Consider the following 72,089-nt stretch of genomic DNA (forward strand, 5'->3'; position numbering starts at 1 on the left):
AGAAAGGTCAAGGTATTTTAAATTAATTTTTCTACAATTTGTGTCTGACAGAAACTGATGCTGTCTAGGTAAGTACTGCTATCTTGGGATGAGCTCAGGGCCAGTAAAACAAGGTGATAAGGAAGGGACAGCATCTCAAAACCAATAAATCTCCTTCCCAGATGGCATTTTTATCTGAGAGTGCCAAAAGAAGCTAGACAGGAAATTTGTGGGCCTATATCATGGTAAACTCATTAAGAGTAAGTGAGTTTCCRAAAGACTAAAAGCGAGTTAATCTGGTGCCTCTGATTAAAAAAGGACCTCAGCACTTCAACTCCATCGACCTAATGTTTACAATRTATAAAATAATTTAATCCACGGGAGTATCAGTTGTGTGAATATCTCTGAAGGAGATAATRCAGCTTGCTTGCATTTTAAAGAGGTTCCCAAATGTTGCTCTGAACCCGAAGAGGACGACAGCCTCATTGGCACTTAGTTCACCGAGATGGTTCCTCCCTCTCCAATTCTCATCATAAGAGAATTTCATATTTTTAATCTCATAATTTAATAATATTTTAAAATATACTAGGCATTACTATAGGACGGATTCACACATCCGTGGTATCCAGCTATCAAACTTGCAGTTTGGATTTCCTTAGAAAAAGAGAGTAAGCAAGTATTTGTTTTTTCTTTCTTTCTCCCTCTTCCTTTTTTCAAAAGCTGTTAAAAACGTTTTCCATGTACTTCTGCAATTGTAGCCATAAAGTATTTGTATAAGGAGCATATCGTTGGCAGGAGAAACATTTTGCTCTTAAAACTGGTATTTAACTAATGCTCAGAAAGGCATTTATGTAATCTGTGCTCTGTTACAGTGATGTATTAATAATGAAATTGTAGCTCTCCAGGAAAGTAATGAACATTAAAAATGGAAGCGGAATCAGAAAACTGTAATGCAAGAGATACTGCTTGGTCAGCTGGACACAGGAGGTGCATCAGTGATCTGAGGAAAAGCATGAAAGGCCCCTAATGATAATGGCTCGCGTGGCATTTGCATAGTTAGTGCCCTTCATCCAGAAGGTGGATTTGGAGTCACGAAGACCAAGGCCAAGTGGGGAAGGTGCTGYGCACTCGCAGAGGGATGCTGGGCACCTTCAGCCTGCTCGGGACCTCTCTAAATACCAACTTAATTGGGTGGGGGTGCTTCTGGTCAATGATTTTCAGGAGTAAAACCCCCTCTGGAGAAGGCTTATGCTTGGGACCTCCGCAAGTGTGACACAGCAGCAAGCCTTGCTCTGATAAGGCCTTTTGGCTCCCATGAAGCACCCTGAGAGCAGACAAGCTCATTYCTACTCCACCTCCGAGCCTCTCCTCTGTCCACATGGGCTCATCAGTGCCTCTTCAACACTCTCCCATTCAAAAAGAGTGTATATATTTATTCATACTAAAGCTTTTCTTGTATTTCTTTCCCACCAGCACGTTTGTGGCCAGGACCACAGAGACTTCTCCATCATCCTACCCCTGGGCAACCACAGGCTTTTGGACAGCTCTGCCACTGGGGTAGACTGTGGTGCCCTTCAGGGTCCCAGTTCCCTCATCACCCCAGCGGAGCCCTTCTCAGGCCAGGGCAGCCCKGGCTCCTGGCACATACCCGGCTTTCTCCACTGGGAAAGTCAGCACCCAGAGAACAGGGGATCCCAGCTCTGATGGACTCTGGCTGCAGTCGCTACGTGCCACCAGCACAGGAACATGGAAACATGTTTAAAAGCAGTGATGATCAATGAGTCTTCCCATACCACAGATGGCATCATCAAAACATTTTTCTGTTAGTCTGGAGTTTAGTGAAGCCTCCCCCGCCCTTTTTSTTGTTTTAAACAGATTCTAATCTTCAATTTTCCATGCATCAGTGGCCAGGCTGAATGAGCAGATCTGTTATCAGCAGCAAGGAGCCTGGGCTGTTGACTGATAACTCTCTGCAAACCCCCCATCCAGCGCACCATGTCTTGCTCCCCTTGGCTTATCCTTCTCCAAGAYGCCTGACGGAAGTTTTCTGTGGAGYGGCATCTATCTCAGTGCTTGTTCCTCGTTGGCCTCCTCTTGTCTAGCGAGCCCAGAGTTTGGTGGTAYGGAGCACTGCGCTACATCCACTGCATTCAGCTGGACAAAGGGGCACAGCAGTTTCATAAAAACATAGTAAGTTGTTTCCAAAATTCCAATTCTTGTGCTTTCCCCACCACCAAAAGCAGCMGTGGACTTACACAGCTAATAAAGCAAACAAGAATGCACCATATCTTGCTAGAATCTCCAAAAGAAAAACATGCTTCGTCTCAAATATCCAGCTCACGACTTCTTTGCGACAAGACGGAGTTTTCATGTTTTGATCTCCCGGATTCAAGAAAAAAGCTTCAGTATTCCCAAAACCCAAAGCAACAGGGTGAGACTCTTGGAGAAAGTGCCGTGGCATGAAGCATCCTGTACRTGCCCCCTCGCCATTTGTTCTGCATCCGTTGTCAGTCACGACCCTAGAGATAATAAATTGAATCGTCTGCTCTGCATATGTTAACGAGAGCTCAGCATTAAGCTAAATAATGTGCCACGACTGTGTAACACTGAAAATCAAGTTGTTAACAAGGAGAGGGGCCGGGGGTGCTTTTCCATTTTGAACGCGCTTTTGCGTTCTCCTTCCAGACTCAGAGGATTAGGGTGATAAAGGGATAGGATTTGCAAGAAGTATTTTAGCTGACTAATGCATGGAAACAACGCAGATCGCTTGCATCCTGTTTGCAGATTAATCACTATGGCTCCTTTTTTTGTTTGCCTACGGGTGGGAACTGTGCTATTTAAGAAAGCTATATCAAACGTTTTCCCAGAACTGAAGCTTATATATAAACTTTGTACCAGATTTATACGTAAGAGAAAGAAAAGTCCTCATTAGCTTTTATCATACTTGCAGATGTGATATTTCAATGCAAGCATTCTAGCTACTTACATATTAGTAATCAAAATGACAATGAGTTGCAAAACTTCTCTACCAATATATTTGTTGATAGAGAAGTAGCAAGTCTTACARAAAACATGCATACATTTCAAAAATATTTGTTGGAAACAAGAAGAGAAAGTAGCAAGCCTAGGAAAGAGTGGCATTTTAAATTAAACATTACAGATCAAAAGAGTTAACAATGGTGCCTTTTTGGAAACCGAAAGCCCCCAAAACGAAGCCCCTGGTCTCACTGGCGCTATTGAGACTTGCACAATGCTCAGCAGGAACAGGAGAACTTGCCCTTTCCCTCCACACACATTGGACTGGCTTTGACCAGTCAAAGCCACCTGATGTTTTTTACTTTGCTTCTTATTCATTTCAGACACTGGCTCTGAAGCACAAGGACTCTACTCACCCACCGCAGACTGTAGTTATATTCTTCATATACACAAACATATTGGTTGTCCAAAATGAAAGTTTAGACATTGTATAAAAACCTATTTGTCTGTAACCAGTATAGGTAACGAGCACTACTAGATATTAAGTGGGGTTTTTTAAGCTGTAAAGTGAAAACCAGAACACACCAGACACTAGTTTTTGTTGTTAAAAGGGCACATGAAGCYGAGCTGGGCTCAAGGCATTGCTGTCACTACCAATCCTCTCTTCTTTAGTGTCCAAGATGAATCCAAGTGTCCAAGATGGATCCAAGTCGCAAGGGAGCAGCTCAGGTGGACATCTGCCCAGAAACAAGAAAAGAAGCAGCAGCGCCCGTGGCATGGTAGGCACAGCCTACAGCAATGCACATACCCACTTCCCAAGGTGCAGTCAGGGGCCCTCTCCACTAAGCATCCATTTTGTTGCTCAAAAGATTATGCCCTGAGGAAATTTTCCCCAAAATCTAAGAGAGTTTCTTCAGGCAAATCTCAACACCCAACTCAATTGTCAAGTGGAAGGCAGAAATTCACGTCAGAAAAAACAATGAGAGACTTAGACCACCTATCCCAGTTGTACTCATACAATCCATGGAGATAACACTTATGAGGCCCAACACAGGCACCAACATGAGAAATGGAGTTTTATGATTTATAACTTTAATTTCCGTGTTGGAACTTGGCCAATGGCCATCTTGTCTGAGGCCTTTTCTTCTGGCCAGGTGTTTGTTTCATAGTTTTTTCTTCTCCTTTTTTTCTTTTTTTTTTTTTTCTTTCTTACAGATAAGGCTTTTCACTCCAACAAATTTACAGCATGATCTTCTTGCTTCTTTATTTACAACCCTGCGCATAATTCTTTCACAGCATCTGCAAAGCATTGATATTCGCAGCCTTACATAGGAGAGGACTCATAATCCACTTGCCTCTTGAGTGCTATTTGGTCCAGTTGAACTCAATGGACCCTTTGCTGGTAACATCAGCTGAAAACTATGAGCAGAACCTTAGACACCAAGTGTTCAACACATGGTGGCCCAGAAGGCAGCTTTCCTTCATTTATCCTTAAGCCAGCAACCACCTTTTATGAACAGAGTAGGTCCTTTTGCAAAGCACAGGATGTTCCAGTTTCCTCAATTGCTTTCAAATTTATGAAAACTGCCCAGTTGTCCACATAAATTAGTTATATCCCCCCTTTTCTTTTTGTAGGGGATGGGAGGAAGGTTGATGAGAGCGGTTCCTGGGTGCCAGGTAACACAAAGAACAGAAATGCTTGTTGTTTTAGCTATTCCTAAACGCGAAAGGAGCAGAAAATGGCAAATGCACATATAGGACTACACCCATGCTGGAAGTAGTGCCATAGCTATTGGTTAAGCAACGTTAGCAAAAAACTTCAAACTGGTATGGTTAGATTTCATAAATGATTAYCAGCTGGACCTAAAAGTCCTTTTCTTAAACTTGCTCTAGTTCATACTCAAAGTCTACTTGCCTCTTTTCTTAGCTATTGCTTAACCATATCTAGTTCTTGCAAAGTAAAGTATTCTACACACACATATTGGAAATATAAAATAAATGAAAACATGTGGGACAAGGGGATGCTAAGCCAAAGTTCTGAATTTTGTCCRCTGTTCGGATATATGTTACTCCTCTTTCGAATTTTCCAAATCCATCTCTCTTCTCTCCCAACCTTGTATCTGGCAGGTGCTACAGTACAACAGCTGGACAATCCAGGAAGGAGTGAACATAGGCATTTTCACAGCTACGGTCAGTGCTCCTTCCAAGCTCTTCCAGAGGGAGTTACTGATGAAGTTGCAAATTAYTTTAAAGACGATTAAGAAATGCAATTGTCCTCTTTGTATGTTCCCTCAATATGAAACCCCTTCAGTAAGAATCCAAGCAAGTGGAGGTCTCTGGTCTTCGAGAAAGCTTTGGAATCTCCAGCTTAGAAAAAGACGACAGTGATGCTCCTTCTAAAGGGACATGTGGCTTTGTAGCTGGCTGACATCCATTTTAGGGTCTCTGCGGTATCACTGCCCCAAGAACAGAAGCCAGGGATCATGGAACATTTCTGTTCCCTAAGGATACTGCAAAGCATTTTCTTCCTCTAGTAGGAAAACCTAACTGCTTTGACATTGTACATCAAAGGAAAACATTATTTCTCCTCTGTGGAATATTTGTCTRTTTCTTCAACATAGAGATTCCTGATGTGGGAGCTCCACAGACTCCCCAGCAACTCCATATGAAATCCCTCCAAGGCAGGGACAGTTCATAGCATGTCCTATTCCAAAGCAGACAATTTGCAAGCTCTGCAAGAAGCACCCTTCAAAGCAGAGGGTCTATAGCAGTCTTGATATAGGAAAGACCCCASTGCTGGCGAACCAGAGGACAGAGGTTGACTTTTTTGAGTTCCACAGAAGTCGTGAGCGCARAACGCACAGAGGCATTGCTGTACTGCTGATCCCTGTCATAGAAGAAGGTAAAGTCTATAGCATGTTATTTCTGATTTCTTTTTTTCTTTTGTGTACCAAATTTTGACCTTCGTAATCACTGAGTAAGGACATGGTGGGAAAGGACCATTTAGTCCAACTCAGTAAGGGTCTGAAGTTATCAGCCATGCTATTTAGATTCTCAAGTAATTCGAATTTCAGATGTTTCGTGACTTATTTGAAAGYCATTTTGATTTCACTTTAGACATCAGCAACAGGACAGAGAGCATCAAGCACCAGCATCCTGTTAGAGGCAGAGACCATGTGTCCCCTTTCCTAAACACAATATTAAACCTTCCCCCTGGAGCTCTGTGTTTAAGTTAAGTAGAATAAACATAGTAAGATCTTTTAGCTGACTAACTGGAAAATATTTTTCACAGAAATATGCTACAGTGAGTACTTTGAGGGGACCAGAGCTGCAGGAGTCTTTCCAGAGCAAACTGAATTTATTTCAGCTTTTGTTTGACAGAGATGGGCAATTTAAGGAAATCCCATTCAAGAAACAGTACATTACAAAAGTAGCTCAATCCTCAAGTTGTGTCATTACTCGCAACTGTGTTATCTTCATATCTTCATCAGTTGCTTTCTCTCTGTTTTCTCTCCTCACAGAAGACCAGTTTGGTCTGGGGACTAGGTCACAGGAGTACATGTCAGCATACTTGGTTCAACCTTTGTCCWACCTCATGATCTGCTCTGTGCTAGTGTTTTTCTCCTACTAACTCAACAGTCCCAATTCTTGGGCTTGGGAAGGTGGATATTATGTGTACTGACCTCTCACTGTCTGCAGAGCTGAGAGGCACTTTGCTGGAGGATGCACGTTGTTTCCAGGGCCCACAGGAGCCAAGAACTCGCAGAAAAGCAATTTCACCTCAAACGCCAAGGTCCAAACGCTCCTTACCTAACGAGAAGGGAATACATGGCTTCAGGCAAATACATGGCTTCAGGCAAGCAGGAGGGACACATTTGCTTTCCTTGGACATGAGGCCGTGTCCCACATCTCCCAGGGTAGGCAGGCTCCACAGCAGCAAGGAGGGAGTCTCTTTGACATGTTGACTACATTGCCCTCACTCCTGCTCCACATCAAGCAAACACTTTGTATATATTAAAGASCTTTGCACACTTTGCCCATTTGGGTATTTTGACACATTCCTTGTTATGCAGACTCTCATAAACCTCATAAATGTCTGACATTCGACCATGGATCCCTCTGAAATCAATGTCTTCTTGCACTTGCCATGCATGGTCACAACACCATTGCAACAACTTTCAGAAAAGCAAATTCTGATTTCAAAGGTACAGAGTATACATAAACAGAGCACACCAGGCCTAGCAACTGTACCAATCCTCGTTACAACTTCAGAATGAAGGAGGTTGCTTCAGAAACCACTATATTCTTGMCAAAAGAACTTCAGAGAAATGTTGCCTCAGTAGCAACAAGCATAAAGTCAAATGAAAATCATTTAGGATATCCAGAGACGAGACCAGCTCTCCACTTAGAGCACAGCACCAAAAAAGAAAAGAAACTTCAAAGAAGGAAGGAAAACACAGCCCAGAAGTAAATATGTTCTGTGAAAATTATCATAAAATGCAAGTTACATCTTGCAAAGCACTAATCAGAAGAGGCTTAAACCTTCAGACGCCAGCTTATCCTCTCTTACACTACTGCTCTTCTCAACTCAGGATATGTGAGGATACTTATGGAATGCAACCCAGATGTATGTGCCATCTCTAAATTTAAACCTTTTTGAAACAYGAAGCCAGCGAGATGAGGAGATTTTTTTTTCCATCCAGATACAAGTCTTTTAATTACGAAGCAGATAGGCTTATCTGGCTGAGATGGGAAAAGAGAACAATATTTCATGCTAATAAACTCTGGAATAGAAGATTCAACAGGTGATTGTACTTGCTGATAATTTTTTTTAATGTTTGTTTAATGTTAAGTTTGATCAYATTCCCCCCACCCTCTTCCTACCAGAGAAATCTTGCTGTGAAGTTAATTTCAGTAAGGTAGGGCAGCTCCTGCTGGAAACCGGCTTGTGCGGTCACTGGCGGAACCACAATTCACATCAGCTGTTGGAGCAGGCACGTTGTCAGAGGACTAAAGAGAAGCGGGTTAACCTGAAAGGCATGTTCCAACTTGTTGCCTGTGTCCGATTTGTCTCTGGGCTCGTGGAGGTGAACAAGCCAAGAAAGCAAGCCAGAGAAAATAATTATGATTACTTCTTGGCAAACACTTTCTCGTGTATATCATTAGGTATATTTTTGTATTTTAAATGCCTGCAGAGAGCTTTAAAGGATTTGCTGGTGCTTAGATATGTGGAAGGAAACCAGATGCTTTGGCTTGGCACTGGCTTCATGTTTTTCCCAGAYTGCCCACTTCTAGTGAAGATCATGACCTAGAGGATGCTGGCGAGAGCACCAGGACAAATGCAGAAGTGAACTCCGCTCTGAAATAGAGAAGCCCCCCAGCACTGGGCAATGCTCTCTATTGGTTAAAGTTGCACTGTATTTCACCTCAGTGCTGCTTATAAAACCTTCCTCTCCTGGGATCAAAGACGGAATGAACACTTCTGAATGGATTTGCTTTAATCTTTCCAAGACCTCTCTCCAGCGGATCCTTCTGTGGAGAGGAGCATGGGAGCTACCTCCCCTCCAAGCTCAGGCAGCACCTTCTCTCCAGGCAGAGAAGGGGAGGCAGATGCACTGTGGGCAAGGCCATCTGGCTTTGGATTGGGAATGCAGAACCTCTTTTTTTTTTTTTTTTTTTTATTACTCTTTGGTGATACTCAAGCTTAGTGAGGTAACACTCACCCTTGTCCCTTGCTTTTCCTTCTCAGCTTCCATCTGGTCCCTCTAACCCAGCCAATAAGCTCTTGAGCACTCTATATATAGCTTTTGCTAGAGGCCCTAGATTAAAAAAGAATAATAATAATAATAATAATAATAATAATAATAATGCAAAAAAAAAAAGGTTTGTTTTACATCCCCTTTCCTTCATTGCTACCTTCTTGGAAAGTTCTTATTCTGCTAGATTGATATTCCGCATCAATGTAGACTTAACTACTCAGAATATAAAATCCTAACTGTGGTATTTACTGCATTACTTTTTTGGAAAGGATAAAAGCATACTAAGTTTTATATAAGCCCTGAACTGGTATTTCTAAAGCCATTCAGCTCTGCAGTTTTGCTCTAGATGACCCGCTTCTCAGAACAGTCCTGCAAAACATATTAGGTGTTGCAGCAAATGCTAATAGCCAGAAAAGTAATACATAAGCTACTTTATGTGAATGAGACTAAATTTAAAAACAAAATTAAAATAGTGCCTTAAGGATAATTCAACAAGCTACTCATCTAACTGTGACTGAATGTATTTGCTATAATAGCGAAATATTTCCTCCATTAATTTCCTTCCTTAAACTCAACAAATGCCAGGAAAATAGCAAAAGCATAAATTCTGTACTAGACGCCATATATCAGTGGTATTGAGAAATCACTTTCTTGTGGTGAAACTAAAAACCAGCAACTGGAGGTACAAAGATTTCTTTTTCATTGCCACAGTTTTCAGAGCAGTTGAAGAGAAAGAGTCTCCAAAAGAGGCCTTCTTTTAGACTCTGATGAACATCACAGGCAGTAAATCTTTTTTAATCATTAATAATTTAATTTCTGGCTTGAATCTTTTATTCTGTTCATAGAATCAGTTCCCTGGAACAGGCTAAAAGTCAGAAAAATCATCCACAAAAAAGTTTTCACCCCATCTCTAAACTAAATTTGATGCTTCTGGACTAAACTTGATGCAATCATTTGTCTTGCTTTTGAAAATCATCCTTCTAGATATTGTAAGAGACCATGTAAGTTAGTCATAAAAATGAACAATTTCAGGGTCATACTATCTTAAAGATCCTGAAGAAGTTGTACACCCCAGAATTCACCCTGTTATTATTTATTAGAAGAAGCAATAAGGCTGGATCCTGCCTTCAGGATCTCATCTACAACACTTGTCTAAAAGGGAATTTGTCATTATTTCTTCTTGCCTTGACTCTCCTTGGTAGAGACCAACATAAGTAGGAAAAACCTACCGACTTCTGACATAGTAACTAATCTGTTCTGTCTGTGAAAGAACATTGAAAAGATTTCTTTTTAAAGCAAAAGATTTCTTTATAAAGCAAAAGATAACACTACAAAAAAAGACAACACTATAAAAGATAACTAAAAAGATAACACTAACCTTTAAGAATTTCACTTAACCAGTCAGGTGAACTACAAGACATTCCTTCAGAGAGACAGTTGCTTCATGATAGCCCTATATTTTCTGGTCAGTGGCTACATTACAGAAAACCATTTGAATTATTTAAGTTGATATTTAAATGTAAGTGCCAGGGATCTCCCCTATGATAGGGTGTGTTCTCTCCACTAACAGCTTTTTGACAGACATCACAGTGCCCTGTTTTAAAGCATGATATTAAATTSGGGTGTCAAATAGATTTAAGACACCTATCTAAAATTGAACCTGAAACCTCCTGCCAGGCAGTTTGCATGCCACGTACATTCAGCGTCCGTTCAAAAGTGCCTGCATATCAACATGTTAAATTCTTGTCCTCGCAGATTTTGGATACTGACACTTCGCTGAATTACTTCAGAGACACTAATGAGGTTAAATGTATGTCTTCAAGGCACTCAAATTCTCCACTCAAAGTTCAAAATAGTCAATGTTATCTACACACGGAAGTGAAATACAATATTCTATGCAAGACTGCATCATAATATTTAAACACCCTTTAAGTGAGAAAAGTCTGAGATATTTCTAAACCTATGAGGCGAGAACCTTGGATAACTTGCTAAGTTTTTAATTAAAAACACCAATGGTGAGCTCTGTGCGGGGTTCAGACTGTATGACTGCTCTCAGTTTTCTACACTTCGCCATGTGGCTCTTACCCCATAATACAGTTATTTAAAGATTTCATCCAATAAGTTGCTGAGCTTCTTTCTTATTTCCTCTGCTGTCATAGTACAGTAAAATCAGTACAATTTTAGAGTATTCAGCAGTTTGAGTGTGATCCCATTGACCCTTAAGCTTTTCCTTGCAAAGGTCAATTAACACAAAAGATCTTCATAAGAGAACAACTGACTAGGAAGATGCTGGAGTCATTCCCTAAAGCAGATCCCCAGAACTTCCCATCATGCTTGTCTGAAGTCAGTGAAAGTACCTAYAGAAATACAGCCAGCAGCACTATTGATCTAATCCTGCCACCTCCCTCAATAGCTTTAATTTACCRAGAGGGAGAGCCTGTTGACTGCCGAAAGTTGGCAGTCCTGCCAGCAAAATAATTGGCACGTTTTCAGGAAAACAGCAGCCGTCTCCCTTGTCACAGGAGCAGAGAGACAGCGTGAGCACCTGTGACCACTACGTGGGTGTAGGCGCTGGTAGCTGCCTTCTCCAGCACATACACACAAGTGCCTCTCACGCCGCTTTGCTATTGCGACGAGGAGCCGGCAACATCCAGCTCACTCTGCTCGCTCCATCGATCCGCTCAAGGCAGAACGCGCTGCGAGGACGGTCAGAACTGCAGACCACAAGCATTTTTAAGGGAAGCACGGCTCTAAAGAGGTCAGAAAGTAAYTGGGCAGTAATACGATTGTGTGAGATTATATTAAAGTCCGCAGTTATTCCGTTTATTACATTTTGCTGTAAGCCACTGAACTGACAATCTATCTCGGTTCCAGTTTATTTGGTTAAGTTTAGAAATAGCACTGAAATGTTCATTTTCTGTGTATGTTGGGTTTCTCTTACCCAGGGCAGAGTTCAAGATACTCTAAGGTAGATTTCCAAGTTATTGAGCCTGCAAGGAGCAGCAGGTACCTCAATGCCCTTTCAATCCAAAGGCAGAGCTACTCAAGCGGTGGATGCTGGCTTAGAAGCAGGTGCTTCCTTCCTAACCCTAAAAGGGCTTTCACTCTTCCACAGGAGCAATGTCCTCCCCAGAAGGCAGTTATGGCAAATCACTGCAAGCCCCAAGCCTGAAAAGGAAGAAAAAAACACCTCTGTATGTTCCGAATCTCAAGAAAAGGCAGCTAAGAAGCCCCAGTATGTATTTCTGATACTTCAAGTCTAGAAGAACAGTGGCCTGTTTCACTATCAGTTGTTACTGCATAATTTCCRGAGAATACCGGAGAAATAAAATTCCTAATCATATATTTCAGTTAATGTTGGCCTTCCTTGATGCTTGGTCATCCCAACTGTTTGTTTTATTTTTGGGAGCTACTGCAAAATGAAAATTTCGGCTCTATTTCATTAATCTCTATAGAAAGCTTAACTTCAGATTAACCTCAAGTTCCACCTTCACTGACATGTCCACTAAATATTCATTTACGGTTGCACATCAAGCCAACACCATCATCTAGATTCATATATACAGAAGGAACAGTCAGATAAAGTAGGTTGGTTCAGCTGAATTTGCCTTTGAGCACTGCATTCATTCAGGATTGTTTGAGGCTAGTTTACTTATAATTCATATGAATTTTATCTGGCTACTTGAGCTTCAGAGCAAAAGAGCAGTCAGGTCTAACTGACTGTCCAATAAATTAAATACATGCACTAAAGCATTTCTCCTTGTGACTGTAACTTCATTTCAGCAGGGCTCTGCCCACATTATGAAGAGAGGCTGTCAGCTGGTCCCTCTCTGGAAGGACTCACRTTACAGGTATCTGCCTAGAGAACAGCACCCAGGAGCCACAAGCCCCAGCCATCCCCCTATCTGAGTTTGGGAGCCCAGCTCCAGCTCTCATTCACCCAAATGCATCCCGTCCTGCTATCCAGAAGGTGCTGCCAGAGTTCAGGCCTGGGTTTGGCCATTGCTGCTCCGCTCAGCAGTGCCACACTCTCCTCCTCAGGCTGGGCACAGCAAGTAGGCAGCACAGAACAAGTGGCAATTTCCAAATATCTTAGYGACTAATTTCACCTGAGCAGCAAGACACTGACTGTTCTGCAAATATCTACTGCCTAGCACATCAGGTGATATCTACATTTACCAAGATCCTCAAGGCTTCTCTTTGGAGGATGCAGCAAGCACTCCTGCACACATGCAGTGGCTGCCTACACTGTTGAACTACTCCTACATGAAAACATTAAATGCTAAGGCAAATTCCTGACATAATTTTATGCTGATAAAGGCCTTGTGAGATCCACTGGAACTAGGTTTATTAAGGTGATGCAGTGCTTTTGAATGCAGCCCTTTCTCTCCAGCCTTGCAAAGGAGCAGTAGCCCCCTCTGTTTCCAGTCATTTTCAGTACAGCTGTACCCATCATCTAGTCACCTTAGAAAAACCTGTCTGAAAGGGTCAGCTCTCTGAAGCTCCAAACAAGYCATTCCACTAATCAGCAGACTTCCTAGAAGCTCTGGTGAGAGCAAGTCCACAGAGGCCAGTGGAGGTGTCCACAGTCAATCAGCTGGGTGTTGGCCTCCATGGGGCACACACACAAAGGGATGCTCAGCTGTTAATGTCACTGAAAATCAGGCCACGGGCACTGGACTCTTGCACTGCCTGCCTTGGGCATGACAGGGATTTTCTTAAGCCAGGTGATGTCACTGCAATAAAAGAAAGCCTTGAGCAAGATCGACTTGGATTAAACAGTTGAAGGGTTTCTCCCTCTCAACTCCACAAATTTTATTCCTAACCCAACACATAAAGAATCCAGATACCAGGTACACAGCCAGGTGTTAAATACAATCAAATTGGTCAACAGGCAGTTAGTATTAGCTAACAACTTGGGCTCTCTCTTCCCTCTGCAGAGCAACTCAACATCTCCATAGGGCTTTAGAAGAGAAAGAGGTGAAACAGAATACATATCACCCAGCAGAAAACCACGCACTCCCTCCAAAGGGGAAATAAAGCCTAACATGATTGCAGAATCCACCTTCACCCGTGCAACACTTTACACAGACACTTTCATGCACTGCCTCCAAGAAGCGGAATAGCACTACTTGTATCTGTTAACTGCTACACAGTCCTCCTGTTACTATTGACTTTTTACCTTCATGTCCTATATATCATCATATCAAAYACCAGGACTTTGATGCAGAGCTGTGGTTCAATATTCAAGTTCGCAAGAACTGTGACCACATCGTTTTTATAAGGCAATGCAAGATAAACTTTTAAGGGTATTCTCTTAAGTTTGAGAGTGCTTATGCTGTCCATCAGTGGAGAAAGTGGTCCAAGAAGGTCTTAGCAAGTGGAAAGTTGCTAATGGAAGTTACTTGCCAAAGTTAGCCCCAGAAGCTCCCCTCTCTATCCTAGGAAAGAAGGGATAATCCTAATGCAGTCTGAAAAATTCTAARGCTAAACTCACTGTATGGGCCTGGTCATCCAACGCAACTCAGTGCTGCAGTAATTTCCATAGAGTGAATTGAACAATTCAATAATAACTGGAAAGATACTGCAGAAGTGTCAGGAAGGTGTTATGTGTCACGGTGAAAGCATTTTGTCACTTCTTTTATTGTGACTTCTTTTATTCACCCACACACGAGCAAGAATCTTGTTCATTGGAAGATACAATTCCACCCCTAAGGCTGCTCTGCATGAAAGGGCATTAACTTGCACAAACTATTGCTTTCTAGCTGGCATAGCTGCAGTATTGTTTAGAAAAATAAAGAGCTAAAGAACAGGCTCAGCAGATTCACAAGCATGCAGCAGCGTCCACACAAAAAAATGTAAACCAAACATCTCTGTAATGGCCTCTGTCATCACTTGAGAGGGAGATGTGAAAGCCTCACTCACAATATTTGCCACAACAACTACATAGCAGTCACCTCGTGCTCTCAAGCAGTGGTGATTTACAAGCCCAGGGTGACGGTCTTCTTACCGCACACAGAGAGCGGCTCCGTGTTTAGACTTGGGCCAGGCGGTGATCCAGGCCCTCGAGAGGGCTCTCGGTTCCCTGCACCACGGGAGGTCAAGAAAGCAGCAAACTGAGGCTGCTTGTTGCGAGATACCACCGAACTGCATTGGGGAAAATAAGGAAAAAAACAAGAGGATGTTCGGTGTTGTCAAACCAGCATTTTAAATAGGCTGCTCTCTTGAACTTGGAGGTCAACCTGAAACAAAAAAGTACGTGCTGAGCAATAGTATAAATAGCCTCAGGCTCCATAGAACAACTTGCCAACTGCAGCCATCCAAATTCAAGTTCGGGGAATAAGAGCAAGGCTAGAGTTGCGTAGGATGAGCCCTGCTTCATTTGTCCTGCAGCTCTGAGGGAGCAAGGGACAAATGCATGCAAGTCTTTTGAACACTACTGCTGCTATTGTTTTGTCAAAGCTTAAGCAGAGAAGTGCACTATTAACAAAGTTTTACATGTGTGTTTAATAAAAGTGAGTACTGTGTACATATATACTGAAAAAAGGAAAAGGAGGGGGAGGAATTTATATATCTTAACTCTAAAAAGGACTATTGCTAAGGTACGATCTTTGCACTCAGAGATCAGTCCTTGATCCTCCTTTCCCCTAGCAGAGAAGTCAGCCAACTGTTTAGTGTGAAAACAAATTCTCCCAATGTGGCCACAAGCTGAGCTAACACAAGAAACATTTCCTCTTGCCCAACTTCTGCAGATGATGGGACTTAGTCCCAGGGCATTGTATTTGGTTTCGGTCTAGAGCTGCACTTCAGCCCAAGGCTGGGAATCCCACCCTTGCTCTGGTATGAAGGAAACGGCGTTGAAAGGAAAGCATTTGGCTCCAAGAGGGAGGATTATTTTTGAGGACTAAACATTTAGAAGTGTAGGGTATAAACCGTGTAAAGGAATTTAGCAAACCGTATGTGCTAAACTAGGGGAATAACATACAACACTTCTCAGTATAGCAAAATTGCTTCTGTTAACAWCTGAAAGAAGAGAAGCAATTGGTGGCTTTTCAAGAGGAGGCCCATTTTTTAATAGAGCAATTTGGACCTGATGAAGTATGTACATACCCAGACAAAAGTAAAWGCATTCTCAGATTCATTTGAGAAGTCTGCTACAGAACATCTATGAAGAATGGTACAGGCACATACACACACACTCACTGAATTTACAAAATAGCCACCAGATTCCAGTTCAGACCTGGAGAGGYCTTCAACATACTTCACTGTACTGCAGCTATAACACAAAAAGCACRCAAATGACTTAAAACTAAAACTTTGAGACTAGTAAGTATTCTTGAATATCCCATTAGGCACCTAATTGTGTTAAGGCTATACTGCAGTCACTACCATAATTGCAGTTCAGTGCAGATAATACAAAATTCAGCTGAGTAACAGGATTTGAGCATTTAGTCTTTCCTGAGCGCTGACCTGAGCTCTACTAGCACCCAAATAGGCAGTTTTCAGCCAGGTGAACTACAGTGCATTGTAAACGTGGCAGCAGCTACAGCTTAGGAAGAAAAAGAACAGTCCTTCATTTTCCACAGGACTTTGAGGGCCAGATTGGGATCCAAATGAGAAAAGAGGTGGCTCCAAGAAGGGAGATAAAATTAATTTTAAGGCCTAACCATTTAGCAGTTAGAAGTATACACTGTACAGCAATCTAGCTGATTACATGGGTTAAATACTAAAATAACATCCAATATTAAGATGTAGCATACAACACAGGTACATAGCTGTATACTGAATTTTAAAAATACCTATATGGAACATAGCTTACTGAAATAAGCAAACAAGCAGACAAAAAGCAGGAGGAAGTAATGGGACTGTGCTCCCATTAAATTATTTTTCTGCTCACTTTCCTTCAAAAGGGGAAGACTTCTGCTCCCAGTATCCCAGCTTATGGTAGGAGAACTAAGCCAAGTCATGTTGCACCCGTGAAACCCTGGTACCTAGAGCAGAGGCTCACGCGCCTCCAGCCTTGTTAGTGCTGGGCTTCTGAGGCAAAAGCCTTCATTACTCATTCTGCCAGCACTGGGAAAGAGCCTACGGATCCCAAAAGTTTATTATTGCCGTTCCCTAGTACACAGTGTTTCGCTGATGTGCTCAAACAACCTTCATTTCAGGAAAACGCAGGCATATGCTTATCGTGGCCAGGGTGAGCCGCTAACAGCCGCTCTCGGGGAAGGCCCAAGGCTGCCCTGTGAGGGGCCATGCGGAGAGGGAAACCACAGGCCCAGCACAACACGACCCCTGGAAAGGGGGCAGCCAAGACCCAGCTCAGCAAAGGCCCTTCTCATCAGCCAGCTCTGCTGAACCGAGTGGAATTACCTCTGGCACAGCTTTACCAACCGTTCCTTTCCCCATCGGCCCCATTCTGAGCTTAGAAGGCCAAAGTGTTTTCTTGCTGCCAGGGTTGGATGGGATTTAGTCAATTAGRTGCTTTTAGAAGGCAGTACCTCCAGATTTAGAAATGCTGGCTTGTTTTGTTTTCTTCGAGTTATGCAACCCCCTGCTCAGTCTCAAAGGTGCTTCATTGCATATTTTTTCTATTCCCTTTCTTTTCAGGAAAGTTTTCAGTTCCCTCTCTCCCATCAGCCTCCCCTAAATCCATTCTGTTTTCTATTTAGCCCCTCAAAGCTTTTAGTCCTAAATGATTTGCTGAAGGACATACTAGTCCATCCAAATCAAGGAAACAGCAGCCATCAAAAGATTGCCCCAAATGCCCTTTACCTGTCCTTATACATCCCATGGGGCTGCTCTGAGGTCTGAGCCTATGCCAATTTATTCCTAGTGTAGAAGGCTTCAGCACCCTTGAAACTCATATTCACCAACAAGGGCCTCAAGAACATGTTGCTTCCCAGCCTCTGATCATTTAGAGTCATGATAATAACTCAAAACAAACAGGTCTAAAATTTACCTGTCTTACATTCTCCACCCCCTGACAGACCTGGTACTGTGCAGTTCTCTGCCATCAGCCTCATAGCCCCCTCTCTGCCTCTGAGCCCACCCATAGGCTCCTGCTAGGCCTGTGCTGACTCACATCATCTGCAGCTTGGAATCAGCTCCTGCCCAGCTGATGTTTTTTCAAGCTACAGAGCTAAGTAGAAGCCATTAGTACTTCTSAATAATATATTTCTTTTTATGAAGGAGAACATACAATGGTATCTTTCTTAAGGCTCTTCCCTGGTTTGCAAGCAAATGTGCTGTACTGCAGAGTTTTTGGACTGAAACCCTTAAAGAAATAAAAACCAGCACTAATTAATTGCCTAGRACCGCACAATCCTCTCCCTTACTGGCAGGCTAAAGGATAGAGGGGAATGGCCCTAAAGTCTTTCTTTCCAAATGGATGATCAACGTGTTAAACAAACACTTAACAGTGAGCACATRTTGAAATCCATCCTAAAAGAGAAAAACAATTAAGCTTACTCTAACGCTGATGTTAATTAACAGGATCGAAGTGTGAGTTTCTATGAAGTAGGCTAATGTGCTGAGCCCATAAACACAGGCCTTTGCATGCTGGTGGCAGAACCTGCATCTGTGTTTGCAAAGCAGCATGTACTTATATTGCCATGGGCAATGCATTACATAGCTGCTAACCCACTGCTATAATAAACTGAACAGGGATTTTGAAATTCACTGGGGTAAGAACAGGGTTAGAGCAAAAGGAAATCCTCAAAGTGTTGCTTAGCACAAGGGTCTGGAAGACTGAAATGTAATCACGGACCATTAGAAAAAACATCAGTACTCTTCAGCCACTAAAAAAAAAAAAAAGTGTAATTACATTCCTAAGGAGAGTAAATAAAGTCTGTGAGAACTAGTGTTAAGAAAAGTCATCTTTGTGAGTTTGGTCAGGTCCGACCAACCTACACACACAGGCTTAAGCTTTATATTACCCATAGCAGACAATGAATGAGAAAAGAAGTATTCTATGCCAAGTCTCACTATATTAAAAAGTTACATTTCACCTATATTGTTATAATTATAGTAGCTACCCAAGGTCATTCATGGGGAGAGGAAAAAAAAAAAAACAAAAGCTAGCTTAGTCAAACTCATTCAAACTGATTTACTTAGTTGCAAAAAATAATAGGGAATCTCTCAAAAGGAAAGATAAAGTACCAAACTGACTTGAATTTATTTGACTTAAATTTTCTCCTCATATGGGAAAATAATTGAGWATTTACATATTGTAAAGTCAAGTGTCTAGCCACCAAAGTAATGTCATCAAAAAGTCATCAGAAGAAAAGGTTGTATTATATGAGTAGATTTTTTTTTTACCTTCTGTGGTTCCTTCTTCTTGAAGCCTAAATAAACATTAAGACTGTGGCCACATTCCAACTATTAGAAGTTTGGGAAGGTTGTGAGCCTGACTGTTTAAAGTACAAAAATTTTCCTCCTGGTGAGCCGCATAAGCAGGGCCTCTGGGAATCAAGGGGGAGACTCCATAGCCTAAAACAATCACCTATTCAGGCTGCTTAAGATGAGACATTGTGGGAAGACATTTCCAGTCCTCCCCAGCTGCAGCTAGGGAAAAATGAGTAGCTTAGTATGCCATCAGAAGTAGAGAGATGTCTATCAATTACTCTTCTGTGCTATAAACCATAAAAAAGCAGGATGATATCATGCAGAGGAACACTACCTAAAGTCCTAGAACTGAGAAACCTCATGCTCTCCACAGAAAAATAACTACCTGCCCATATACTAGTTCTACCTTTATATGCTTTAGGAAACTCCTTTTACTCAACAAAGCCTCAGACTGCAAGCTGCTGAGCCATCTTTTAACTTTCTCGTGTTATACAGGCAACTACAAGCACTCATSACTTTCACAAGATCAACCTGTGATGCCTCTGACCCTCTTAGGAAGCCCTTGCCCATGCAGCACCCTGGCCCAGCATCTTCCAGCCACAGGAAAGAGGCAACATGACCGGGCTGCAACTAAACCAAGACACCTGAAAAATCACCTGGAAGGTGCCACAGTAAGTTACTAGCAGCTGCTGCTACTTTTTCTTCCGATTCAGGGTTGATCCAGSTGATATCCATAATGCCTGGAGGAACCTTGCTGTGGCCCACAACTGTTTCTGGTGAGGAGCTTGGCAACCTGCAAGTCTTGYAGATATTCATGTAAAGCAACTCTTGGCAACTGCAGGACAAATAGCAATCCTCTTACTGAAACTTCTTACTTAGAAAATCTCAATAGGATTTTTGCCTCCCAATGTCAGCTAGATARAAATATTGGGAAACAAATCCTGCCACCATCAAAGCAGGAGAGTGTTTGTTTCTCAGTTTCAGGCCTGGCCTGAACCTGGAGCCAGGCCAGTGTTTTGAGATGTGCTCTTTCGTTTCTGAGAGACGTTGCCCAATGTAATTTCTCAAAGCCTCGTGTCTAGGTCATACGAGCTTCATTCCTCATGTTCTTCTAGGTGGCCGATCTATTGTTTCTGACTATCCCCAAAAAACTATCATAAATAATTTACAAAATCCCCAGCCAATGGAAACAGCAATGGTACCACCACGGCCATGTGAACATCTCAAGTTAGAGCCAGGTTACTTCACACGTGATGTGAAATGAAAAATAAAGACATGGACATTCCACTCATTCCAAGTGTTCTCCCAATGGCACTTTTAAACAAACCTAAACCATTCGAGGGACAGAACAGAACTGGAGTCTGTCTGCTTCGATTTAAATCTGTCCCTGAACGATGTCCATGAGCTAACAGGGAGAACTACAAAGAATGGAACAAATAAACACTAGAAAAAGAAAAAGAAAACCAGACTTTTTAAACACTCAAATGCCTGGCTAGTTCCCAGGCTAGTATCCATTTATTAAAGGGAAAACAAAAGGCTTCTCAGCAGCATACAAGTGTTAGCAGCTCAGAGGCTGTGTAGCCTATCTGCAAATCGGGTATAGATTTACCAAGGGACCAGAGAAAGGCAATTGCCACCTTATTCCCACCAGCGGTGCTTGACGGGGTCTCTCAGCTCATATGTCACTGTCATGGGCATCAGCTCTTCCCCTCGACCTAAGGTGTGAGGTGTCCTCTCCAGAGCAACTAGTAATTTGTTCAGATCATTTGTTCAAATCTGGTTTTGATAATCGGACTTGGTTCTGGATGTACCTCAGCTAAAGATTTTGAGTTTTATAGGAAAGATCTGGGGTGACCTATTTCTGCCTGCGCTTAAGCTACTGTAGGATGAGGAGAAAGTTCCCCAAAGCCTTTATTTCCCTACACAAGACAACTGAGCTTGGACACCCACCACACAACCACTGCTCACAGAACTTGGTGTTAATGAACAGTGCTGAAGTGCAGCAAGGCACAAGCTACTGACAGCAGGTCAGCTAAATGGCATCTAAATAGTTCCACAAAAAGCCATCGTGGTTCCAATTTGGCCCAGATTTCACATTTATGTTGGTCAAATTTATGCTCACATTTAATGCAGGAATTTGAGAGCCTGACTGTAATTTGTGTTTGTACCTCTAATAGCTATCCAGAAAATATTAGACAAAGCCAATAAAAYGAAAAGCTTTCCTCTGTCTTTCTCCTGAAACTCTTCTTTAGCTTAACCCAATTTTCCAAGTCACTTAGAGGCCTTTAAATAAAATGAAATCCTAATGATGTCGCTGCCATGAATAATTAATTGTACTGGTACAATCTCTGAAACAAAATCCATTCTCATTAGATTAGAGGTTTTCTGAAGACACACGAGTTCATTATGGCATTTTTACATCCTTCTTGTCTCTTACGTTTCTTTGTCTTTCCTTATCTATGTCTTTTCTTATCTGTGTCCCAGACCAAGGATTCCATCACTCATGGAGCCTCCAAAACATGTGCCAGTGCCCAGAGTAGAGATCTTCAGAGCAACAGTCACAAGCACAACATAGCAGATCAGTGACTTCAAGCAGTCTAGTTGGGTAGGCAAGTGCTGCTCTGAGAGGTTAAGAAACCTCTTTAAAAGGTTCTTTTACCTCCTGCTAACAAAAACTAACTAGCACATGTCAGAAAGTAGATTTGAAGTTTTGTGTCAAGTCTGTTAAAACAATTTTCAGTGTTGTAAGTTATGGAAGGTTAGAGCATACTGCCATATTATTAACTAGGCTGTATGGTTTTTTGCCTAGCTTTGTACTCATTAATGAGTACAAGTGAGTTAGAGGSTCAAATCCACAGCACGTAGTCATCAATTTGTCTAATACCATTTGATAGACCGAACTTCCAAGATACTCAGAGCTGTGTTTATTCAGAAAGCAAAAAAAACTATTTCAGAGCATAACAGCAGTCATTCACAGTATCCTTAGCAATAGTCTTTGTCACAGAAATATAATTTCTTTCCAAACATGACCCAGTTTAATTCCCTGACATCTAATAATTTTTTTTTTTTTTGAGTCTTGCCATTCCAGAGCAATCCAGTAGATTTTCTTCTTTTGGCAGTTACAATGATGTAAGCAATAAGAACTCCCTGAAGTCTCCAAAGCAACTATTAGCTTTTTGGAGGATACATAACAATGAAATCCAGGTCACCAAGTGCCTTCAGGAATCTAATATAATTTCTCACAAAGAATCAAAAATTACTTTCGGTGCTGAAGCCAAATTCCAAGCCTGATAATTACACTTCACCTCCYTACACATTCCCCATAATTTCTGTGGGATATGATATTCCTGCATCTCTTTGTAAGATTTCTCATAAGCCGTAAATCAGGCAATAGAAGCTGGTGCTGGTGCAGAGAACTGAAAGGAACTTCTACAGTCGTCATTCCCCTCACTCTTCTTGGGATGATACCACTTCCATGATTAGGAATTATCTTCTGGTTCAAAGTGAAGTYTTCTCTTTCTTCTTCTTTATGCCAGATTTGTCCTTTATACTAAAGAGTTCTCTATTCCTGCCAGAGATTATCCGGTTAACAGGACCACAAGCAACAATCACGTAACTTCTCAACTTTAATTTTGTTAGATAATTTAGGCTTCTGAAGTCTCCCAGGGTTAGTTCTCCTTTCTCCTGATCATCCCAGTGACTCCCTTTCTCCCATTACCATTTTGGAATTGGTAATAATTGGAATTGGTTACCTGTGGTGAAAAAGGGTGACTCAGACTGCAAATGTATTGCACAGTAACAACTTGAACACTGGTATTATTTATTATTTTCCTTCTCGCAATACTTCATCTAACATATTTTAAGACATTAGGATCAGATGCTTTTTTTCATGGTTACTTCACACCTTCCACTCCTTGTGAACTTCTGATCTTCAAAAATTCATAGCATGCTCTTTCTAACTGTTAAACTTTTGTTTTAGAATATAATTCTTGATATTAGCTACTAAATGTCTTTGTATTCCTGCATTTCATCCCATTTTCATTAGTCTCGTCCACCCAAAGTATGCTCTCACCCTGTTCTTCATGCTGCTGATGCCTCATAACTTTGCAAGAGAAGCAAATGTCACTAGCACTCCAGAGCCTGGCCACAGACATGATCTGGCTTGGACAACTGTAACCGCAATACAGAGCTTAGCACTGGAAGGGCCAACGAGGAGATGTTATCCCATTAGCTTCTGACTGCCTGTCTTAATCCATCCCTAAAATTGCTGCAAGTTTTTGTGCAAGATCATGAATTGAACTATTCAGTATGATTTCTTCCTCAAGGCTATGTTTCAAAACATGTCTCCAGTTCTGTAATCCTCCTTTCAACACAACTTCCTGTTATCTCTCCTTTAGCTAGCTCTKGCATTAATCCCTATCTTAACCATTTTAACTAACAAAATCTCACAGAGCACCATCAAATCTGCTCCGTCAGACATGACATTTCATGTTCTGGTTGTGTTTGCAGCACTTTACTATAAAATTTTTCTCTCCATGCGAACTTGGGCAAGGTTCTGCACTTTGATGCCAAGAATACCAAGAGCCCTCTCCAACCAAGTCCTTGGGTAAGCCTTATTCTACTCAGTAGATCTCATGATCTCTGAAAGTTTGTTTTCTTGAAATAAAGCATCTTAGACATGGTAAGTTTTCTTTACCTTGCCTTTTGATTTAAAGGCAGTCTACTGGCATTCAGTCAGTCAGTCAGTCAGTCAGTCAGTCAGTCAATTTTTTCTTTTGCTAATCAGTTCTTTAGTAATAGCCTTGATGCTCATCCTGAATAAATCTACAGTAGTCTGCAGTGATTCCTATTAGGCCAGTGACTATTGTTGAACAGTTCTGATGGTACTGGATCCAAGAATACCTGGATCTTACTAACCCTAGCAGCTGTTTCCCTATCTAGAATTTCCAGCCCAAGTTTAATTATAGAATTATAATTCTGTAATTTTTAATTCTACCCCTGGATGTCTATAACAAGACTCCTAGCATTAGGTAGAATTTATGTCACCATCCTTCCTATATTAAATCCAGGGTGGGCATATTTGGCAAATATAATCTCTTCTTGCCTCTTTATCATGTCATACCGTGAACATTAGTCTTCCCTGAACGGCACAGCTCTTTGCATATCCTCATACAATTTCTGTTGCCAAAATGTAGCCATAATTCCTCTGAGATCCTTCACTGGAAAGCCGTATTACTCTATTGCAAAGTTAAATATATGTTTATATTAATAACATGCCAGCTTTGATCCTGTAAAAAAAGATGAAATGTTTGTAGAATTATACATTACTCTGCATATACATATGTCTTGCTCCTTAGCTGGCTGGGGCCAAATCCTGCTGATGACCTGTGTCCCCTCTTTCATCTTTCAGTGCTGGCACTCCTTTATCTGCTAYTGGGTCTTTACATATGATTTTCTTCTCCTCGTGTACACACACCACCAGTCCTCTCAAATTCTGCACTCCTTATTTCTTCCTATCAGTTACATTCAGTTCCTTAGACCACCAACTTTGTGGGTGGGGTGAAGGAATCGACTTCACAAAGAGGCTATGGAAACTTCCCAGTGGTCAMATAACCCACAGTTCACATCCTTAAACCATCAGGAGCCTGTGGTAACTTACCTTGGTTCTTCATCTCCCTTCCTAGAATGACAAAGGCTTTTACAGCAGACCCCTGATACTTCATTACATTACTGTATTTCTAGCCTGTTACTCATCTTCACCCACTCCACTGAAAAAACTTGCATGAAAGTGCAAGTTTTGCATCGATTTTTGAGTGCTCAGTTCCTCTTCTTTCCTTTGCATCTTCACATCTGTGCCTGAATTACACCACTATGTCCAGTTATACGTCTTGGCCATGAATTACCTACTTTCTCCATGAGCACTGCACACGCAGCCACAGGTCTGGTCACCTTCCTTCTTCAGACTACATCTACTGCCATCTCAGGAACCACCTCTTCTTTTATTGTGACTTTAAAGCATGGATTTACATCACATTCCAGCTTTATAGTTCTGGGCTTCCTTGATCTGTATTAATTGTCTTTAGCCTCATTGACACCAACAACTGCTTCAAGTAAAGGCTGGGAATTTCTCTCAGTTTAGGACACAGTTTTTCTCAAGAATGTTTTTTGCAGCAGGTTTTGCTAACATATATGGGTTCGCCATACTGAGCCAACCAGCAGCACCGTGGACATATATGTAATTGTATGCAAGTGAGTACATGTGTGTCTGTTGAGTCAGTCTGTTATCCTAACAAGGAAGATCACCTATTAAATTTAAAGGAAGGAGGAAAGGCATTGATGCGGCCATTGTTCTCTATGTCTGCAATTACAGGTTTCCTCTTTAAAATAAAGATTTTTACACAGAAATAAACACATTGCCATGAACGCCAGAATTTTCTGTCAAACTTAGAAAATCAAAATGATTCACCTGTAATGTTCCTTGGCCTAATTTCTCCTTTGGTGTCACAGTGGCCCGAGAATATTAAGTCTGTGAAGTCACATCATCTGTGATACAGCTACCAAGGTAACGGAGTCTCAGTATAAAGGCAAAGTAAATTTCTACTTTTACGGAGCCAGCAAAGCTCTCTGAAATTTGTTTCAGCCATATCACTTAATGCATTAAAATACTTGCATTTTAAAACCTTATTCATGATCTACCTGTTCTTTGTGTTGCTGGAACGACACAAGCTCTCAGTGATGGGCTTGGCAATTACACTGTGTGAACTGGAGGGGCCTCTCCAAGCAACACAGACGTGGAGTTTAACCTGAGGTCTTAAGGAAGAGCTTTTACAGCCTCCACCTCAATCAGTGGCATTTCATGTTGCCAAATTCCTCACAATAGTCTGATACTAATCAGAAGCCCTGGCGAGCCTAACTCTGGAGCTGAGACAGAACTGCTAGGAGAGGAGAAGAGGGCAGAAGGAGAAGCAAAAATTTTCCAAGTGATCATTCGGTGCTTTCATACATCATAAAAGGCAACTCCCAAACAGAGCTTTTCAACAGCAGCCCTGAATGCGCAAAAGAGGCCAGGATCTTTGTCCACATTAAGAGAGGCCCCAAGAGCAGTATGAAGCCCTGCAGTGTYCCTCTAGCCAAAGAGAAATTGCCTTGGGTATTTACAACAGAATGGAAAGATAGCCATTGATTTATTATTATTACTATTAAAAAAAAATCACTGTTGCATAATAAGCTACAGTGTCTTGCATAAGTACTTCAGTTTGGTTGACAGGAAAATCAGACATTGGTCTCTTTCAATAAATATTAAAATCGTGCTTCTTCTTTAAGAGACACCACACATCTCAGAACACTTGCAAATACACAGCAATAGAGACCCATCTAAGCAGCATTTTTGCCTCAGAACATATTCCATGAGCTTCACCAGCTGAAACTGTTTCGCACAGCTGCCCATCTTYATGCTGCATCAGCCTAACAGAAACAAAGCAGTGAGAAAGGGTGGAATGAGAAACACAAACTTCAGCGGCGTAGCTATCCCTAGAATCTGTGCCTCACATTTTACAAACTGAATGTCCTTGAACTGCAGTAACAAAAAGGGAGATGAAATAAGCACAGACAGGATGGAAGGAAATCCAGCCCATGCATGGGATCCACTTCTCATCAGAGGTCTTTGGAGTGCATATAAACATATGTGTATATCTATATATCTATATATATATATATGCTTATCTTTTAAGTGCAGAAGTAGGAGGACGGAACAAAAAACCTACTCTTATGACATAGAGCCCAAGCAGAGTACACAGTAGAGAGGAACTGGAAGATACACGGTAAATTTTGCAGGTATATTTTTACATGTACATAAAGTATCTGCCTCATCCTTACCTAGTATAACCTAGTATTACCTTTCCTCAGGTAGCACTGGGGCCAGATTCTTGTATAGTGCACGCAGGCCCATATCCAGGGTACCCTATTATCTATTATGGCTCCCATACACCAAATCAAGAAAAAAGCCAAAGATTTTAGGGTTCTGCCTACTTTTGTACTCATGTATTCACTTGAAACACAGAACAAAAGATATTGTCCAGACCAATTCAAAGTCTTATTACTTCCAATGCCTTACTATTATTTCCTGGACTCTGCAATAATGTGCATGGTCTCATGAGATGGTCTTGAACAGCAGTGTCTTAAAGTATTTCTACTTCCAGCTACCACTCTTATGCCATGACACACTGCCCTCCTTCCACTGTACCAGAAGATCTCCTCATGTGGCTGTGCTGAGATCRGACCAGGCAACTTCAGCCCTTGAATTCTCCATTTAAAAAAGATGTTTGGAACCCAGCCCATGTCTAGACTGTCATGCTGCAATAATGGATATGTCACCAATATTACATATTACTACAGTGAATATGGGTACTATCACCTCCTTTTCAAAGGACTTTATGAGCTTTATCAGAAACATGCAAATTCCACCCTTCACCAAAAAAGTGCACTGAGCAAAAGAGGGAACACTAAGAGGTATCAGATGCCTTCCAGCAGCAGTGTGGTGGTGTAGTGGAGCCACCAGCACCAGCAGGTTGGTTTAGGGGGAAAGTTATTGGACAACTTCAAGTGCGTATTTCCTTCAGCAATTAAAAAAACTAAAATCTTACTCTGAAGAACCATATATCATCACAGCTGCTTACTGGGAAGACCCATGTTGTCAGGCATAAACATCTAATTATTGTTTTTCTGTGCTATACCTTGCATGCTATAAACCTTCCCTGTGGCCATAGGAAAAAAAAGAACGATAAAATCCCAACTGTGTTAAGAAATGAGCATAAATCCCATGGAGCTGATGATTCCACATTTCCCCAAGCCAACTCAATGTCACAGAATGTGGAGGCTGCTTTTCTTCAGCCAGAAGACAGCAGGGTGCCTAAGCCGTTACAGCAGTGCCTTCCCAAGCAGCAGTATAACCATGTACATTTGAATGAGAGAACCTAATTACCTGGGACAGACAGGTTACAGACAGGAGGGCTTGGAGCCATCCGGCCTCCTGTGTGAAACCCTGAAGACAGAAAACATACAGCAATGGGAGCAGGTTCACAGCTCCCTCACAATATTTATCAGAGCCACTTACACAGCACCACAGAATCRTAAGAGTTGGAAAAGACCTTTGATACCATCGAGTCCAACCATACACCCATTCCCACCATGTCTGCTAAACCACATYCCTAAGTGCCTCATCTACACTTTTCTTGAATACTGCCAAGGACGGTGACTCCACCACTTTCCTGGGCAGCCTGTTCCAGTGCTTCACCCCTCTTTACGTGTAGAAATTCTGCCTAATGTCTAACCTGAACCTACCCTGGTGCAACTTGAGGCCATTTCCTATTGCCCTATGTGTAGTTATTCTAGGGAAGGGACCGACCCTTCCCGCCTCACTACAACCTCCTTTCAGGTAGAGAATGATGAGATCTCCYGAGCCTCCTCTTCTCCAGACTAACCCCAGCTCCCTCAGCCGCTCCTCATAAGGTCTGTGCTCCAGTCCCTTCACCACCCGTCTTTGGACACACTCCAGCACCTTAATGTCCTTCTGGCAGTGAGATTCCCAAACCCRAACACAGGATTCGAGGTGCGGCCTCACCAGTACTGAGTGTAGAGGGACGGTCACTGYCCTGCTCCTGCTGGCTACACTGTTCCTGACACCAGCCAGGAGGCCCTTGGCCTTCTTGGCCCCCTGGGTCCTGCTGGCTCATGTGCAGCCGGCTGTCGACCAGCACCCCTAGGTCCTTTCCTGCCGCACGGCTCCGCAGCCCCTCTGCCCCAAACCTGTAGCGCTGCGTGGGGCTGTTGTGACCAAAGTCACACAGGACCCAGCACTTGGCCTTCTGGAACCTCATACAATTGGTCTCAACCCATGGATCCAGCCTGCCTGGAACCCTCTGCAGAGCCTTCCTACCCTCAAGCAGATGTACTCTTCCTTACGGCTTGGTGTCACCTGCACGTTTGCTGAGGGTGAACTCATCCCCTCATCCAGATCGTTGGTAAAGATATCAAAGGGGAGCAGTCCCAGCACTGACCCCCAGCGAGCACCGCTCATGACCGGTCACCAGCCGGATTTAACTCCATTCACCACCACCCTCTGCACCCAGGCATCCAGGCAGAGCTTCACCTAGCGAAGAGTCCACCTGCCCAAGCCATGAGCTGCCAGCTGCTCCRGGCAGTGGGARGYRGTGTCAAGGGCCTTAAAGCAGGACTGCATCTCTTAAMAGGGAACTATCACCTTTCATTTCAACTAAAATGGCTCATTTTGGCTGACAGTACCACAGAAGAGTTTGAATTTGTAATTCTTTTTCAAGGAAAAACTACCTGGAAAAAGAGAACGGGAGCACCAGCTGCCTACCTGATAAGGTGAAAACCACCTCTGTTGCCAGAGAGATACTTGTTAAAAGCAGTGACCACTTTAAAGCAGACAGTCTTTACTCAGTGTTTACTAACCTCTGTGACTCATTCACGGAGGACAAGCACATTAATGGCTTTACTTATTTATTAAGTGTGCAGTTAAAACAAACCTGGGACGTGCAAGTATGTTAAAAATATATGTTGCRGCATAAAATATTACCAAACTCTCTGGTATTACAAGAAAAACGTCACCATGGGCAAGTGACTGTATAAATCTTTCTTATAAAGTGTATAYTGCCCTGCTCTACCTGCCCCTCAGCCAGAACCCCCACTGTCTCGGCAACAGTTTTGTTGGCCATGATTCTAGAGCCCGTGSTTCCAAACCTGCTCTCTGAAGAAGCTGTTCTGGTACCAGAAAGCCCCCATCAACATCGCTGTGGCAGCAGCGGCTGCAGCTGCACCACCATCTAGTGGCTTCTCTGAGAAATGCGCCTGCCCTGCGTGACACGTTCTTGTTCTTGAGTGGCATTAACACATCCCTTTCCCTCGGGAAAGGCTCCCAAGAATCACCTCATCACATATGACTTTTCTTAGGTTGGGTATTACTCATTTCCTTAATTATCTTTGGTTAAGGAATTAAGAGTATCAAAATTCCCACCAGTTAGACAAATTGCTTGTTTATTTTTAGCTGGTTATTTCCATATTGTTGTTCCAACATTTCCTGGTGTTTCAAAAAAAAGTCTACATGAAGCTCCAGAATGATAACTCTTYCCTTCTACTCCTCCAACAGTCCTGAAAAAGTTTAAGAGCAGTTTTACTGCAAACCTGAGGCATACTATGCCTCAGCTATGCCACCATAAGGCTGACAAAGTTTAAGCTGCTTTCTTTACTTTGAATACGCACAATACTGGAAAATGRTGCAGAAGAGCAGCTATTCTATTCTCTGCATACACCTGCTGCACTAGGGCTGCTGATCTCATCCATCTCTTTGTAGCACCAACAGGTCTTAAGGATGGAAATATGCCATGAACTCGTGTATCAACTTCTGCCTTAACATATGGTGAAACTTTTGGACTTACCAGCATACATTGGCTCTTTTGTATAGTGACCTCTTAAGTGTAGGATACTGTTGTTTCATCCTTTCCTGAAAGGTGAAGGACAAGTGATTGCAAAGCACTTTTTTAAAATTCAAATAACTAAAGGTGGGCAAGGCACAGAACCAGTATATATTAATACTGTGGCACATCTTACGCTTCCTAAACTTTCCTCCTTTGGTTCCATGCAGTGTCCTGGACTTGCAACAATTAAGCACTTGTTTTGCCGATAAGCACATACTACAATTATCTTCCTTTGCCACAGAACAGTTCCTGTAACAAAAATACACACAAATACACAAAGAAGACAAAAGATAGACTAAGCCTGTATTTCTGGTCTTTCCATTTCTATTCTATTGCCATTACCTGCTATRTATTTCATACTGTTCTTTTCTGTATCTGAAATGCTCAGACAGCCCTAAACACAAGCATCTAAGTTGACTAGTTGAGATCATCTCAGTGTCCAGAGGGGGAGAGAGAAAAACAAACAAACAGACAAACCAAAAAACCTTCTCTTATCTCAACCTTCTTCTTCATACTTCTTCACGACTATATTTATTCTTTCTCTTGCCCCTGTCTTTTCCCTACACCCTCCACACTTTCACTTCTTTTCAGTCATCCTCAGTCTCTCATTCTCTAGATTCAGAAACCCTCTTAGCTTTCCTTGCTCAGATCTCAGTGCAATTCTGGAAGAGAGAAGGTTCAATGATCTAGAAATGTTCTCACAGGACTCGGCGTTCTTCAACCTATTCCTGCAGTAACTCCATCCAGATACAACTCAGCACATATCCCTTAACAACATCTAACTAACTTCCAGGATCTCTTATTACCCTATCTCATTTTTACCTTATTAATACTCAGATTTATCCTTGTCTGGATCCAACCAAGCAGTGACATTCTGCACTTTTGATCACCATGGGGACTCACGGCAACTTTATTAATCTAGTTTACAGCCTGCCAAGAGCCCCCAGCAATTGCTTCCTGCTTGCAAACCAAGGAACCCGCACCGGACACCACTAAGCTGTGGCCTCGTAGTTACCGGTGCACTAGCTGCAGGACAACATGGAAAGTGAACATGGAAAGTGAACATGGAAAGAAAGAAGTAGGATCACACTTGCCAAAAAGCTGAAGGCTGTTCAGTGCAATTCTAGGGATCATCAAGTCTTACAACATATAATATGGCAACTGCGTGCCATTCGTTTGAAAGCTCCATTCTGTAATAGTTTTCACGTGTTAGTCACTTTGAGGCTAAGGTAAGAGGGCAAAATTTCTTGGAYAAGGTCTATACATTCTATGCTCATGTGGTACAGAGCACCTAAACTGAGAGTAGTTCTCCACAGGAATGCAGGGGACAGAAAGCACAGCTAAGTTTGATGTATTCAGCAGCGCTGCCTATTCAGGGAATAAAATAATGGATGCTTTTAGAAGTCATATTTATTTCTCCTAACAGATTTGTAAATGAGAATATGTAGCAACTCAATAAAATATCTGTTTAAATTCAAAGCACTGAAAAATGTTTTTCTAATTGCAAATGTACATCTTGACAAGGCCTATAAATCCTGACAAATGCTTCACACAGTATAAAACTGAAGAGGTTATTTTAAACTTCAGTCTTCACTGCAGAGCTCTAGCAGATACAGGCAAGCAAAAAAAAAAATCTGAACAAACTTTTAGTTGTAATATTAAAGGAATCTCTGTGYCATTCTATAATTAGGTAAGACATGATTATTTCAGAAATCCACAGACAAAAACATCCCAAACCTTCTTGACAGTGGGATTAGAAACTAAATGAATGAGACCTTCAGAAGTCACTGCCAGATGTCAGGCTCCAGGATCATGCACAGTTTTCCCTTTTTTAGTTTTATTTTACAAGGAATGAAAAAAGTGAATGAATTTTAAGAATATAGACAACCTGACACCTAGATCATATCTGTAATTTTATGTGCACCACTACAACATATATCACTTGAGTTGATACAGCTAATGCCTCCATAACTTTATTCTGATCTCWAATTATACCCTCATACTCACTGATGCAATATTAAGTTGCTTGCATTCAAAYACACATATGAACATCCAAAAAAGTTACCATAACAGTTTTTATTTAAAAAAATTTACATGTTTTTCCTGGGTACATCTATTTCTTTTAAAAAGCACTGTATATATCAAACATTTAAGGTTCATCTCACTTAATTTTCTTTGAAGAGCTGTTAAACATCTCCAAGTTAAAGAAACCACAGTGTAACTGCTGGAAAAAAAGGCTTTTAGCTTTCTTAAGACGAGAAGTGGCTTAATATTTTGTGGCATGAGAACATGCCATTAGCAAGTAATCCTTGTGTTTACAGCATTCTTTTAGAAATGACAAACTCAAAATCCCAAACAAACACTCATACCTAAATGAACACAAGATACATTAAAGTTACTCAAATGAATAGATTGTACTCAAAAAAGTCTGTGAACATTCATACTTTAACAGCTCTTTAAAGAGAGATAAGGGTGCAGACTAAGTACAAGTTTTTGTCTCAGTGTGATACACAGTTGAAATTAAAACATGGAAGACCAATGTTTTTACACTTTATTCTTCAGAAAAAGAAGAATATTAAAGAAAGCATTTAGTAGACCACTTGTGCTTAAAATATTGAATGCATGAGAAAGTCAAAAGAAAAATACACATTTTTATACACCATGATCAAAGAAATTTATACGTTTTCTGAAATTGCACTGTATTTAAAACACTCTCTACAATCTGCTCCACTTCTACGTACGGCTACAGAGGCTGCCTGGCACAGTTCCTCTGGCACTTCAATTGCCAACCTGTGGAGGCCCTTCGGGGATGAGCGACGTGAAGAACGTGGTGATGAAGGACCAAGCAGAAGCCATGAATCCAGGCTGTGGCTCCGTGTTGGCATCTTCACCTGCCTCTTCTCCACTGTCTTCATCAATCCCATCATCCATAAGTCGCTCCTGTAAAAAATGGAAATTGAAGTCGTTCAACTGCTTCATTTCAGAGCCTTGAAATAAATTAACATTTGTATCTCCCTACATTAAGTAACTTCTCTCAAAAGACTCTCCTAAGGAATAACTAGTATGAAGACAAAAAGAAAATGGTCACTGGAGAAGAGACAATCATTTATTGTGTGATTAAAGAAAAAATCCCCAGCGTTGGGGACACTGCTGAAAGCTTTCGGGTTGAGCCAGCGCTATTTCACAAAGCTGACTTTCTGTCCAGTCATTGTAGCAGTTACTGAASTAGAAAAAAAAGTTGCATTTGCCAACTTTACTCATTTCCAATTCTACCTACTAGYGCAAGACTAGCTAGCCACAGCTACTTTGCAATAAAACATACAAGTCTCAAAAAAAGGTCTGCTGCTACTCACCATCTCTTCAAGATCAGGATTATTTACATGTTGCCCATCACGGTTCACTTCCACATTATTGGCTGCCTGTTGCTGGCCTCCCTCTTGCCTGAAGGGGAACCATCCAGCTTGGTGTCTAGTTAACAAAACAGAACAGTTGGAAACCTGTCCTTTGAAGGGAAGGAATGATCTGCTGCTGCAGCTACTTRCTGTTCTGGGTTCCTCAACTACTTTAAACTGAATGAGGCCGCATTACTTCTTTTGGAAGTGCTGTTTTTAGTTGGCAAGACTCTTATTAACACAGATACCAAAGAATCGTCATTCTCTATATGTTTCAAGCTGTGTTGCTCGCAGTCCACTGTTCTCAGAGATGAAAAGTTTACCAGGATTAGGTGATGAAACACATAGAATATATTGTGGAGGGAGGGTGGGTGTGCTCCCCATTTTTGATTGCCTAAGTTTTATTACCTTTCACAAGGTAATTTCAAAGCTTAAAGTTCTTTTTTTTTGAGGAAAAAAAAAAATCCAAAGCTAAGACTCAAAACTTCTTAAAGAAGCCTCTCCTACATTTTCAAGTTTCTCTGATTTCAACTACTATTGTAGTAGTAGAAAAAGGGAATTGTCAAGGATTGGCATCATGAATGAKGTGTCTAAAACATCATGCATTACAACCATCTTATGCTTCACCTTATATCATTAAGATATTTGTAAGTGGGATGAAATGACAAGAACACTTGGTACTGAGCAGAGAACACAGATCTTTAACATGCACTGTAAAAATAGTTTTTTAGTTACTGCAATGCTGGCAAGTCTAATACCCTGTGCTAGAGCAGCASTCCACCTAGCATAATTTACTCCACTCATCCTGTTTTTTGTTTTYTAAAAGCCCCAGTGAGCTCTGTCATTTTCCCTTTACATCCAAGCACTGAATGTTGTAAGTTTATGTAAGCATATTTTGAATTAACTACATGAACAACTTTCTTGCCCTCGATTTTTCTATTTCACCACAAAAGTCAACATTTTTCAAATGCAGATTTGTTCATAACCTGAACTAGAAGCACAGTTTCAGGTWAAAATAGTTTCCAACCTGCTATAAAAGTATTCTGAGTTAAAAAACAAGCAAACCAACGAACCTTCTCTCAAACTAGCTCATCCGTTTCTCTGCAATCAAAGTTTGTGCAACAGACCTGCAGGCCTGTGTTTGGGCACTACTCGAAAGCCAAAACGGGTTACACATGAACAGCATACTCCACGTGTCTGACTGACACTGTACACAACTGCTGTACTCACAAATAAACCAGCAGCATGGCTCCCATGACCATGACGAAGCGGCTGAAGGAGGAGTAGAAGTAGACGATGCTCAGGAGGATGGCTGCTCTGGAGAACGTGTACATCCAGTCCAGCCAGTCCCGGTTGAAGTCCTCCTCGTTGAGCACCGGTCCCCCCTGCGCGTTCATCTGCACGTTGGCGTTCCCAGGCCTGTTCTCCTGGGCGCCTGCGTTGGGCGCTGCTGCGGCCTCGTTCGCAGCAGCACGTTCAGAGTTTATGGCCTGGGCAACTGCAGATCTCCCGGCCTCGGGGCTGGGAGTCACTTGGGCTGAAACAGCAGCTTGGCTTAAAAAAAAAAAAAATAAATAAAAAAAATAAATGTAAAACTGGTTTGTCAAAAAAAAAAAAGTCATGACATTTAAACCTACTCTGCCTTCTTCTCTGCACCAATTGAAAAGGAAAAAAAATTAAAAAATCAGATGTAATACAAGGTTAAAACAAAATGCACTTCTCCCTATCTTTGCTTATTAAAACATCCATTTAGATCCCAAACCAAAGCTGGATTTTATAGTTTGCTGAACAAATTTTAGCAGCCTAGCCACAAGAGAGAGACCTGTTGCAGAATGTCAGCTGCTCAAACCCTCTTTTTCATTAGTGCAACTCAGGACTCTCCAAGAACAACTTTCTGTTCTTGCACAGAGCAACTTACTATTGCATGTAGTACTGACGCGCATACATCTGTTGCCACCAGATCATCTGTAAGGGACTGAACGCGGGGTACATTGGAAACCCAGCAGGAACACCCTGGGCTGGAAACTGGCTGCCTATATTGCTATAAAAGGAAAAACAATGATTTTTAATAACTGTCCCATTTTAAAAATGCATTAGTATTAAAAATAAGGTAGCACTTTTTCTTTTCATTTACTCCCCTCCAACAATGCAATTTCAGCATAACTGAAACAACATACAGGGACATTATCCAACCCATTCCAAAGAGTTCTTCATGCAAAAAGAAAAAAAACAAAAAAAAAAATATGTGCAGTTATTTCTATACAAAAAGCRTATGGCTTTTGGTAGTCACAATTCTCTTGTTAGTTACATCTCTGGACAAAATGTACAAGACTTTGTGCACAACTGCAGAAATTCTTCCACATAATGCCTGTTATGTCCAGAGGTCACTCCTCAAAAGCATTGCAGGAGCTGCACATGTAAAACTCATTAGCTTCTGCAGCTTTTAGAAGCAGCACTACAGCAATCAGAGACATCAAGCCCAAACAAGAGTAAAGACACCTAAACTCATCTCTCATCTCCAGATATAGCTCCGAACACCACAGCTGAGCACCACTCTCCTCACTTGCTGTTCTGTGCGCAARGGACTCTCCACCCCAGGTGCTGTTATCACAAACGGACACGTAGGAGAGATCCGGCTCCTACACAGGTGGCAGGTTTGGCTTGGTCTGCTTTTCAGCTTCTTTTAGGGCTGCAAGGGCTAGGACAAGGGCTACAAATTTTAGAGTAGTTTTATTCCTCATAAAATACTGACCCTTAACATGGCCCTCAAAATGTAAAGATAATTGAAATACTTCATGTAGGCCGAGTGCTGCATTGTGACAAATCACTCTGCACCCAGTTTCGAGCAGCTGGAATATGGTCTGGGGTAAGAACGAGTAGGTTCATTGCTCCAACACAAATTCTTCCCCAGTTCAGACACTTGAAAGACRGTGCTAAAACCTAAGAACTTGGCAGAGCAAGTTAGGCAGAAATTTAGCAATTCTTCTGCTGATCAGATAAAGATTTTAGGGTTGTTTTTCTTTAAAACTGCCAAGTGCAGCTCAATAAAAGTTTGGAGGCTATTCCAATAGCTCTCCCTCACAAACRTATCTTTGAGAAATACAGGAAGTGAATTGCCACTTTCTTCCAAATTCTTTCTGAAGTTATCTCCGTGTCTCACAGCTTAAGGGTAAAACACAGAACAAAAAGGGGTCAGGMAAGAAAACTCCAATTATGTCCTGCTCTTCCCGTTCACGTTCAAACAAGCACATACATACACACATTAACAACTGTATTTTTTTTTTTAACTGATCTTCTAGGTAGTGTGACTGTTTAAAAAGGAAGAATTTTTTCCTAATGTGGTACCATTAATAAGGACAGGCATCAGCATGAAAATAACTGGTGTCTATATCAGAGCGCTAAATAGCAGAGAGGTATTTATTTTTGCATCAAAAATCACAATGAGGAGCATAGTGTAAATTATATTGCTATTACAACTGTCAGGCTATTAAATTTGCTTTTGAAATGCAGGACCAACTCAATGTAAGGCTTYCAGTGAAAAGAGCCTCTCCAAAGTGAGTCAGCTTGCTTTGAGAAGGGAAAGCAGTACATATATTTCAAGAGAATGGCAGTAATCGCAGAAGAGCAGGGAAGCAAACTGGGCAGGCACTGGCATTCTAAAGATGAAGAACAAAGCAGCACAGGCAGTCAAGCCAGAAAACAGATTTAAGGTTCAAATGCAGAGACAGCTTTAGAATATTCCAGGATATCCCCAGAATTACAGCACTCCCAGAATTCATGGTTACATGGAAGAAACCTAAAATGACTTATTACTCATTGTAATGAGTGGTAATTACCTGGTAGTGTAATAAAGATGGTACACACCACCAACAGGAGGGAGAAAAAAAATGTACTCCAATTTACAAGCTCAGTCTTTGTCTTTTTCATCACTATTTGTTTAATTATCTTGGCCCACGAGAGTAATCTCATTAACTATCAGCCACATGAGAGAATGGGACATCAGCTGTAAACGCTATTTCAATCCTGAAAACGTATTTGCTGCTTTAAGAATAAAGTATGCAGCAGGCAAAGGCCACGAGTGCAGCTAGGTCAGGACTGGTGTGCCAGACGCCGCCGGGCGCTGCCAACGCGCCGCGCGCTCGCTCCAAGCAGCGCGACACGTTGCGCACACAGCGGCTGCACGGGGGGCTGCTCACACCGACACCTTATCCTACCGCACAAGTTAGTGAGCCTACTGCATCGATTTGCCCCATCATTTACTGCKTTCAAGTATTCTCTATTTTGCAACATAAGCCGCTTCAAGACTGAGCTCAACCACTTCAAGACTGAGTGGGTTCTGTGTTTGGAGCCCTGTAGCACAATGGGGTTCGCAACCTTGGCCAAGTCCAGAGGAACAGGCAGTAACTTACCCTTCCCTCTTACCCTTACCTTCCTCTGCACTGCTTGGCACAAATACAAACTACTTTTGAAAAAAGCACACAAAAGCCTCAAAGCAACATACTAATGCTAAAGCATCCATCTATTTCTCTATATCTTCACAACTCAGTTTTAACAACCTGTTTTCCCAGGAGATAGCCAATTCACACACTTAAACTTGGTTCCAACAACAACAGCAAAAAATCACATTATCTAACATTTGGATTACCTATTTGTACACGTTGCTGTTATTAATGACAGTGTTGCAACACACTTAAAGACTAAACCTTAAATACATTTTCAAGTATTTGGAGATTTTTTTGATCAGTAGAGTCTACAGTACATCATGCTGCTATAATATGAGATCGTTCAGTCACGGTGAAACAAAAGAAAAATCCACTAGGCAACAAATGTTTCAGCTTCTAGTCCTGACTGTTCCTAACAAGTTTCTTTTGCAAAGAGATTAGATTTCCTGTCCTCTGTGATGTGCCAAGGTTTATTAACACTGAAATACAGGTGGCAGGGATGCAGGTCAAGGACAGAGATGCATCCAAATGGTAGAGAGCACCGAAAGCACTAGAAAGGCCCCTTCAGAAAGACAATGGTCAGAAAAATGTGAGTGTTCCTGCTACTGCAAAGGTGATTTTCTTCCAGCAGGGGATGTGTAAAAAGGAYCTGAAAGAATTAAGGATGAAATGTAGCAGGTAAAACTAGTAAAGACTACATTAAACCYTAACAAGAGAGTAATCAAAATGAATTTTAACAGATCTCGGCACTTACTGTCTTTCCAGGGACAGAATTAATCATTAAACTGTTTRCTTGTTTTGATATTCTCTCCCTCCACTCCCCACCAAAAAAATACCTAAATTAAATCACTGAAAAGCACACAGAGCCAGGCAAAAACCTTTTCAGAAACRAATATGGAAAGTGTCCCCTGAGGGCTGTACAGCTATCACATCAGGACGTGCCACCTTTCTCTCTTTCTCTCTTCCCCTTGGAAGGAAAAAAGAATGTTTAACTAGCTGTAAAAGCTGCACAGGCTAAAAATTCCCAAAGCTGCATTTCAAGTTCACAAAAAAAAAGAAATCATTTTAGAAGTCACAGAATAACAGATTTACTCCAGAAAAGTACACTGGCGACATTCCATTCTGTTATGTGAGCACACAAATACTTGAAAATTTTGTTGTAGATTCAGTTACTCAGAACTCATGCATATGATTACTGTCAAATCCAACAGGGACAAGAAGTGAAGAGTTACAAACTCTTATGTGCCAAAAACTAAGAACCATGATATTCTGGTAAGATTTTAGTCTTAATGGCAATATTAAAATCCAATGGATTAGAAATAGTGGCCAAAAGCAATCAATTGATTCTTTATATCATAGATGCACTTATTAATATCTTACAACTGTACAACAGAAGGCATGAAATAAAATAAAAAACAGCTTGAACACTTACTTTCTGAGTGGCTCCTRGCTAAAAATCATTAACATGCATATAAAAATGAATTTCTAAATACAGCATAGGCTTCAAAATGAAGTAGTCAAATCATTTTGTGTACTGTAAAAGAAAATTAATTATAACTGAACATCTAAAAATATTTTAGAATGTATCACAGATCTGAAGATTGTTTCMATCTCCCTTACCCTTGCATTAAATAAGGGAACTGGTGGCTTGGTATGGGATTGCTCTGTGCTTGTGGAAGATTACGATGCCGCACTCCATCTGCACTAGTGTTCAAAGACGTAGACGCAGCTTCTTGGTTTGTGGGTGAGGCACTGGTTGATCCAGAACGGTCCAGGTTCTTTAAAGAAAAAGAAAATGTGTGTACTTGTGTGTGTGTATATATATATATATATAGATACACGTACATATATATACATTTATATATATATGAATGTATATATATTTAGAGAGAGAGAGCAATATGGAGGGAGGATGGGTTTTGGTCAAAGTTACAATAGTTATTGCTTGGTCTTAAAAAGCTGTTTGCTTTTAAGTTTTGCAATGCACTGAATTGTGTATATAAGCAACACAGTAATGGGCAAGTTCAGTAGAGTTTTGGTTGGCTCTGGAAAGCCTACAGTTACAAGAGAAATTCCAAACTGCATTTGGGTGCACATACAAGAAAGGGAAGCTTACAGAAAGACCCAACACTTCATAGCTCTCAGAGAAAACCACAAGTCACGAGGCAAAGTTCCCCAAAAGGCTGATCCAACTAAAGCTTAATCCAAAGAATATTTAGCAGCAGCAAAATTTCTAGTAACTGACACAATTAAAGTAACTGCAACCTCAGGTCACAGCTTTACATTCAGAGCATGTAGTCAGGCAGTGGCTCAATAGCTCCCCTTCCTCTGCCCTTGTATTCAGTTTCCCTTCCTACCCTTTCAATCATCATTATCCTTTTCACTTTAACAGTTCCTCAAGCCAAATTTCYATGCCAACTGATGAGGCCAGGATTAAAGAATAGGACAGTAGTTAGAAACTACTTAGGCTCCCAGAAAGAGAAGCGAAAGTGTGTTTCAGATATTCAACATTTTACAAGTGAGATACTTGTATATGGAAGCAGAGTAACTCCTAAAACACCTCTCATTGTAACAGGACTACAATTCTGCCAATAAGATGCACTCTTTGTGTTTTAATACGTCCCCAAACCCTATTTYTAAGTGCTACTGTAATGTTTATTCAGTAGAAAATCCTCTTCAACTTTGACAACTCAGGAAATGAGGAGCTGCAATTACTTAAGACATTCACAGTATATTTGCCCTACAGAGCAAATCAAGAAAAACTTACTACTAGACTGTGAGGACTAAAAAAAAGAGGAAGAACAAAGACCATTTATGCTTTGAAACTGTTTCCTTCAAAGCATTAAGAATTTAGCACTGCCTAAAATAGTCAGTAATATACAGTCATCAGTATAAAGCCATTTAAACACATCACTTCTCACCTATGTGGCAATAAAATAATGACAAAGGAAGCTTCCTCTGTCATGCTTGCAAATAGTCCTTGGAAAGAAGAGGTAACCACTATCCGCTCTCTACTACTGCTTAAACTGTTYGCATTTCCAGTGTATTGGTGTCAAGTAGGTCTATTATCAACAGAAAAACTGACAAAGTCAAGCAATTACTAGAAAAGAATCAGCCTGTATGTTGATAATCAAAACCACACAAAGGAAAACATCTACAACACTGTATATATTCGAYTCTGACTAACATTCAAGGGTTACTTAGTGATACTGTCACCTCTCRAAGAAGCCCACAGAATCACAGTAATGAGGAGCAATTGACCAGAAATACTAGCTGCACTTCTGTTAGAAGAGTGGTAACATACAGAACAAGATGGCTCAGGAAACAGCTGACCTAATACAGACTGYGGACACTATGACTACTTGGAAGCTACCCAAGTACTGGCCAACTCTTGTCATGCAGAATGAACAGCAGTCAAGTTCCACCTGCCTTTCCCACACTTGGACTGGTCTCTTGTATAAAAATCCRTTTTCACAAAACAAGAATTAGAATTAAAAAAATTCTAAAGATGTATGAAAAGGGAGAGAAATAAAATCACACTGTTCCAGAAAAGGTGTGTTAAAAATAAAAGAACAGCTTAGACAAAGTAGTGTGTTTATTATAAACATCATTGTGTAACAATATGAGTAAGTGTTGTATTTAAAATGACACCYTCTAATCATTAATTGTACAAATGCTAACCACATGCTGTATTTTCATTACATTCTTTTACCATCAAGTTTTAAAAATTAAAAGAGAAATTACTGGAATGCATCCCAGGGTAGAAGAAATCCATGTCCTGCGTATGAAACAAACTCACTGAGCTATTGCTGGTTGTTGAAGCTCCATGGCCTTCTCTACTGCTGCTGGGTTTTGGAGAACTTGGGGGTGTCCGTGAAGTACACACCAGGTGAACCATATGATATTCATCTTGCTAGAAATCAAATAAAATTGAAGAGCTGAAGCAACCAGACATTTGAAATTTGCAAGTCAAAGCTTTCTTTAAAAATCCACTTTCAAAACTGACTTTGCAATCGATGAAAAGTTACACAAAATAAAGAGATCACAAAGCAAAATTAAACCTAGCAGAAGTCCAGTGTTTCAAAATTTATGTTTTCTTAACAGCTGCCTCCCCTGAACATTCACTTAAACCCAATTTTCCATAAAACTGCTGGTCGAACTAATAGAAGACAACATGGAAAGACATGAGGAAGCCCAAGCTCTACACTGTATCAAAATATTTATGAAATTTTAATTCTTCCCTTAAGCTAAAGATGCTTACATTTGTGTTTAAATTTAAGGAGGAGTGTTATTCTATAACGACATCAGAGTAAAAATAACAGTAATACTAATAGTGCAGAAGCTATTGGTGCAGAAGCTCCTGGTACAGACTAGGAGTAGTGCAACACAAGCCAAAACAAACAAACTTCCAGCTGCTGGTTCCACCTCATCCCACTCTACACTAGTCTCCAGTCGATCCTTTTGAAGCGATGTACATGACTCCTGTATTCCAAAACACTTGGAAGGAAGGAAGGAAGGAAGGAAGGGAACTAGTGGCACTACACGAAGCCGAGTCAATGTGCAAGTAACTAGCCCCTGCCAATCCTTCCAGAAAAGGTGTTTTCCAAACATGGAGCTGTATCAACTTGATAGTCTACACCTATTTCTCTGCATCAAATGAGAACACCAGAGCCTATATATAGCAGAGCTTATCTGGATCCACATGTATTTTATTCCTTTACATAATTTGTTCCTACATCCAAGCATACCCTCACTGCTTCAGAAGATGTAACAGGAAGTAATTTCTTGCTGGCCAGTGATCAGAGAGCACCAAACACTGCTGACCAGCAGTCTGATCATCTACAAAGCCTTTAACCTAACCAAGTTAACTTATTTCTGGAGAAAAACTTAAGCCGCTTGGATAGACAAAACAAGCTAGACAAACTACCTGCAAGCTTAAAGTGTAAAACTTTACTCAGGTGGATGGTCATTTATTGTGATATATTTTTATTCATACATAATRTGTTGGAGATGACCATGCTTACAGACTCCCAGACTTCCTGCTTCCAAATATCTTGTAACAGCTAAACAACACCACTCAACATCTAWCAGTGAGAATCACAGAACTAATTTCAGAGATATTTGCTGTATCTCCAGGGGGCAACAGGAATTTATAACTAACCAAGCAGGAAAAACATGTCAGAGAATCTTTTCTCATATCTTTACTCCAGAAACTCTTAAAAATTTAAGCAGAAAGAACTCTTCTTTTTCCAGCACAGATCTTTATCACTGCCGTTAGGATGATGAACGTTTTTCTAAGTTCACTAAACTCCTTTAACTAAATCCAAAGCCGTTAAAGACAAGCTATTAAAATGCTTAAAACAAACAAACAAACAAACACTTTTCCCCTGAGAAGTAAATGAAGGAGATAGTAGCTAGGCAAGCCTCTTCGTTCATASACAAGCAAGGTTGGAACTTGCTTCCTAAAATTCCTCTGTTGTAGGTAAGACAACTGAGTTTAGATAATCTGGACAACCTTTCGACCTTAATAAGCAAACCAAGCTTTGAGATAAGTTAACAAAGTGTTTTCACATATAAACCTGTGTTAMCAGCTGCATACTTGTAGGCAACAGTTCATCTCCCAATTTTAAAATACTCAATTTCAGTTATTTATCCTCATCAGTTAAAACCAAGGTAATTTAACCTCTTTCAAAATCAAGATTAAAAAGAAAAAGAACGGCATTAGTCACTACACACAATAACTAAGATTCCTCTTAATAACCATGATAAATATGAAGAGGCTGATGCAGTTGCCTGCTTTGTAGGGGAGAGTTCTACAAAGCATTATCCTTCTGCAAAAGTTTTTGTGCACGCTGAATACTAAATAAAATCCATTCTTAGAGTCTGTATGTTAATATTAGCACCAATAATAAAGAAAAAAAATAAAACCACCATCACCTTTCTGATACTGTATTAGAGTTCACATATTTTTACAGGATTAAAAAACTATCATTGCTTTATGACTTAAAATATTTTGAAATTGTAACAATTAATGCATCCTGATCTGCTTGCAAAAGAGTTACGATTATTCACATAATGCACTAAGCTTTCTGTTACCAAAGTTTGAAAATTGCACAATGCTTGGTAATGTGCATTAAACATCTTATTTGATAACACTTTTAAGAACTTTAATAACTTGATGAAATCTCCATCTCTTAGTAGCAGTGATCCTGGGTAATTGGCCCTAAATGAGAACTAGGGGCATGTATTTCAGTATTTCCTACATTGGACAACATATGTATTTAGGATTTGGATTTCATCTGCATGTTGCCTAAAGAAAACGAAGTTATATTAGTAATTCCTCTCCACCTTCTACCCTCTGCCCCCTGCAAGATGAACCAGTAAAATAGCAAAATAGGAAATACCAACAAACTTCCATGAACATCATCAGGAACACTTAGCATGTGAAAAAATAAACCAGATCAACAAACAGCTTTCCCAGCAAAACCACTCAGGAGTTTAAAAGTTTATTTCTACATATAAATGTATTACCTTTAGTTTTGCTTACAGAAGTCCCATTTTTAATGTGATTTCTTGGATATATGTCCAGGAAATGTAATGACATTTCAAGTGAACAGATCTGTTAACTGGTTCTGTTTTAAGTTATAGTAGGAAGTATCGAAAATAAGTCATTCTAAGCTACATAATCACTTATTTAGGATTCGCATATTCTACTCCCTCTCTCACCAATGGAAATCCCTCCCCAAGACTTTAAATACTGTAGTGTTGCAACTAAGGTATACTTGAAAATACATTTTCCACAACATAATATTATTTGGCTGAGAACAAATTCGGTCTTAATACAATAATGAAAAACTGAAATTAATTATGCAAACTTAGATTTCCTATTTTCCAAAAACTGTTTTTGCTCAGGTATCATATAGTGTYGATATAAGGCTTACTTTTCTGAGAATATCTTTCAGTTGAAGATGATCAGGAAGCAGTCTGCCAGAATACACCAGTCTCTGATCCTTTGTAGACTAGGAGATGGGACAAAGAAAGGAATTTAGGTTTTTCCAGCTGTACAGAYATAGAGCTGGAGATAACATTCACAGATGAGAAAATACCTTATAATTCCAAACATTATAGCCTTAAAAACATTTCAGAGGCTTTTCAAGTCCGACTCTCAAATTATATCTGAAAGCATTTTTGCAATTAAGCACTTGGCACCCGTGCTGTGACAAGCATCACCACGTAACTGACACATGCTGAAAGAGGAAGCTGACCTAACCAAATCCTAGAAGAAATCAGCAGAAAAGACATACATTAGCAGTGACAAATATTTTAAGAATTTACCAACCATTGGTTGCTTCCACCCTCCTCAATTTCCTACCCACCTCATCCCCACCCCTCAATACAGTCATTTTACTAGCAGGGCTTATGGCTACTCTAAGAATTAGAGAAGGTACACAAGACCACTTGACAAGGTTTTTTGTTTGTTTCTAAACCAAATTCTTACTTTTGTTCATGATTAAATACCTGGCTTTAAACAACAMATGAATAACCTGCCACATAAAAAAACCTGCTTTGATCGCTTATATTGCAGAACCATTTTCTAGGTTCTTCCTCATTTTCTGAAACTTTTAGCATGCACCAAAATTACAGAAGACCTTGACTTCTATAAACACAAAACTTACTGCTTCAAAACAATTGTGGAACCAGATAAAAAGTTTCAGAAACCACATTCTAGGGTCCTGAAATAGCTTCTGTGGAGATTAATTAGAACCATGATAAGCACACAAAAAAAAAAAAAAAAAAAAAAAAAAAGAGCCTTGTAATATTATTCAAAATGAGGAAGTGGGTAGAGCTGCCTTGCCTGCCCATTTACAACACAAGGTCTTGCATGGGCAAGTTCAGATTCTTTTTTGCAGTATCTTATATAGAAACTTCCCTTTCTCTCCCATACAATTAAATATCATCTCCAATATTTACCACATTTCTTAATACAAGTACCTCACAGATGAGAAAGGGCTAGATTAAATTGACCCCACAGAGCGGACTACTACATAGGTCTAAGTGATGCAACTGAGCTTCCTACATAAGCAAACAAGCAAAGGTTATGAACGTGAACACTGTATATCACACTGAGACAGGGATATTCATGGGGGAAGAAGAGGTCTTAAATATCCATGCTCCTCCCTCTGCAATATAAATACCTAACTGCACTGCAGTGCTCATTCGATCACTTGGAACTYACAGAGTTGAAAGCCAATCTGGAATTCTGGGCCAGGTGTTAAATGCAGATGGAAGAGGTCATATATGTRAAAACACATTAACTCACACATAACTCAAGGTATTCAACTTATCCTCTGCCAGAAATGTTTCCCTACCACACCTTCTGCCTCAARGAGCAATATGCTCACTGCTATACTGAAGTGCTCCAGTGGGGTGGAAACAGTTTTAATTTTCTTTTTATTAAGAACAGAATGGCCCATTTTCAGAAGCAAAATAATACAATGATTCTATAACCTAAAGCTAAGAGCTCATAGTTGAGATAGGAAAGATGTTTTCCAGATCATAAGTCAAAAGTCATGTTTGTTTGTGTAAGGTAAAAGTTTTTCTCCCATTTTCCAAGCTAGAGTCCTTCTGAATGCTTGGTCCAAGTTAACTATGCTCAGAATATTATTAATGAGACTAAATCTAACCTTACGCAGCAATCTCCTCTGGAACCATGGTCTCTCAGCTATCCTTAGTTTCAGTGACAGGACAGCTACCGCTTTGGTTATTGAGTCTCTGCTACTCTCCCATAGGTATGAGAAATATAAACAACAACAGCTGGTTAGAACTATGGATAGAGTGAATAGAACTATGGATGTACTAGCTTGCAGCACTAAAAGAAGTGAGAAACAGCAAGTTTTTAAGTTGACATTTATGGGCACAGTCAATGCACCGATTTATGCAAAATCCAGCTGAGACACACAGACTGATTTTAAGGATGCTATAACTTCACTACTCTCATTTAAAAAAAAAAATGCAGGGCGTTTGAATTTTTTTTTCTTAATGCCAAGCTTAGTTAATGTCTACAAAATCATTTAATACCAATTTAAACCCATCTAGTTTATTCAGTGGCTTAACAGAGTAACTGCATCAACATTAATAATTATTAAGCAGATTTAAATGTATCTTTGACTGGAGTCCATGCATACTTAGCTAAAATATTTTTTACAAGTCAATCTGGTAAAAATATACACAACTGCCTCAAAGCATAACTGCTCATCTGTCTACTTTAACTGGTTCTTTTTCTCAAGGCATGTTCTTAATAGTTGGTAAACTTCAAGACAGCATTTAGAGCTGTCTTGAATTTACCTATTGGGAAAAATATTAACAAAAGTGCATAGCAAAATAAGGTGAAAGCCACACAAAACAAGTTGAAAGGCTATGATGGCAGTAATGAAAGGTGATTTCCATTTTACGCCCTTAGCTTCAAGAGCCCCACAATACCTGTGGATAGCATCTGTGAGATGACGTACACCGGCACTTTTAAAATAGCACAGGAACAGAAGGTGCTTCTAGGAGTTACTGCATTCAGGGAGCGTAGAAATTTGGCTGACAAGCCTCTGACACTGCTCTGGTTTTAAAAAAGGGCTCCTAACAGCATAAAAGTTTAAATAGACTTGGAAAGAGCAATAAGACTCTAGGTCCAAACATAWGCAATCTAAAACAAACTTTTCAATGTTATCACATAGAAACGGCATCCTATAAAACACTACTTCCCTTCAAACATCATTACTTCTAACTTGAGAGGTTCTTCAAAACAAAATATTGTACTCAAATCCAATTAAAAGACTTGGGTAAATGCAAAGTAAATCTCAATTAGTGACAGAACTTCCACTAGAACGCCTCCATCTTTAATCCAAAACCAAAATAATTTTGAGGATTCTGAACTATCAAAGTACGTTTTAATCATGACAAATATATGGAAGAATCAATTTTCAACAGAAGAAAGTTGTATTAGAAAATGGAAGTCTAACATAAATTGGCTGTTTAAAACCTACAATGAAACATGAAAGTCTCTTGTTCATTAACAACTCTTTCTTTAAGAAATTGTCTAATAGTCAGGTTTAGTAAGATAATGGGGTAAGTGAGAAATCTAGCAGTTAAATATACACAAGTATTTTACTGGACAACTTTCTAGGGAGGAATAAGTGAAATTCTGTATTTGTTTATTTTAAAGTGGACAGGCTCTTCGAGGAGAGAATTACTGACAGCAATAATTAAATGCCTAAGTTCTTAAACACTACAGGTTAASAGATCTCCAGTGCATCCACAGACTGTTTTTCCTGATCTCTCTGAAAGAAATCCCTTCCAAACACAGAACTATTTACTATTTTACTTATGAATTGTTTTTCAAAAGGAAATAACAATGCTAATAATTCTTCTACAGAACTAGGTGACCATTTAGCATTCACAATACAAATGCAGCCTTGGCTTGATGTTTTCCGAAGCAAGGTCTAAGCCCCACATTCTACTGCAATGTGAAAGCAAAGTCACTCCCTCTTGCATAGTTTCCTGGAACAAATTTTCCTTAAAGCAAACAAATACAATGTTCTGTTCAACTGCCATTCCAAACAGGWTTGTTCTTATTTTTCTACAGCAGCTTTTTTTTTTTTTCATACTCTCTTTAACCCACAACTTTAGATTTGAAAGAGCTTAGAAATAAAGCCTATTTTCTACAGTGAACAAAAAGAGAGTAGATTTTTGCATTAACAAAATTTCTAAACTCAGAACTGTCAGAGAAGCATGTTAAAAACTAACAGCATAGCAGTTTTTAGCACACCTCAACAAACAGGCTTCCCAAGGAAAAGATTTTTGCTGAACTTAYTCAACCTCATGTTTCACATAACACTATGCATAATCATCTACCTGTTTCATGCTGAGATCATTAAAGTCACCTTACTTTCAGCAGTATCACRTAAGCACTGTGATCATTTTAGACAGAATCCTTACATTTACAGAAACTAGTACTAAATTCAGGTAAGACACTTAAGATTCAGTTCTTAAAGAAAATTAACACAGCATTTAGTAAGTGSCTGTTGTATTACCACCTTTTAGGATATTAAATTATGTTCTTCCTGATCTACATGAAAGAGTGGCTACTGGTCCTTCCTGGTTCCATGGGTACACAAAACCATTACCTCCACAGAAACAGCTCTTCGGAAGTAGGGCTCTTATTTATTTGGTGGTGCATGTAGCACTAACACAGTCGGTCGGCGCAGAAATTACAGTGACACCGGCCYTCACAACAAGCCCGACAACTCACCGGCTGGCTGGGGTAGACCTTGGAGAGGTGACACTTGAGCTTGCCCACGGTCCAGTGCAGGAAGCAGTTGATGGTCTGGTCCGTGTACTTCTGGTTGGGCGCCTTGATGACCAGGGTCACCGGGTGCTCCACGACGCCTTGGTCCATGGTGCCGGTGCGGGCGGCCTCTGTCCCCCCGCTACCGCTCCCCGGGGGATCGCGGAGCCTCTGGGCACTGGCGGCAGCTTCAGGCCGCGGGCACAGCCCCCCCGGCCGCGCTGGGGGCGCCCATGGCGGCGCTCGCTCCCGCGGCCTCCCCGCGGCGGGGCGCGCAGACGGGGGGCGGTTTAGCTCGCCGCGCACGGGCACCCCCCGCCGCAACGGCCGCGGCCAACGGCCACCGCGCCCGCACCCACGGAAGAGGAACAGAAAGGAAATGGAAGGGAACAGGAGCGGAAAGGGAAAAAGATCAGTGCGATACCGGGAAGGAGCCCGCCCGGGCCGCGCGCCGCGACCACCGGCGCCCGCCGAGCCGCTTTGCGTAAAATGGAGACCGGAAGCGGCGGCTCCCTCCTCCTCGCGGCGGCTCCCGCGCGCGCCGCTGGGGGGCGCCGCGGGGCGCGGCGCTCCGCGCATGCGCCTCGAGCCGCGCGGGGCGGGGCTGCCGCAGTCGCGCGGCCGCGGCCGTTGCGGCGGGGGTGGGCGGGGCGTTGTGACCGTTGGTGGGGGAGGCGGTTGTTGAGGAGTGCTGCGCTGCTCCACAGCGTTTTGCGTGGGGAACGCTGAAGAAACAGAAGGGAAATAAAATAAATATGTAGTCAGAAAAGATTTCTGGCGTTTTGAAACGTGTTTTTTTTTTTCTTTTTTTTCCCCATCTTCTAGGTGGTAGCTTAAGGCAGAGTGCCATGGAAAATGGCCCCCAGAAAGGCAGTGCTGCCATCCTGGGTCGCCTGGGTTGTACCTGAGTATGGTGGCGTGCTGTAGAGGATGGAGGGTTTTGACAAAGCGCTTATGTTGAGATGTTGATTCCACTGCTTGTTCAAGGACAGGAATGCTAAGGGAGTTAATCAGCAGCCTGGAATGTTACTGCCTGTTGCATGGGAACACGTCACAGCCCCAGCTGTGCTTCCCGAAACCTCCTTGTGACATGGGAGACCATCATAACAGGAGCTTCTCAGGTCCTAGGTTGTGAACCTAACATTCATTTTATGTGTATTTCAGTTCTTGGGACGAGAACCCTTAAATTTAAAAGTTAAACTGTAATTTTTACAGGCCAAAATTGGCAATGGGGAAGGGGATGTGCTCCCAGTCAACACAGCTGCGAAAGATCTCCTCAGTAGAAGTCAGCCTAATTAATTAGATAAGAAAAACAAGAAATCACTAATGAACAAAAACTTCATAGTATGTGTTGAAAAGATCCCAGAAACAGTGGCTTCTTCCTGTTAATTACCATCCTCAAATGGTGCTTGTAAAACAACAGGAGTTTTGGAAAGGTCTGACTTTCCAAGTTGTCAATGTCCCTGTAAYGCCAAGGAATCCCCCCCGCTTGCTAACTGTGGGCAGTGAGACACACAGAAGGCTGCTCAAGGAGAGGTGACCCTGAGCAACTGCCTTCTTTGAAGGGAAGGGTGAAAAGAAAGAGCCTAAAGGAACTTCGTAAGCACCAGTGACTTCACTCTGTTAAATAAAACCAGGGTACGGACAGCAGCTAATGTGAGAATGAGCAAAAGCAGAGAAAATAGCCTTAGTTTTGCTCTGTATTCACTCACAATTACTTGTTTCCGTACCTGTTCCWTGGCAAGCCTCATGTGCTGGGTGGGTTGTGTGGCCTCAGTTTTCTACAGCACCTCTCTCCTTGCCGTAGCTTATCAGGCATATTAGCAAGTCATAATGTGGACAACTGGTCCTTGACAACACCTTCAAATGTAATATTTAACCTAATTTCATCAGTTTCCTAGTTACTCCCCTTGTAATACAAGGGCAATTATTTACACTTGGAATTCTGGATGTGCTGTCTGGGTCACGTCACTTGGATGTCCAAGAATTTCCAAAAATAGAATAGAATTTCCAAGCACTGGACAAATATTTGTAGATATGGTGATGCCTCAAAATGGATCAGCTGGAGAAGCACTTACAAGGATTAATACACAAAAAGCAAAACAAATAATAAGCTTCAAACTTCATATTTTGGATGGTTGCAGTTTTATTGTTTGTCAATTTGCCACTCTATGTATCTGTAATATTTCTAGAATACATTGACTGCTGTAAAAAACTCCAGAGGTGGGATGAGACACATCTCCTGAGAARAGTAAAATCTCTGTGTGGTATCATTGTAGAAACTTCATGTTAAGGCCCTTGCTAGAGGTGATGCCTGCATTGTGCACAGGCCCACAGCATCAGAAATATACTTGTAGATACCTCATTGCAGCACTAAAATCTATACCCTAACAAAAGCAGATTAACACAGATGTACATTCCAGACAACAGTGTATGAACATTATGTACTTTTATAGAATAATCACACCAAAAGTTCATTTGATATATTAGGATGCAAGAAATGCTGTCAATTATTAATATGTGTGTGACTTGACATACCTTAACAAAGCCATAATTGYTTTGCATTTTGTTTTTCCTTTTAAAATAAATGAATTCATGCTTTAAAATGCTGTGAAAGTTTGAGGGTTCCTCTTCTGACCTGAAGTGTCTCAAAAGAGGTACCTCAAAAGAGATGACCTGGGAGTTCAGGCTTCTTAAATAGCTATTAGAATATCCTGAGGACAGTTCAGTGCATCTAAGAGCCTACATTTTTAAGCTCTTAAATAAGCTAAGCAGAGAAGCGAGATTGTATGAATAATCCATTTATCGAGTTGGAATAGATCTAAATCTCAGGTTATTATCCGTTGGGTTTTTTCCCAGATTCTTGATTTTTCTTTTTTTTATTCTTTTTTTAAATCTAAAAACTCAGCATCACCCTGTCCTTTCATTCTTCTGCACAAATTAGCAGAGCTCAACCTAAAGGCTGTATCACCAAGAATGCAGTAGGTACAAGCTAAGTTTTGAGTGAGAGAAATTCAGTGTATTCTGCTATTTGTACTAGTATTTGGGGTCATGTGAAAATAGTGACCTATCAAGTGGGATCCCAATCAGAAAAAAGTTGCGAATTAGCCTCAGAAACAGTCTCCTCTAAGACTTGTCAAAAACGCTGCTTTACCATGAAAAGACTATAAAGATTCCCACATTCTTCCTTTAGAATATATGTCTTTGGGAAAGTCAATGTTTTAGACGCCTCCAAGGTCTTCTGTTCTGAATCACAGGATATACATTTTGTTTAATAATTTAAAGAGGACCTGCATGGAGGAAGGAGTGGGTGTAGCTGTTTTGGCTTCTTTCAATTGCGTATGTGAAGCTGGAGAGGTTTATTCCTTGAGAAAGCTAAGGGAAAGGTCATGTTCACATGGATGTTTACACATGTTTACATGGAAGGGTATAGCATCTCCTCTCTGCTGGAAATTTTGCAAATTCCTAGCTATAGGGATTTCCTCCTGGAATTTTCCATGAGTAAAAATGGGTCTGAAAATCTTTTTTTGTTATTGTTGCCTACTGGCAACACTGACTGGAGGTTCGACCGCATACCCGAGTCTTCCAACAGAGCCATGCAAGTTGTTGGTCTTCATGTAAGCAGGCAAGATGAAATGTATATGTATTTAAATATAATGGCTTCTCAGGTGATTGTCAGGAGAGGACTCACCCAGTGATGTTTCCTCTACCTAACAGTTTCTATACCTACCAGTCAATCCTCCCAGTCACCTTGAAGCCYAGTGGGCAGTTTCAGTGAAGTTTCAGAACGGGTGCAGCTGCAGCACTGCAGACTCTGCCAAGGAGGTGGCCAGGGAGGCACCTTGCAAGTGTCTCTGCTGATGAGAGAGCTCGGAGGCTTTCTCCTTTCCAACCATCAGAGAATCCAAACGAGGGAAACACAAACCAACTTGCTTTCACATGTAAATCATCCTCCCTTAAAGCACATGATAGTTGGAGGCCCCAGGTACCAGTTCAGCCGTCAGCTTCTGGAATAAAATGCTGCCAGACCAGCTATCCTGTTTCTGATAGGACATGGAGATGTTTTTACTGACAAATCCTGAAAACAAGTACTACAGGGTGCAAGGTTTCTAGCTCTGGTAGTCCAGCTGTAAGGAATGTCAACAAATATGTAAGGAATAACTTCTTGAAATGTTTGGATGAAATTGCAATTCATCTGCAAATATATTTGCCCTGATGGTAGGTCCAAGACTGTAGAAGAGCAACATGAGGTGCGCCAATAGGGATATACAGGTAAGAGAGTATTTTTATATCTTTTTGTTTCAAGGAAAATCAAGCAGTAAATATGTTGGTTAAACAGCTGCTGAGCTAGAAAAGAATTAAGCGAGCAACAGCTTTCTGAGGTAGAAATTGATGGACTCTCCTTTATCCTGTAAAATTCCAAGAGGAAAGTGCTCATGTGTTTCATGGTCTTGAATCACATGTCAACTTTGATCTCAAGACATGGAGTGAGGCTGTGTAGAGCAGCTTGTTATTTACAGATCACCACGAAGACTGGAGGTCTTTTTGAAAATATTTTGCAGGATTTTAGTTCTCCCTAATACATTGGATTCAAATTAGACCACTCTATAAAAACATTTTTTCATCCATTTGAATGAATTCAATGAGATTTATTAAAACCATTATTAAAATGGCTACTCATGTAACGCTGAAGAAACACCATTTCAGTTCAAAAACAAATTGTTAAAATGGCCACAAGAAATTTAGCAAAGTACTATGGCAAATTTTTCAAAAAGCAAGTTCATCTCTAAAAAAGAGCATTTCCCACTTAGCAAACTCTCTGTGCTTTTAAATTTCAAAGAGTCCTAAGTCTCTGACAAGAAAAACTGGAGACAAATCAACATCTCTATAAAAGATCTCTTTCGCAGGGCAGCGAACAGAAAAGAAAATCTATTAACATAATTTATCTTAACTTTCAAAAAGTGCCTGACTTTATTGCCCGTAAGAGAGACTACAGAGGAGACCATGCTCTGATCCGACTCCTTGCATCTGCAGCATTCCTTAYGCCCGTGATTTGCCCTTGTGGTTGGATATAATCCCGCTGGGCAGAGCCCCTCCTGCAGGATGCCTGGCTCTGCCCTCTGTACCCAGCCCATTCTCCTTCATGGACCTGTGTGAATGGAGGTACGTGTGTAAATAAATCCCTGTCTGCAGCACGGGGGCTGTTTGTGCCTTGCGCCTTGGCACAGCGGATGGCAGCCCAGGCCGAGGCACTGGCTGCCAGGCTGATCCCTTCCGCCTGCAGAAGGAGCCAGGGACTCACCTGGATCAGTGGAAACAAAGAATTTACCGCAATTGGAAAGATYGCCCCTCCCTGTCATCTGACTGTGCTCAGGATTGAAAGTCTGGAAAAGAAAATGAGGGATTTGATCATAGCCAACAATTTACCCTCAAAACCTCTCTGAATTGTGATCGGTTGTTGATTTGTATCACAAGGATTCTGTCAAATATTTAAGAAGCATTATGCCATATTTTGTGTAAATTTTGTGCCAGCATCTCTCGTTTCGACTTAGGACATCCAGGCAGAAATACAGATACAGGCATCTCCTGGCACGTACTCAGAAGTAGCACCTGTGCACTAGGCATGAATCAGATGCCTCAGATTTATATTCCTTGGACGTGCAGTCGATCAGTAAATGCACAGCCGTCATTTATCAGGACGGGCAGCGTCTGATGAGCACTCTTGGAGATCCAGGCTGGCTGCTAGCTGCCCCAGATCCCAGACACGAGGCCAAATTCCTGATTTTCTGTTTGAACCAAATGTAAGAGATGGAGGCAAGAAGGGACATGCATGGGAAGAAGTAGAATAAGTGAGGAAATACTAGGCTTTTTTGCTGCAGGAGGGACKGCTCTTCCATTAAAGCTCCGGCACTGTGGCTCCCTGGGAGCCTCCTGGCAGCCCCGCTGCTTCCTGCCAGGAGGCCGCTATTCCCAGTGCTGGCATGAGCACGTCCCTCTCTGCTGCTGCTGCGTGTCCTGCGCTGRTGCCTCTCTAGTGGAAAACTGCCTCACAGGTGACTTGGAAAAAGGGGAGAAAGCCTGGAAAAGAGAGCGTGTGCCTCCGAGGGGGGAAGCAGAAGAGCTTCCCGAACCACCAAACTAATGGTTATGAAATGGCAAACCTTTCCTCAGCCTCTGCTTTTATAGCTTCCCATGGCCAGCTTATGTTGTTTATAACCAGATGCTTGCAGGCCATGGAAGGGAAACCATGTCACTTCTGGAGACTTCATCATTTTAATGTTCYGGTCCTACTGGTTTGAAAATGTCATTGCACATGGCTGGAGACTTAGGGACTCTAACTAGTAGCTTCACATGTGAACAGAGCTAATAAACTCAAAGCACCCACTCGTGTGCATAAGTATGTACASAATTGAGATCCAGTTACTCTGAAAATTGCTATACCTTGTATATTTATATATATTTTCTTCTGTCTGAGGCATTGTCTCACATCTGCTCTGCTGGCACATTTATTTTTGAGTGGAAACAAGCTGTTTTAAGTTTTGCTTCCAAATATTTTGCTTCCAAATGCTTCTCTAGGTTTTTCTACCTTTTTAGCATGTTTTCCTCTCGTCTCTACCCTAGTAAATATAATCTCAGCCAGAAAACCTATCCCTGCAGCTATAAGATTTTACAATAGCTTGGTATTTATCTCTGTCCAGTAAAGATTGTGCTTATATAAAGAAAATTATACAGGTTCTTGAATATCATAAGCAGAGTCTCAAGTTTGGTTTTAAAGGAAACAGTGCTATTTGCTCACATATATGGAGCTTTATGCAGAATCTGCAGTAGCATATTGTGTTACCTACAATAGCAAGATGGAAAAAATAGGCTAGAAGTGAAATCTTGCCTGTAGTTCTTGATGACCTGGCTTTTGACTGTTTTAAAATCTATTAAAGGTGTTTTCAACTTATGTAGGCAGTAGGTATGGGCACAGTTAAAATATAGCCCAAGCCACGCTGAAGTAGTTTCATTCAGAAAGAAGAAAGGTCCAGTTTCCTCATAGTGACACTTCTAATAGAATTACAAACCTGGGTGCCGTGGTTCCAGGAGGAGTGGGTACCACAGTGTGCTTTTTTGCTTGTGTATATAAGCACCTAATTCCAGTAGGTGCAAGAAGAAGATTCAGTCTKTTGCCTATGGAGTGTTAAGGATTTTCACAGCAACTCTGCAGATTGACAAGTTCCTCCTAAGTCTGAGGGGGGTTAATGGGCCTTCCCTCACCTTATGTAACGAACATGATTGTATAAACTGCTGGAAGGCCCATTCTGCACAGTCAGGTGCTCTGGGCAGTCTGGCACCTCCCAGTCACARTGAGATAGGACACTTCATGCTCACCAGAAGCGTGCTACATCAGCGGGGTTTCACGAGTGCTGCTCAGCCAGGTACCCGCACACCCAGCAAGCCCGGCCTTGCTTTGAGTTTGCTGCCACTGACACAGCTCCTGCTGCGTCTTACATCATTATATCATTAAGCAAAGCTCCACTTGGTGACCGAGGGAGCTTACTGATAGCCACCCAGGATCTAGGTGTTACTGTAATACAAGCCATGTTTAAGAGCRGAAGTTCATCAGTGAAACAACGTTAGCTCTGTTCTCAGTTCCATGTCTTTCATTATAGCTGTGTGAACCAGAAATGCTGCATATTTGTTTTAATTAGAGAATCTGTGCCAAGAGGTGGCTTTTCTGCAAGACTCTTATAGCAAAAGAGCTCTCAAAACACGTAGCACACAAAGTATTACTTGCCAGGCTCCATTTCCAAAGATCTGCTTCATGACAAAGCCCACAAACAGCCCTCAGACAAACACGGTTAAACTCCTGAGTTCAATACTGCCACCCCCTCTATTTTTCCAGGTTGCTCTAGAGACACTGAGTTGGTCTTGTCCCTCTGCAAAGGAAAGCTGGACTCATCCTCTCACAAGAGGATTGGTGTTTAGCAACCACCACCCTGAGAAGTCAAAGCAGGAAGAACTGAGCCACACTCGGGTGACCTTGTTCTGTTTTTGCCCCGAAATGTGTTGTGGTTATTGTCTCCTCCTAGCCTGACGCAGCAGTGCAGACTGTGGGAATGGAGCCCTTGCAGCTCCATCTCATGACGTGGTACCGTCTTACACTTTGAACAATAGAGTGCACACGCTTAGAGGCGGTTACAGACACAGCCACCAAACCAGATGTCAAACCAGTGAGTAATGCAAAGAGTCAGCAGTTGCTATGAAATATTAATTGAGTGCCTCAGTAATCAGCTTCTGCCGAAAACCAGTTTTGCACAGGCCCCRATTTCCGGTCGGAAACGGAGCGCGCGCAGGGACGTGCTGTGGTGAGCCGTGTCAGTCGGTAGGTGGCTGTATTGCTTCTAGCCATCCCAGGGAAGAAATTTCCCTTTCCATAGCCAGAAAAGGAGAGCTTTTGGCCACAGATATAAGAAGCCACCAACAGGCCATGAAGACTTCTGCATTTTGATGTTCTAAAACGTCTCTATTTGCATACAATATTATTCCTCTATTTTTGTCTAAGTATTTGTTAACTGCACAGAATTTTTTAACACTCTGCTTGACCAGTCCACCTGCCATTTCTTTTGCTTTAAGTTAAGTAAGATAATCTGCTTTTGGCATCACCTTAATTTCACAGCCACAGGCTGCAAAATTGCAAGGATASCCTTATGGAGGAACTGGGTATTTCAGCTGTTAAAAAATGGGCTGTGAGGTTTCCATACTGTGTGTTGTGACCCCACATCGGGTTCATCTTTATAATCTCTGCCCTGGTTTCTTCTGATTCTTACCCACCAGCTCTGCAATAATACATTTGAGTTTCCTGTTAGTTTGTAATACTCCAAAAACACAAGTGCTTCATTGATGAGCCCCAGCAAYGAGGGTGGATAAGGACTGAGTTGTAGCTATTCCTTTCCAAGAAGCAGTCACACCAAATTGGAATTGCAGGGGACTGCCAGGGCAGCAGGAGGAAGCTTGCAGTGTTCGGCTCCCTCTATTCTGCAAATAAAAAAACAACATTTCAGTTACCAAGAAAGCCTATTCATAAGTTTGCTCATGCATTAAATGACCACACAAAAAAACTTCCCGCTCTGCCCTAAAAATACGAGCCAGCAGGATGCCCAAAGAGTTGGGTGGTAGAACAGCTTGTAGGAGGCACAAGAAATTGTATTGACTGGAATGGAAAGAAATGGAAAAARRRRMMARKTTWWTTTTTTTGCCAGTTGAAGGCAAGTGCTTGAAGGTAAGCAGCAGGTATAGAAAGCTCAGGAAAGACATAGTAAATATTTGAGATGCAGGTTCAGAAAATGGTCACAGAGATGTCCCCATACAGGGAAAGCAGCCTGTACGGGGGATCTGTAGTCCCCTGGAGGTSCTGGGAATGTTTTCCTTGGTTTCAGTTGTCGGTGAGAGCCCCAGAGCTGGGAAAACGCCATGCGCTTTCCCGGGGCTAGCGGGACCTTCTCCGGGCCGGCTCTCAGCCGCGCGGGGAAGCGCCGCAGGCTCCTGCCTGCAGTTCTGTGCCGGGGCTGCTAGATGCCCCTGTGGCGCTTTCCTTTGGCGAMCACATCCAGCCTGTAGCTGGACTGCGTCCAGGAGCAGCAGACCTGATCCAGGCCAAAGGGACCAGGAGAGAGGTTCCCACGCTGGCCATCGGGAGCCGCTTCCGACAGGAACCCCCAACAAACATTTTACTCTTAGCTGTAGAAAGCCCAGGAGCCAGAGCATCCACTGGTCTCTCCAGGCAACTAACCACGCTTTAACCATCCACCACCTCTAGCCACTGAAATCACCACATAGGTGAGTTCAGTGTCCCTCTGCCTGCCCACAAATAGCACCGTCCTCTGCGGCAGCCATCCCTCCCCATCAATCCCCTTGCTAGATCCCAGCAACACCCTGTGAGGAGCATCTTTGCTGGGCCATGGCTTAGACCGGCGTTTGTTGCTCATTAGCCTAAAATGTGTTTGCAAGCATGAGCACCATAAGCTGTTTGCATACAGGCACTGGYGCATGTTTGGAAACTCCGTTTTAATCCCAGGCCGGGCCAATATAAAGAAGAGAATAACAGTTAAAAAAAATAATCAAAGGAATTGTAGTATCTGAGGCACATCAAACATTTCAGCTCATGGAAAACGCCTGCAGCACAGTGACTGCACAGCGTGTGGAAGTGAACAACCAGAATCTGGAACAAGATGGTATGATTTATACTGCAATCAGTTTCACACTCGACGACAAACAACTACAGATTGAAATAGCAAGGGGATTTACCTAGAAAATGTGCCTTACAGAGCTAAGAGAACATGGAACGTTAAAAATCCACACAAAACAAGGGGTCAAGAGAAGTATTTAACCCTACTCAGACCCTGTACATGGAAAACTTATGTTAGATAGTTACAAGTTTGAAAGAAAGCCGACCCATTTTCCTGTTTAAAAAGATCTGCAAGCTCCCATACAGACTTATCTGAAGCCACCTATATATAATGACCTAGATTTTAAAAAACAGTTGGGGAGCTGACGTCTGGAAATCTGCTGTGAATTTTAACATTTTCCATACAAGGATCGAGTGTAAAGTTACAGCTTATTCTCACTTAGGAAAGCCTAGCATGCTTTTAGGACTGCTAAATTGTATAATTAGGATCAGCTTTTTGGGGACATGACCATGAAGTGATGACAGAATCATCCTTTCACAGCCAARCGCCTGTCCTAAAGGATACCCTGGTAAGCAAAAGGTCTAAATTGTTACTAGCTGATAACTGTATAACTGTCTATGATAGGTCTATGATATTTTTAATATGTTTAATAGTAAATGGGTGTCAAGAAGGTGCTCTGGCACCATTAGTGCCTGCTGGCTCGCTGAGTTAGCACAATGTCCAGCTGATTAAGAGGCAAAGAGAATGACTAGTTTTGTCAAGAGGAAGCACTCAAAATAAAAAAGACACTTTTGATTATTAGGATAAAACAATTTTGAGGATGGTTTCCTCTGTCCTCAGATTAAAAGACCTCAGTCTAGAGGTTTGTCCTTCCGTCTGTATCCTGGAACCCATTCACGCATCAATAGCAGAGACTATGTGAAGTGGCATCTCTCAAGCTCAGGAGGCTGCTGCCAGAATCATCTCCCCTCATCCTGTATTAACTTGAATTTGTAGAAGCTGAGGAAACAAAAATGAGTGATGATATAAAAGGAGATTATTGGCTGAAAATATTTGGGGACAAAATATAAATTTTATATATATATATATATATATATGAAATGGAAATACATTGTTTGGGATTTTAAATTAAGAAAAATAGTCCAGGGACTCCTACATTCAGGGATATGACAGTCAGTAGAAACAATAAGTAGTAATAAGTCATAAGCAATAAATATTCTAGTAGGGAAATAAAGGGAAATTTGTAAAAAAAAAAAAAAAAAAAAAAAACTAGTTAAAGGCCAATTAGTGAGATAATTAATACTGAATTCAAAAATTCAAAAAAAAGATCAGCTGAAAGCAGAGACACAAAAATGCTTTTTGTGGAAACCAAATGAAGATAACTAAAAATTAGTCCATGGGAGCATAACTGACTTGACTGTCACAGCTATTTAAAGAAGAGTTTGGAGATTATGAAAACAAATGTGTGATACTGCTGAAAGGGYTCATGCAAATAAACCCAGCATTTCTGTAGGCTGCTAACGAGGGTATCCTAGCAAAAGGTTTGATTTTAGTTTCTTCTTGAAAACTTCTCTGCAGAGCTGCTGGAGCCCAGTGCATACACACAACCAGAGCACAGTGGAATTAACTGTCTCCACTCTTCTGCAGTTTCATCAACACTTCAGTTAATCCCAGTCCCTTCATAAAATCAGCCCTCGCTTGAACTGCCTGCAAACCAGTGCAGTCACTGTTACACAAACAAGCATGGCTGCAGACACAACAATTATGTCTTGAGAAATATCACAGCAGATCATCTTTCACCGGGACAGAAAAAGAACAGAAAAGATAAAAGGCCATTAAAGTGTATAATTTCAGCAAGTGTATTGGAATGGTCTGTGTTATAGTAGTAAAATTGAAGTAAGTCAGGACTAATCTTGTCGTGGTTCTTGTAGTGCAGAGACTAATCCGAACGTAACGGAGGAGCCTTGAGATGGATCTTCGCAGGAGCGAAGCCCAGGACAATAAACTGAGCGGCTTCAGCGTCTCCGAAGAGCGTGCTTTGCACTTCTGCTCGTAAACATGTGGGAGTCACTCTTGCATCACAGGCATTTGAGTGGCGAAAGGGAGGAGCAGATGGGAACACTCGGCAAAGGCCGGCCCGGCGCACGCACATCCCGAGGGACAGGGCAGCAGGAGCCGCGCACGGCAGGACGGAAAGGCCACAGCGTCCGCCRAGGCCCCCGGGAGCCTCCCCTGCTCTTTCTCACAACTGCAGCACAAAAAAGGTTGGCCAAAAGCCTCAAATTCATAATTCTTAACTGTGAAAGGCAGTTTCACAGTGGGGAATCTCAAGTTCAGGACAGTCAGGGTGAAATTGCGCTGGTAGCAGACTCTTTTTTTTTTCTTTTTGAGCTGATTTTTTAAAATGAAACTGCTTTTTTTKTTGTTATTGTTTGTTAATGTGCATTATAATTTCTATATATGACTAATTATTGCCAAGCATATATTCCAGCTTTGAGGAAAAAAAAAAATTAGGTGCTAAAAAGCCTATACCCAATTCCCCAGCAAGAAAGAGAAAAACTCAACCATCTCATAGCTTGACGGCAACAATTTATAGCTCATTCCTTCCACAAACATGACAAGAGTCAATCCCCACAAGTTAAATGAACCACATCCTCTGTGAATATAGCGGCCCCCGGCCATCTGCAAAAAAAAGCCTGAGAAAATCGAGTGAATAGGGCAGCCCAGAAGGTCAGTAACCTCCAGTTATTTCAGACCTGCACTATTTGCAGTTGGAGAGATAAGCAAGGAACTCCGTGACGTGAGCTTTCGGAGGCAGCTACTTTTCTATCTATAACCCTGCATAATCTGTACAGAGACAATTCAGGGCTCTGTTAAGTCTTCAGCTCTTCACACTCATTTGATATTTCCTAATTACAGTTCCACTCGGTGACAGGCAGACTGAAATTCYTATGATCCCTGCCGTGGTTGTTCTGCAGGCTTCCTTTATCTACATAAACATTTCCTGCTCTACTTTCTCATCATCCTCCCCCAGTGTCCTATGATGGCTTCCTATTATCTGTTTTTTTTACCATTTCTTTCACTTGAATCCAGATTGGTTTTGACTGGTGACARCTTTGTCCATGAAATTTCTTGGTGGGAAATATGTCACCATACTCACGAGGTGGAAAGTTTTCTTTGAGCTACTAAGTTATTGTTTGAAATAAAATCTATAGCTTAATGCTCAAAATTCTTGACTGCATCTTAATTTGAACTCTCTGCATCTTAATGTGATGAACTCTCACATCTGGTTCATTGAATTATTGTGGAAGTACCACTCTGTTTGGCATGCTTATAATATTCAGAGCCTTCTTGTCGCACACAAGATTCTCTCAAAATTGAAATTAACTTTTTCATTACGCCTCTTTTCTCTCAAAACTGCTATGCAGCCATTTCAATTTTGTGGTAGGTGCTGTTCAACAGGTAGAATTTTACATCCTATCCATTTATATTTATACAATTCATTTGTACAGCTCAGTAGGTGATTATTCACAGAGTATCATAGATAGGCTGCAGATAACATTTAGGTTTGGTAGTAGTCTGTGCTTTACACTTTGTCACTGCAATGGTTTACGCAACACAGTGAGGAGAGATAGCCGTAAGAGTTCAGGGAGAGCCTTGAGCACACCATGGAGCTCCCAGGCAGCAGCTGTGACCGGGATGTAGACCAAATGGCACAAAGAAAAAGAAGAAAACAGAAAGTGGAAGAACAAGACTGTGCAGGGGCAATATGAATGTTAGTTTGTTRCAGTTAGGTCAAAGCAAAGCTAAAAAAGGAGGAATCCTGAGGAAGAAAYGCTTTGTTACGTGAACTAAGGGAGGCGGTTCCTCTTAAGAAGGGTCTAGGAGACAAGTCTGGGGGTTCCCTCTCTAAGCTTATCCCCACTGTTGTGTTCTAACACAACTGCACCCAACACTGACCAGTTCATTCATTCAATCGTGCCCCTCTCTAGTGAGGGGYTTATTAGTCACTTTTACAGCCTTTGCTTATTTTTATCTCCCTTTCTAGCYATAAAATTTAGGAATGCTCCTGGTTACCATCACTGTCTCTGTTGTCCTCCTTACCAGTTCTCCCAGTCTCTCTTTTTTTTTTCTTCCTGTGCTTTTCATTTTAGGTATCATAATACGTGCTGTTGGACTGCAATATATATTGTTGCCAGTCACCCAAAGCACACCTACACAAGAGCTGAAGCAATTCCAGCAAGTAACCAGTGCTTTGGGCTCTCTTTTGTGCTTTTCTTTGCAAAAAAGCATGAACAAGCCTTTTCCCCGTCCCTGAAGGCTTCTCATGAAACACCAGTTTAGAGCGCCCAGTTGCATCCTTCTCTGCAGTGGAGAGAAACTTCATCCTACAGCCCTGCAGACACTTCTCTTGRCAGGTCTCAGTGCTCACCATTAACTAGAATGCATTATTATCATAACTGGCATTATTGGGTAGAGCTACTACATAAAAGTAACATTTGTTTGCATCACTGTGGCAGTAGAAGAGCCTGATTTACCTCAGATGAGAGAGTAAATGTGGCCACCCAGGTGCYGCTTTTTAGGATGCTGGGTGTTATKTGAGAGGAACATGGTTTCATTGTGCTCTGAGGACTACCAGTCCAGCCTCAGCTRGAATGCAGGTACTGTAGCTCTTGTCTTTGGAAGGATTAGTGGATATAATATACCTTAAGTGGGAGATGAAGGAGGTGATTTAGCAGACACATGTCTCTGCTTCTGTTGAAGGAAGGCATGAGTAAACAATATGTATCTTGCAATCTTTCTTAAAAAAAGAAAGAAGCAATGAGCATCTCTATTTTTAATCTTTCCTTTTTCTCTTTGCCATATGAAAGAAGCAAAGTGTTCTTCACACTTGTTCTCCTCAATTCATCTGAGCTGCATTTCAGTCATGACAGTTACATCATCTCCTCTCAGCAAATGTCCCTGCAGTGGTGGGGAGGGAAACAGAGTCATTAAATGGGGTTGAACCCCGTGCTGTGGGAAGCTGGAAAAAAAAAAAATCACTATTTTGCTTTAGAACAGTGGCTGAATGCAGAGTCCCTGGGTTGTGGGAAAATATGTTCCCATTTGTCTTTGCAAGCTCAAGAGATGAGCAACTGCATGTTGGATTGGTTAGTGCTTCTGAGCAGCCTCTTATTCACTTTAAAATATAGAGCATTCCTACCACCCATCTTAGAAATAAAGCCCTGCAGGAATGAATGCTGAAACCCCTCGGAAGCAGCTCTGATGAAGATGGAAGAGGGTGAGATGGCTTCATGGACGAGCAGACACTGGTCAGCATTGAGCATCACTCGGCTGTGCTATTACTGACACTCTCTCATATATCATCTCTCCATGGCAACTGATGGAAGGAGGGGAAAGTCAGGATTTCTTAAGTGTGCTGTGCCATCTGCCAGCTCTGCTCATCTTCTGTTCCAACTTTGTTTGAGTTGGCTTCTTTCCTCCTGCTGACATTCACTGTTCCCAGGCCTGGCAATAGCTGGGTGAGTGTGATGGCCAGTACAACTTTTGATGATATAATTAAGGTATCTCATCAAATGACACCCTATTGCCACCAATACTGATAACGGACTTCCCATGAGGGGATGTGAAGTAAAGGAAGATATCTGTGACTACCTGAGGTATTTTTCCAAGGAATGCAGAGAGTTCTCATTTTCAGAATGACCCTATTGATTTCAGATAGCTTCTGCGGAAAAGCAATGCGTCCAGTGCTGCTGCTGCTGCTGCAGCCTTGCAGACTTTTACCAGAGCTGAGAGGATCATATTCCAAAATGGCTTTAAACTATGCTAAGAAAGATTTGAGATCCTTCTGAAAGGTGTGCATTACTGCAAGTGTGTATTTTATATTCTCCTTACTCAAAAAATCCAGCTATTATACAACACAATGAATATGATGCTTTTCTATTTTAATGCAGTTCTTCTATTAAGTAGCATGTGGATTTTATCCAAGGAAAAAGAATATGCAATTTTTATACCATGCTTGCTTAATTAATTTCATTATCTGTGTATTTTTTTTGCTTTTTCATTTTCCTTTGGTGTCATCATGACCATGTTTTAGGATGTTAATGTTTGGACTTCCATTCTGCCCCCTCTTATCTTCAACAGAGCACTAAGCAACAAGAGGTTAAAAAGACAGAAAAAGGCACATCCTCATACAATCAGTATGTGCTACCCAGCCAAGCAGAGCAAAGCAGATTCAAAGGCAGAAATAAACTCATACAGAAAAGAATAAAGAAGGCACTATGACAAACAGGGACAAGAACTAAACAAACACATTCAAAACACAGCCTATGAGGGAAGCAAACACACACCAAGTATAATGAAAAAAGGAAAAGTCAGGCTAGGGTCATCCCAGCTCATTGGCAACACATGAAGAGACTTAGCAAATGCAAACTGAGAAAAAAAAAAAGATTTTCAGAAGCATTTTTTAGATTTTTTAGGATGGAATTTTCTATTTTCCCATTGAGAAGCAGATTGCTTTTTCAAAAGTCAATCTATCCAGAAAGTGAAGGTGAATACTGGAATGCTGTTCAGTGTTTTGTGGGTGGGCAGAAGCCCCGGGCCTGTGTCCACACGGTGGGACCTCTACCCCCAGCACGCACCTGCAGAGCCCTTCTTGCCCGGTTTGCTACTCCTGAAAAATCACATTGCACAGAGCCCTGGGATATGTGCAAAAAAGCCCAAAAGGAATGGTTTGCTAAAGCTCTTAGAGGTTGGACTGCATTTTTAATACACTGCTAAATGTGTTTGGACCTAGAATAAATGTTTATATATCACAAACTGAAATCAAAATAAATAAGTAGCTAAAAGGACTTCACTGGTGGATTTACATTGTCTATTTRCTGTTAGAACCACCAGCAAACAAATATTATTTTCTGAGGAGAGCCAGGACTCAGGGCTTGGAGGAACAGCAGGAATAAGAGGGCAGGGAGCTGCTTCCAGTGTCACCAGCCCAACACTTACCAGTAAAATTTTCATACAGAAACAACAAGTGACATATTTGAGCTCAGGAGGAAAGTCTTTCCTATTTTTGTATTTTATAATCCGAAATACAAAAATATCAACTAATGCATGACCCATAGAATAATGTTGCATATGCCTTCCTCCACATTCCGAAAAACAAAGAGATATTCAGAAACCTGAGTAAACCTATCACTTGACCTACTTTCAATTCTTCTTCCAAAGTTTTTACAACCAGAACAACTTAATAGGAAAGTGACACAGGTCACTAGTGCAGCAAAAGGCTGAGTGTCAGATGGTGAGAAAAAAAGAAACTAAAACCAGTGGCTACAATATTATCCAGTGAGCCAAAGGCTTGTGCTTCCCTGAGGCAAATGCTGCCTACGAGCAGCCCTCCCAGCATTGGGGCTGGGGGAACTGATCACGTAAACCAGGCCCGACTGCCGAGGGCTGGAGAGGTTTAAGCACAACAAACGCTCCAGCTCCACAATGTAAATTCTGCAAAGGCTCAAAGAGAAAAGGGCAATTACTGCCTTATGTTTCAGTTCTAATCTTAAATTATAGGATAGGTTTCTAATGAGGGGGAACATTCCTGGAGACAGCTGTGGTGGATGGAAGGGAACATTCCTGTAATTAGAGATCCTTACACAATGGTGACAGAAGTTCCCAAACTCCAAGAGGAAACACCTTCATAATGTTTGTTTTTGCAGAATCAAATAACGCTCTCAATTTGCAATGGAATGGAAACATTCAAGTATGTGAGCATTTAAACCAGACTGCAGCACTGCCTGGTGCACGTCAGGAGCTAGACTGAATCATCAGGGGTGAGCTGGGATCCTACAACAACTGGGATCCTCATTCTGACCCCTGTTTGGGGATACAAATTATTTCTAATACAAATCATGCAAGCTTTTGCTGTAGTGGTTGTCTTAAAGAAGAGGGAGAGAAGTCAAATAAAGAGAACAAGAAGACACAGTCTGAGGCAGAACATCTGATAGGGCAAAGTCTAAACAAACTTGTTCCTTTCTTTCTTTCAAGATTACTGCTAGCAGCAAGGGCGTTGAATGTTGCATTCACTTTCTTGTTACACAGAGCCTGTTACTGGAAAGACCAAGAAAATGATGCTTGATTTAACAGTGTTTTAGCCTCTGTGAGCTCCTCAGCCTGAGGCAGTGACTTACAGCACGTGGCCTGCAGACCCCCAGGGACCCGTGGGTGACTCTGAGGAGGACATAAGAGGAAGAAATCAACTAAGTGAGGAACAAATGAACTCTGCAAGGGTCTGCAACTCTCCYGCAAAGTTTTTGAGCATCTACAAATGAAGAAAAGTTGAAAACCACTGCTCTTACACTACTGCTACCACATGAAAGGAAATTAATAGTATTTTTCCAATTAGTACCTCCATGGATATACTGTGACTCAGCTCCTAGTGACATCCTACGCAAGTATTTTTTTCCCAGAGTAACTCTGCCTGAGCCAGTGTGTTCAGCCAGGGAGCGGAGTGGCCGCTCTGCCACAGCAGAGGTGTTCACGTTACGAGCAGCGAGTCCACAATTTGTGTTCTCCTGGTGCTTTAATGTGGCTTCAGACTTTACTCTTCTGTATTCTTTTATTTTGCTCTGAAGACAGACTTGTTAATTCCTCAAGGTTGGTTTTTTTTTAATGGCACRTAACATTTTAAAACTAGTACTTCACAAATATGAATCATTTTTCTCATAGTGCTCTGAAGTAAGTGAATGAAAATGGCTAAATTAAGTATTGTCATCTAATCTGAATTATTAAAACTTCTTCCTTTCGAGTACTTGACATTTTATGGATAATACAGACTAAAAACACAGCCCCTCTGACTTCACTTATAGCTCTGAGAACTCAGCACTTCTTCATGTCAGGTACTGTGTTGCTCACCAAGGAAATGAGGGCCRCCACATAGCCATATATAAAGGCTGCCCAGCACACTAGGGCTTCTGGAGCAGTAGGAACACATCCAAGGCAGCCCCCAGAGGAAGCTCCTGCTCTCAAACTGAAACGTTCAGCGTGACACAGTCTCTCATAACTGCTGCATGAAACATCTCAACTTTGGGCCAAGGTGTGCTCAAGGCAGACAGGACCACTGGGGGCCTTAGCTGCTCAYATGTGAGAAGTTTCTGCTGAACATATGTGAGCTGTAAATGTTCAAAAGTTTCTGTCTTTGCTGTCTGTGGCTGAAGTTGCTCAAGGACGGCAAGACAGAGCTCTTGGAGAACAACCAGTTCCTTCCTCCTGCCCCTCTCYGCACCTCGTGACACCCAGCACTGAACAGTCCTTCCAACAGCCCTTGGCCTGAACAAGACACGCGTCGCTTGCATCCTTCATCCAAGAAGTGCGTTCACAGGCCCATGTGTATGAGCACGTGTGTGCCTCATACGGCCCAGTGGCTTTGAGTTCTTCCATTGCAGCACCTCAACTTAGAAAAACTTACAAGCCACGGAGACCAGGGCCTTAGATGTGTAGACAACTTCATTAAGACATGGAGCCACCAGCCTCACCTGCAGTAACTGATTTAATTTGGAGAAATCTATACAAAAACTGTTTTGCAGAAGCCTACAGTAAACAAGCCTTTGTTTTATCCTCCTCCTCCCCATTTTAATTGTGACAGATACAGCCTGACATCATTGTAATCTGGGAACCAGGTACTTAGGAGAGGAATTACAACCACACCGGCACCCAACTTTTATCTGACTTTTTTTTTTCTCTTTGATCTCTTTAGGTGGCTAATTAAGAAGCTTGAATCAGCACCCTGTCAAAAGAGGTTTTGCCTTTTTCTGTACCTGTGATCCTCAGAAAGAGCATCCTCTGTACTCTCAGTCAGTAAGAAACGTATCGCCCTTGATTCTTTCAGATCTCTCTAGTTGACTGCATAAATGTGTGCTGCCTCTGTTAGAAACCCTACTCTCTCTGAGTTTCCTATTTTAAGATGAATTGAGAAAAAAATCTATAAACCTTGACTCACATTTTACAAAGGAAGCAAATGCCCTCCTCCCTAAACGCTAAATGAATGGCCTTTTAAGGTGACTGCTGAATTAAATTCCTGACTGATGAAGTCAACTAGCATAAGAAGGTTCTTATTTCCAAAAAAGAAAAAAAAAAGTTGCAGGGGAAAAAAAAAATAAAGCTCAATAATGCGAATGCAGAATTGAGAACTAAAGAGGACTTTTTTTACAGTAACTCAGTACAGATACTTTACTCAGCTTTGGTAGTAATGCAGCTTCACAGGCTGAAGGGAAATAGGGATATACATATTCTGATCTCGATAAGCTTTTCTGGTCAGACATGTGCATTTAGTTCAAGTCCCAAAATACCTCACTAGGAAGAAAAACATTAGAAACTCCAAGCACATTTTTGTGCTTATCCTATATAACATATTTCTGAAATGCTTCATGCAGTGCTGTATGGAGCTAACATCCGCCTTTACAAATAAAGGCATAAGTAATATTCTTGTATAGTATGCAACTAAAACCTGGTGAAGACCTAAAATACCCTTAAGACAAAGTAAAAACAATCTCATTAGGGGTTTGGAGCACGTCTGGACATCCTGAGGAAAGAAGCTCGACTGCAGCACAGCCTACTCCTCGGGGGTGGTGGTGGGAAAGCGCAGCTAATCAAAGCATCCTGAAGCACAGGCACGAAACAATATCCCTGTAAGCTGGAAAAAAAGAGCCAAGAGAGCTCCACGAGAGCTGCAAATTCCCTAGAGCTAGGTCGCTGCTAGTTGATGAAGAATACCTAAGTGCTCTTCTGTCATTCCTACAGGAATGTTACAGAAAGAAAAATATAAGCATGAAATCTAGTTCTACTTTTCCTTTACTATGCCACTATCACTCCAAAACACGTGTCTGCACCTCAACAACAGACAAATGTTCCTCCACAACAAATGAACAAACGAACAAATGTTCCTCCACAACATTTTCTGTTGTTGGRACTGCTCTGGGTGTCCCTGCTGGAGCAGGGGGTTGGACTAGATGATCTCTAGAGGTCCCTTCCAACCTCAACCATTCTGTGMTTCTGTGACTTCCCATGCAGCTGGATTGTCAATAGCAACAACACGAGCTTTAGGGCAGGAGAGGTGCTGTCAGGCGTTGGTATTTTTCTTCATTACCACATCGGCCAGACTTGCTCTGAGCAGGGTTAAACCACACAGTGATAAAATTCTGATGTCTTATCTTAGTCGTTCTCAGGGCTGCTATAGGCAGCGGTGCTACACCAGAGATAACCGTATGTTAGGGGAAGATGGCTGTTTCAGACAAGCCTCCATCTGCAGGAGCAAAGGGAATGTGACACTTCTGCAGGATTTTAAGGAAAACAAAGAATAATCTGGGTGTTTTTCTTCTTAGAATTCAGTTCCTTCTAATATTACAAAATTACAGGTAGCAAGTGAATTACATGGATAGTTGAAACATGGACTAAAGAGGGAGCTGAAAGGTGGCTTGGAGACCTTCCATGCTTTAGTCACTTTRATGGAGTAAAAGGACATCAGGGCCAGCAATCATGACAGGCAGAGGAATGCTGCAGTCAAAGCTGCTTTCCATGAGATAACCTGGAACTGACCCTGAGCTGGATACCTCGGTGGTGGATGACAGCACCAACTCATAATTTCCTCTGCTGTTCTTGCTCTTTATCAATTAAAAACTTGGATTGTAAGTCTTAGACTCTGAATATRTTTTATCCTTAACAACTGCAACAATTTCCTGAGGTTGCTAAAACACAGGTATTTGGCTAAGAACAACGAAGATGGATCTTCCTGCTGATATTCTGCTTCTGAGCTTAACTGAATCCTAGAAGTCAGCATCCTCGTTAGGTCAACACTTTCAGATGGCCCGTCCCATCTTAGAGTGTCAAGCCTCTGGCCAAGCAGCCCACGACCTTTGAGCAGTCACTGGGAAAGCACTGAAGAAAAATTTCTGAGTGATGAGTCATTCTGCCACAGCTTGGTTACTTTAGCGTTTTCTAATGCTGCTGATGGGAAGATTTCTATTGTGAGAGGCTTGTTTTCCTGCTCCATAGGAACAACGATCCATAAGTATTTCCTGAGGAGTGATTTTTCCTGCCAGAGTGTTAGAGTTCTTGTCTCTTAGCTCCTGGAAGGCTAATTTAATAAATCATCACCTGGTTACTTATTACYTTCCTGTTCCCTCTCGCCTTTTCAACACCTACTTTAAT

The 72,089-nt window shown here is 41.5% G+C and overlaps 1 protein-coding gene across 1 annotated transcript; it reads right to left on the reverse strand.

Moving 5' to 3' along the window:
• Positions 1-32,717: 32,717 nt before the first annotated feature.
• HERPUD2 (HERPUD family member 2) lies at positions 32,718-49,848 on the reverse strand. Its single transcript, XM_026052315.1, has 8 exons — positions 49,687-49,848; positions 45,329-45,406; positions 42,187-42,300; positions 40,008-40,165; positions 35,864-35,986; positions 35,176-35,499; positions 33,907-34,021; positions 32,718-33,493 (listed from the first exon to the last, which is right to left on the reverse strand). Exons 1-8 carry the CDS (start codon positions 49,831-49,833, stop codon positions 33,332-33,334), a joined length of 1,221 nt encoding a protein of 406 aa, XP_025908100.1. The 5' UTR covers positions 49,834-49,848; the 3' UTR covers positions 32,718-33,331.
• Between the last annotated feature and the right edge of the window lie 22,241 nt (positions 49,849-72,089).

The sequence above is a fragment of the Nothoprocta perdicaria genome, unplaced genomic scaffold, assembly GCF_003342845.1.
Source record: "Nothoprocta perdicaria isolate Ctin4 unplaced genomic scaffold, notPer1 scaffold_87, whole genome shotgun sequence".
Lineage (NCBI taxonomy): Eukaryota > Metazoa > Chordata > Aves > Tinamiformes > Tinamidae > Nothoprocta > Nothoprocta perdicaria.

Excerpts from the sequence above, each read along its gene's own strand:
- HERPUD2 (XM_026052315.1), bottom strand. The coding sequence starts at position 49,833 with ATGGACCAAGGCGTCGTGGAGCACCCGGTGACCCTGGTCATCAAGGCG. Across the intron at positions 42,301-45,328 it reads TGAAAGATATTCTCAGAAAA|CAAGATGAATATCATATGGT; the intron begins GTAAGCCTTATA and ends TTTGATTTCTAG. Across the intron at positions 40,166-42,186 it reads CAACAACCAGCAATAGCTCA|AACCTGGACCGTTCTGGATC; the intron begins GTGAGTTTGTTT and ends TTTTCTTTAAAG.